Source organism: Myxocyprinus asiaticus, chromosome 2, assembly GCF_019703515.2.
Source record: "Myxocyprinus asiaticus isolate MX2 ecotype Aquarium Trade chromosome 2, UBuf_Myxa_2, whole genome shotgun sequence".
In the NCBI taxonomy this organism is placed as follows: domain Eukaryota; kingdom Metazoa; phylum Chordata; class Actinopteri; order Cypriniformes; family Catostomidae; genus Myxocyprinus; species Myxocyprinus asiaticus.
The window spans coordinates 50,836,032-50,908,120 of NC_059345.1; the positions used below are offsets into that span (position 1 = coordinate 50,836,032).

The 72,089-nt window shown below is 38.5% G+C and overlaps 2 protein-coding genes and 1 pseudogene across 3 annotated transcripts; 2 read left to right on the forward strand and 1 right to left on the reverse strand.

Annotated features, from left to right (window-relative positions):
* The first annotated feature begins 8,187 nt into the window (after positions 1-8,187).
* On the forward strand, positions 8,188-25,898 carry LOC127452202 (excitatory amino acid transporter 2-like). Of its 2 annotated transcripts, XM_051717528.1 has the most exons (12): positions 8,188-8,455; positions 11,934-12,073; positions 13,294-13,446; positions 15,744-15,994; positions 16,181-16,313; positions 16,413-16,539; positions 16,723-16,956; positions 17,124-17,318; positions 21,566-21,700; positions 21,943-22,165; positions 23,475-23,530; positions 23,690-23,779. In XM_051717528.1, exons 2-11 carry the CDS (start codon positions 11,944-11,946, stop codon positions 23,490-23,492), a joined length of 1,599 nt encoding a protein of 532 aa, XP_051573488.1. In that variant the 5' UTR covers positions 8,188-8,455; positions 11,934-11,943; the 3' UTR covers positions 23,493-23,530; positions 23,690-23,779. The 2 variants fall into 2 exon arrangements, with proteins under 2 accessions (XP_051573488.1, XP_051573476.1); XM_051717516.1 differs by lacking the exon at positions 23,475-23,530 and having other exon boundaries at positions 23,690-25,898.
* Positions 25,899-26,163: 265 nt separating this feature from the next.
* On the reverse strand, positions 26,164-31,334 carry LOC127452203 (CD44 antigen-like). The gene is made up of 8 exons (XM_051717544.1): positions 31,012-31,334; positions 29,949-30,114; positions 29,676-29,815; positions 29,501-29,575; positions 27,616-28,242; positions 27,225-27,305; positions 27,030-27,108; positions 26,164-26,943 (listed from the first exon to the last, which is right to left on the reverse strand). The coding sequence occupies exons 1-8, from the start codon at positions 31,079-31,081 to the stop codon at positions 26,757-26,759; spliced, it is 1,425 nt and encodes a 474-aa protein (XP_051573504.1). The 5' UTR covers positions 31,082-31,334; the 3' UTR covers positions 26,164-26,756.
* A 771-nt stretch (positions 31,335-32,105) lies between these two features.
* LOC127449843 (methylthioribulose-1-phosphate dehydratase-like) lies at positions 32,106-45,605 on the forward strand (annotated as a pseudogene).
* The last annotated feature ends 26,484 nt before the right edge of the window (positions 45,606-72,089 follow it).

The following is a 72,089-nucleotide window of genomic DNA, read 5'->3' on the forward strand; positions in this document are numbered from 1 at the left end:
CAGTGCTATTGCCGTACCAGGCAGTGATGCAGCCAGTCAGGATGCTCTCTACAGTGCTGGTGAAGAACCGTGTGAGGATGTGGTGGTTCATTCCAAACTTCCTCGGCCGACTCAGGAAGAAGAGGCGCTGATGAGCCTTCTTCTCAACGGCCTCAGTGTGGACGGACCATGTGAGTTCTTCTGTGATGTGGACACTGATGAACTTGAAGTTGCTGACTCTCTCCACTGGTGCTCCATTGATGGTGGTGGGGCTGTGTTCTCTGTCTTTTCTCCTGATGTCCACCACAAGCTCCTTGGTCTTGCTGACATTGAGGGATAGGTTGTGCTCCTGACACCAACGTGTCAGAGTGTGCACCTCCTCTCTGTAGGCTGTTTCATCATTGTCAGTGATCAGACCTACCACCGTCATATCATCAGCAAACTTAATGATGGCATTGGAGCTGTGTGTTGCCACATAGTCATGTGTGTACAAGGAATACAAAAGTGGGCTGAGAACACAGCCCTGTGGAGCTCCAGAGTTGAGGGTCAGTGATGAGATGTTGCTGCCCATTCTAACCACCTGAAGTCTGCTTGACAGGAAGTCCAGGATCCAGCTGCACAGCAAGCTGTTTAAGCCCAGAGCTCGGAGTTTCACATAAAGCTTGGAGGGCACTATGGTGTTGAATGCTGAGCTGTAGTCTACAAACAGCATTCTCACATAAGTGTTCCTTTTTTCCAGGTGGGAGAGTAGTGTAGATGCAATGGCATAATCATTGGAGTGGTTGTTGCAGTAAGCAAACTGCAATGAGTCCAGTGAGGCAGGCAGCACAGAGCAGATGTAATCTCTGATTAGCCTCTCAAAGCATTTGCTTATGATGGGGGTCAGAGCAACTGGACACCAGTCATTTAAGCAAGTGATTTTGGAATGCTTTGGTACAGGCACAATGGTGGACATTTTGAGGCATGTGGGGACTACAGACAAGGAGAGGGAAAGGTTGAAAATGACCGTAAAAACATAGGTCAGTTGGTTCGCGCACGCACTGATGACGAGATGCCGTCTGGACCTACGGCTTTGCAGATATTCACCCGTCGGAAGGATCGGGTTACATCCACTACAGAGACGGAGAGTAAACTTACCTCTGTAGCTTCAGCCACGAGAGCTCTCTCCGTGAGGGCGGTGTTATTTCCCTCGAAACAAGCATAAAAAATATTTATCTCATCCGGGAGAGAGGCAGCGGTGTTCACAGCAGAGTTTTTATTCTCTTTGTAGTCCGTGATGATATTAATTCCCTGCCACATGCTTCTAGAGTCGGTGTTGAACTGTCCTTCAATCTTGTCCCTGTTCTGGCGTTTTGCTGCTCTGATAGTTTTTTGAGGGCATAACTGGCTTGTTTATGCTCCTCCGCATTCCCTGAATTAAAGGTGGAGGTCCACGCATTAAGTGCCGCACGAACATCGCTATTAATCCATGGTTTCTGGTTGGGGTAGATCCGTATTGTTTTGGTCAGAACAATGTCCTCTACGCACTTTCTGATGAAACACGTTACGCTATCAGTGTAAACCTCGATGTCGTCATCAGAGGCGAACCGGAACATCTCCCAGTCCGCGTGATCAAAACAGACCTGTAGCGTAGGATCTGACTGGTCCGACCAGCACTGGATCATTCTGAGGGTGGGTGCTTCCTGTTTCAGTTTTTGCCTGATTTTGGTCTGATTTACCAAATGGTGGGTGGGGAAGGGATTTGTAGCCATCCTGGAAGGGAGAGTAACAATGGCCCAAAACCCGGTCCCCTCATGTGTTGAAACTGATATGTTGTTGGTATTTTAGTGTGATTGATTTGAGATTGGCTTTGTTAAAATCCCCGGTTACAATGAACGCGGCCTCAGTGTGCGCGGTTTCCTGCTCACTTATACTCCCATACAGTTCCTTGAGTGCCCGGTCTGTGGCAGCTTGTGGTGGGATGTACACAGCAGTGATAATGACTGCTTTGAATTCCCTTAGTAGCCAGAATGGTCGACACAGAAATATGAGAAATTTCAGATCAGGAGAGCAGAAAGACTTGATAGAATGTATGTTCCTCTGATCATACCAGGAATTGTTGACCATAAAACATACACCACCACTTCTGATTTTACCTGAGAGGTCTTTCGCTCTGTCCACTCGGTGCACGGAGAACCCTGTGGGTTCGATGGCTGAGTCTGGAATCCAAGTTTCCGTAAGGCAGATAATGCAGCAGTCCCTCGTCTTTCGTTGGAAAGAGATCCGCGCTCTCAGCTCGCAGAGATTGTTGTCCAGAGACTGAACGTTTACCAGTAGAATACTGGGTAGCGGGGGTCGATTTGTGCGACATCTTACTCTGATGAGAACGCAGGCTCTATTTCCCCTTTTCCATCTGTGTTTCCACGGCTGGGCAGCCTAGACATAGGGCTCCGCTGGCGTGTTTGTAAACAGCGGGTCGGCATTGAGGAATTGGAATTGGTTTTCGGTGTGCAATTGCCGAACCAATGTACAAAAGTGTTTGTCTATCGTATACAATAAGGCAGACAACATCCAAGACAAAAAACATTGGTAACGCGCTCTACAAGCCACGTGATAAGATGCATGGATTGATGGTCTCAGATGCAGAGGCAAATGAGATTCGTCCTCTGCCAACCGGATTGAGGCGAGTCACTACACCACCATGAGGATCTAGAATGCATTGGCAATGGGCATTCCAAATTGGGGAGAAAAAGGGGAGAAAAAAATAAAACTTAATAAGTATACTCAAATGCTATTAAGGGGGTCTTTTACCTTGACACGAGGAATCAAATTTTCCTTGATCTTTTGACATATAAGAAGTCATTGCACTATAAAAACATACTGTAAGTTTCAGAACTCAAAACTTCCTCCTCACTGCAAAAAAGAGCATTTGTTGAAACTAAGCTGCCAAAACAACTCCTAAGCTGCCAAAGCGCTTTGCTTCCTCCACATTGTAATGTCATACTGTGGTAGACATTTGCATCTGACCACCTCCACAACTACACATCAATGCCTACTTTACCTTTAATAATTTCCGTAGCCTTCCCAGTAGTGGTGAGCAGCGAGATGGAATGGAGAGAGAAGGCCAGTCAAGAGCAGAGTGCCAATCATAACAGTGGGCATTTACTGTCAAATCTTAAACGAGAAGTAGCACCAAAACCGAGTGTTTTTGACAGAGGGTAAAAATGAGAGGAAAATTATCATGTTTTACAAATATAGGACTGTTTTTTGTGCAAAAACATTACTAATATTATAAGTGATCATTAAGGAATATTTTAAAATAATAAAAAAGGCATATCATGACCCCTTTAAGAAAAGTCAACCTACTTTTTCTCAATTTAATGTAAGATTATTGACAGTTTTACAGGTAGCATACCGTAGCAAAACAAAAACAAATACAGTTTTTTCATGAAATACAGGATTTTTTTTTACATGTGTGTTTCTTCGAAGAGTTTTAAAGGGTATCAGTCCAGTGTTCTTGGGAGGTGGGGGATGGGAAAGTCGCTCTCTTTTCTTCCCGGGACTGGGTGAGTGGGTGAGTTCACACAGTTAGTCTGGGCACAGATTCTTTTGTGGACACATTGTTCCCGAGAATTGTATGCCATGGGCATCTGCCTTACAGTTGCCCAAATAATAAACTTTTAAAATGTTCCCGAGACTCTTGTGTGCTTCTGTCAGGATCCTGTCACTTCAGGCCACTATGTTTATAGTTCAGGATCCTGGCACCCATGTCTTCTCTCTTGTGTTTGTTGAGCACATGGCTTCTGTATTAGTTTTCTGGCCATGTGCTCTCCAGCCAGTTCTTTTTCTCATTTTTTTTAACCCCGCCCCCTTGTTTGTCTTGTTATCAATTCAGCATTGCCACCGGTCTCTCTTGTTACCCTCCTCATTTCTCCCTCTATTTAACCTCCCTGTGTGCTCTGTCATGTGCCAGTTTGTTGTGGCTGTATCCCTGTCTAGGTGTCCTGTCAGTCAGTTATTGTTTCTGAGCCTCATCTGGCCCAGCCAGCCAGTCTGCTCGCCTCCCTGTTCTGGGACTGAGTTTTCTTGTCCTTCATGGGAACTTTGAGTTTGTTGTTTTTGCTTTATAAAGAAACCTTTGTTGATCTCTGTGACTGAACCCTTGCCCATTCTCTAGTACTGATAGCTTCTTTGAAATGTTATATACGAACACATGCGTGGACCAACCTGTTTTTACAAATGTGGAATGTGAACACGGATTGTTTGCTGTTGTCATCTAATAGTCCATTTACATTCATATAAAATCCCTTTAAAGGGATAGTTCACCCAAAAATGAAAATTCTCTCATCATTTACTCACACTCATGCCATCCCAGATGTGTATGACTTTCTTTCTTCTGCTGAACAAAGATTTTTAGAATAATATTTCAGCTCTGTAGGTCCATACAATGCAAGCGAATGGTTACCAAAATGTTTAAGCTCCAAAAGGACATAAAGACATCATAAAAGTAATTCATAAGACTCTGGTGGTTAAATCCATGTCTTCAGAAGTGATATGATAGGTGTGGGTGAGAAACTGATAAATATTTAAGACCTTTTTTACTATAAATCTCTACTTTCACATTCTTCTTCTTTTGTTTTTGGCGATTCACATTCTTTGTGCATATAGCCACCTACTGGGCAGAGAGGAGAATTTATAGTAAAAAAAGGACTTAAATATTAATCTGTTTCTCACCCACACCTATCATATCATTTCTGAAGATATGGATTTAACCACTGGAGTTGTGTGGATTGCCTTTAAGCTGCCTTTATATACATTTTGGACCTACAAAGTTCAAAGTGTGAGCCAATTTTGACTAAATTTTTAGCCTCTATGCCACACCAGGGCTGAACTGGCCAACGGGAGCACCGGGTGTTTTCCCGGTGAGCCGCTGGATAATTTTGGCCAGCCCGCTGCTGCGCAAGTACCGGCCCATCCTACAGGCGATATAGGCGGCCACCATGGGCTCCAACATGCCCGTGCGAACTCCATGACAAAGCAAAAATTCAATAAACTCTGCAAGGTAAAGCAAATACAATGGCCTTTATTATGAAATATTGTAATGGTTTTTATTTTGAAATTATTTACATATTGAAGCACACATCCATAAGAGCGCATCAACTCTCAGGTGGACCTGATTATTTGACATACAAATCACAATAATGGTGATGACCAAAAACAACATATTAATTATAAGATGAGCTCTGAATAATCACCAAATGACAAATAACTGCAAGTTACAACAAATACAATAACAGCAGCGTTAATAAAATCAGCAAACAGTAAAGCTATGAGCAGTACATTGTCGTTTGCATAATTTATTCATAACGCTAAGCATTTCCGGGAGCTGAAGTGCAGCTTGCTGAATAATGCTCACGCCTGATAAAAATGCAGAAAATAAGTCATGAAAAATATTACTTTATGGCTATTTGAGTCTTTGTATTTCTACAGTCTATTACAAATAAAAGAAAACTGTATACTGTGATTTCACAGTGAACAGAACCAATAAATTACTGTAATGTGGCAATGCTGTGTTGTGGAATCACAATGATCATCTGTATTTTATATAATTTTTTTATATTATTTTATGTAATCAAATAATTGGGAATGTACTGTACAATAGTTCATGCATAACGTATTGAAGAAGCAGTATTCTGACAAAAATAAATCAACTATAAATTTATTTCTATTGATAAATGGTGAAATGATCTTGTTTGTATGTAGTTTACTTTGAGATTTATGCCCACTTGATGCATCAGCACTCTGATACCAGTGTGGCAATAAAGGAAGAATTTGGATTCTAACTTAAATCACATACATAATCTGACTATGAGACTATTTGAATAATATGTGTTGTTACATTTAATAAATGTATTAAAGTGTTTATAGCCTAATTCATTTAAGAGCAGGAAAGCTTTTATTTTGCAGATGAGTATAAATTATCTTGAACTTTCACTTTAAGGTGGACCAAATCCGCAAATATCCACATCAGGTGGACAACACACAGGCATTACTCATGTAAACCACCACATGCATGTGTAACTTAATTAAGATACAAGAGCCTTAGGTATTGTAGTTCCTTTGCACACACACACACACACACACACACACACACACACACACACACACACACACACACACACACACACACACACACACCAGAACCTTTGTAATCTTTGGTGTTTGTGTAATTTGATCACATCTGAAAAATATTTAGAGAAATTCTGAGAAAAACACTTTCAGGCAGTAGTTTGATAATTTGTTAACTTCTTGCAATGACAGAGAATGCATGTCGTTGCATGAACAAAAGGTCACATAAAGTGATTTTAAAGCCATAGATTTCCTATGCAATGCTATGTACATTATAGGAATGTACATTTTGTCTGTATATCTTAATACATGTAAGACTTTAAAGGGAAAGTGTGTGTACAGAAAGTACCCTCACCTGAGTATAAATGTGTACAGTCTCTCTCTCTCTCTCTCTCTCTCTCTCTCTCTCTCTCTCTCTCTGTGTGTGTGTGTGTGTGTGTGTGTGTGTGTGTGTGTTAACCATGTCTATGTATGTGAGATTAGTGAGGCTCAGAACAGATTAGTTAATTATAGACACCTGCCTGCTAAGCATGGAGACTGGAGTCAGGTGGATGAGCTTGAAAAGTGTGCTGGACAGCAACTGGCATGGCGCAGCAAGAGGGGCAGCCAACAGATGTGACACCATGTGCCTATGCACATTCCCTGCATGTGGCCATGCACTACTGTTTTCACTTCCACAAAACAAGTGTTTAGTGCTTTGGCAGGTAACCAGCAGATACACTACAGATAGATTTAAACCAAGGATGCAGTGTTAATATCATGTCAGATTGGATACAACTGCAAATATTCATTGTTTTGTCTTTTCTGATATGGCAGACCCACTATTGTAAATTTGTAAAAACAAATTTATTTGGGTTTTATGTCAGTAGATTGTGTGATTAGTCAGAAACATGAAATATCACTGAGAAGGCCTTGGTTCTCAATGTGCTGTTAGTTCTGTGTTTTGATTGGATGGATCTCATAGATCAAGGTAAGCTTAAAGTGTCAATGCTTAGAGGTCATGAGAAGTCCCTGCCTATTTCTATAATGTCGGACCTGTGTGCATGTTTTCCTTAAATGATGCAATGTGTAGACCATTATGGCTATATGAAAGGAAATTCAAGGTAAAGATTTTCATAGGCTACATTAATTACAACAGTTTGCACAGGTCATATACACTCACTGAACACTTTATTAGGAACACCTGTACACCTACTTATTCATGCGATTATCTAATCAGCCAGTCATGTTGCAGCAGTGCAATGCATACAATCATGCAGATATGGGTCAGGAGCTTCAGTTAATGTTCACATCAACCATAAGAATGGGGAAAAAATGTGATCTCAGTGATTTGGACCGTGGCATGATTGTTGGTGCCAGATGGGCTTGTTTGAGTATTTTTGTAACTGCTGATCTCCTGGGATTTTCACACACAACAGTCTCTAGAATTTACTCCGATTAGTGCCAAAAACAAAAAACATCCAATGAGCAGCAGTTCTGTGGTTGGAAACACCTTGTTGATAAGAGAGGTCAACGGAGAATGGCCAGACTGGTTCGAGATGACAGAAAGGCTATGGTAACTCAGATAACCACTCAATTTTAGTGAGCAGAAAAACATCTCAGAATGCACAACACTTCCAACCTTGAGGCGAATGAGCTACAACAGCTGAAGACCACATCGGGCACTTTATTAGGACCGTCCTAATAAAGTGCTCAGTGAGTGTATGAACACACAATGTATGTACATGGGTTGAAAAAATGAATGAACTCTTTTCCTTAGTTGATTAAGAATTTGTTTTGAAAATCTACCCATCTTCAGCTTTGTAGACCCAACTTCTTTGAATGAAAGGTAATGCTAGACAGCTTCCCTGATTCTGTATTTATGCCATGTATCACTCTTTGATTTCATTCATTCATTCTAGAGCTCATTAAAGAAGATCAGACCAGGAGAGAAAGATGGAAGGGGGTGAAACACTGAGACAGAGAGAGGACAAGGAGTCTCAAGCATATAAGCTACTACTTACACATAATCTGGGTGCTAGACTCCTCCCCTCTGTTGCCCCGGGGAGCCTTTAGCAGCACCTCTTCGTCCATTTCACTAGTACTAATGGTGGGATAAGACCAATTTAGAGAGAGGATTGAGATTTGAATGTTTTGTTTTTTTTTTTCCATCAGTGACTGAATACATCTTGCAAGGCAGTTTTGGTGATTGCATTAGAGCCATCACTTATTGTACTGCTGTCCATCTGGCGCTTTCTAATGACCTGCACCGGATTCCCTGATGGATAATTTATAGATCGACTTTTTAATTCAAAGCCATTTGTACAGCCCATGGCTGTATAGCAAACTGTTGTGAAGCTATTCCCTTTCAATAACTGCTCTACAACAGGTAAAATGGATTGATGAAAAGCCTCTCAGGATTTTTTCTCAGGATCTTATTGGTTGCCCTTGCAATGTTGCTGTTTTTGTTTTGGAAATTTGTAATAGCTTTAACGTAATGTGGATTTGAGCATCATGATTATGTTTAGTTGGCAACGCTATGCAATATTTGTGTGTGTGTGTGTGTGTGTGTGTGTGTGTGTGTGTGTGTGTGTGTGTGTGTGTGTGTGTGTGCGATAATAATATGGATTCTGCAGGTGTTTGCAGCAAATGCCTGTAAATTTCTTTAAAAATGTTGCTTCAGTTAATTAAATGCCTTAAATGAACTGATTTCTATAGATATCCAAGCACCAAGCTCTTAATCTATAGATAACTAACAAACTAATTTTGTCACTCACCTTAGACTTCAGGTCAATAATATTTTCGTTGTGATAGATGCAAAGGACATTGGTGATAGATTTAATGTAGCCCCTAATGAGAATGGAATCAAGCAGCCTGTTTATTCTATGCATTGCCCTTTTACTACCTGTAAGGTATCTGCAGCTTTTTTACACAATAATAGAATGTTTGGGTCTTAGCAATACATTTGTTGTGAACTGTCATCAGAACTAAGCAATTACCAATCAAATCTTTTTGGATATGTTTTAAACCATTTAAAAGAGTTGAATATGCTATTATTTACCATGTGTAACCCAAAAACTTGTTGACACCTTGACTTTTCCTACATACTCGCTGTTGTTTTGCAACGTAATTACTGCTGCTCGAATGGCTAACATACATAATGTATATACAGTCCTATACATACAAACTGTATATACTGTACATACATACTGTATATTAGTGGTCATCCTTTTGCACCATTGCTAGACAAGACATGCAACTTGGTTAATTAATACTCACTAGGACATCATAAAACATTCTGCAGGACTGTTGCATGCATGTGCTTAATTACTGCAAGCCTATAGGTTATGTAACCAAACAAGGTTAACTCTGTTGGGGAGGGAAGGCTGACTTCTAAGAACCTTTTAATCTAGAGCACACACAGTAAAGCTAAACGACTGTAATGTCATGTTACATGACATGAATACCTGTAGCAGTTGGTGGAGAGGTGGTAGAAGACAGTGAAGGTAATGACAGAATGCCAGGGGTGTTAAAAGCAACAGTATTCCTGGATTCACAGTACTGCTGATACTATATACTCAAATTTCCACATGATCAATTAAATTGTTCTTAAAGCCATTACATGGAAGTTGATGTTTGATATTATGTTTAAATCTCTAAACTAATGATTACACTCAAGTCTTCTTACCCATACAAAAAAGTGGTAACATGATTACCATATTCATGTACATGGTATTTTCATGGTACTCCAAGGTACTTAAATATCATGATACTGCCAGGCTGCTAAATGTCCAAAACCTGAGTGCTTTTTAATGCTTTCTGTTGGTGTTTTTACTATTTTAGGGCTCTATGATTTCCGGAATCGCGGAATCTAGTCATAAAAACTTTAACAATTAGCAATAAAACATGGAATGTCACGGAATTTAACATATTTGGGATTAAATTAATGCATAAATGCAAAATTAATTAAATTAAAAATGTTATATGTCCTAGTGTGATGATTAAACCACAAAAAGCTTAGATTTGTGGTATGAATGAGCTGCATGCTTCAACAGTAAGTGAATAAGAGAAACCACTGCTTTTACACGAACCGCATCAATACCATCACGTGTGCTCTGTGTGAGAATTAATGACAAAGAGCAGAGCACTTTATTCACTGTCATGCATGAATAACATGCAGACAATATATTTATGTAATTACACCATAGCCTTTTTTGCGGTATAAAAAGCTTTCCTGGAGGTGAGAAGTGAAGCCGTCAAATAACTAGACGTGTGAAATTGAAAAAATACAACAGACATGTATTACTTCTGTATAATAAAATGTAATATTCAATGCAGTAGTAGTAATAATAATGATAATAATAATATGTCAATAATAATGACATCATATTTAAGCAATATCTCAAGCAAGAGTTTCATCACTGCTTTTATTAATACTGTAATGCTCTACTGTCTAGCACTGCATTTGACCAAATAATAATAATAATAATAATAATAATAATAATAATAATAATAATAAAAATAAAATAAAACTCAAATTTTGGGTTTTGGATTGTGTAAGGATCAGTATAGACGCTCTTCATTTAATAAAACACAATGCAATTGTATGTTGAAGAGTAATTATTCTGTTTTTATTTGATTAAAATTCTATTAATTAATTTGATTAGAAATAATTAAATTTAATTAAACTTCCGTAATTCCGAGAAAATAAAAGAGAAAACAGAATTTGGGAAAAAATCAAACAGAATTTAGAAAAAAAATCAAACGAATTTCATAGGGCCCAACTATTCTATTTAACCCATAAAACTACATATCTAAACAAGTACTCAGAAACCCATCCAGACACGCCTTTTGGTATTGTTCAGTTAGAAGTGTGCATCAGATTTCTACATTGATTGCATCTGTAAAATCAATGTAGATAAAAACTAGGCTTGGGATCGATGCCTTTTTCACCCATCAGATATAAATAGGACTGCTCATTTCACAATAGTCTTTGTCTCTTCAGACATATTTCTCAACACAGCTTTGGTAAAGAGTGAGCAACAGGGTAAATTAGAGGAGACAGCACAATGGACGCATCTGGCAGATGACATGGCGCGTTCTTAAATTCTAAACAATTATTTATTTTCTACAAAGGCACGAACACACCGCCAACGCTCAATGTCAAAATTCTGAAGTGCCACGGAACGTAACTCATAGTTTTTCATTAAATGCAACCCAAATCATTATCAAAGGGCAGATTATTTACTCTAGTATAACTGGATGGTATGTTGCTTATATGTATCTTTCATAGAATCTACATAATGTATTTTTAGCAACAAGTATGTCTTTTTGTGGTTTGACAGCTTGAATAAAAGATCTATTCAAGGCTACATACAGAGAAATTGCATAATAAATGTCACCATTTCGAAACGTTCAGTTTGCACAGTTACACCAGTTTCACTAACCCACAAACTCATCAACGTCACATTGTTGATTCTTGAAGAAGTACAAAAACATTTGTAACTTTGGACTGCCATCTACGATGCTTCAGCTCATCCTGTGTGTGTGTGTGTGTGTGTGTTTGTGTGAATGTGTGTGTGTGTGTGTGATTGTGACCGGCTTCAGTAAATGGTATATCACCCTCTTGTGGTCTCCCAACGCCATTACAGTAGACTGTTAAACAGGGGCCAACTGAGTGAATTGGAAAGCACGCAAATTGGGCTTCTAATTTAAATGTCAGCTACTTTTAATATATCAAATTATCATATCCATAAAATAACGTGCTGATCAATACCAATAATATCAGTACCATATACTGTATTGGTGATACTCAATCAGATCTTTTATATTTACACAACTCATGCTCCACTATTTTTCCCCTCCAGTGGCAACAAAATGCAGAGGCAAGTGGAGGTCAAAATGCATGAGAATCATTTGGATCCCCTTCCATCACCTGAGGAACCCATGTGTGGAGGCATTTGTGACAAACTCATGAAAAACATGCTACTAACAGTCACAATTCTTGGCAAGTTACCTTAGTGTGTGTCTGTCTGTGTGTGTGAGACATCTACACATTTAAACACGCTATAGTTTGTGCTACACTAGGAGAATGTTACTCCTAGGAGAAAATTTGCTAATGAAAAAGCATTAATTAGTGGCTATGGTAAAATATGCATGGATATAATTAATTTAATTACACAAAAACTTTTACATGTTACATTTGTCAGCAATATGAGAATGAAACATGATGGTTCCAAGCTAACCAAGCTAACAGCAAGCATTTTGTTTTCAGTCAGATGCTTATTGCAGTATTAATGCATGTTTGCAAAATGAGTGTTCTGTTGTATTGATTAATGTCTGATGTAATGAATATTTATGTGGAGACTTACCATGAGACAGTGGCACAAAAGAACATGCAACAAAACGTATTCGTCAATTTGTTGCTCTCTTTTATCAAATTTAAGCATTTACATTTGCATGATTTTCCATGTAATTCACATTTAACTCTCAGCAGGCAATATTTGTCGTAGACTTTTTAGCTTTTGTGACATGTGCGCCGGAAGAAATAGAGCAACATACTGTATGTAAATCAAGGTTCTATTTGCTTCTGTTATTGGCTAAGTGAGCATAAAGGCCTTAAATTGTATTTGTAATAGTAGTAAAATATATTGTTGATTTATTTATTTTACATTGACTTTTATTCAGCTGATGGTTGATCCTTTCTGACTCAAGCATCATGACCTAAAAACAAATGTCTTCATTGTGCGTATTAAGTAGAACTTGGTGATTGTTTGTTTATATTAACTTACTGTAGTGATTTGGATTGGTTATGGACCCCTAAATAATGAGTCCATACATAAATCAAAATATAAAAAGGCTTGTTGTCATCATTTCTAAGCTATATACACTAAAATATATTGGTAATTTGTTATTTCCCATGTTCTCTATCCAAAGCAAATCAAAGTACACAATTACTAGCATAGCCCCAATGAACAACCTGAAAATGCATCGCTCAAGAGCACAATGGTGATATGGGCTCTCTGTAGATTACCTAAGGCTTAGAGCATTACCCACCAAACAACGACCATTCACCAATTAAACCACATCTGTCATTATTACAGAAGAAGCAACACATCACTGCCGTTCATGTCAAAGTCAAATTTCACAACATTCAATTTTGTTTCTTGTGGCAACGATATATTTCTGTACCCAGATGTTAATTGCTATTCTCTGTCTCTACTTCAGGTGTGATCACAGGTTCAGTAGCTGGTATTCTACTGCGGTATGCATCCCCACTTCCCCCCGATGTCATTATGGTCATTGCCTTCCCTGGTGACATTCTCATGAGGATGTTAAAAATGGTGATTTTGCCTCTGATCATCTCAAGTTTGATCACAGGTACTGTTATACAATTTGCTAAACACCTCCAACAATAAGAGCAACACAAAACAATAATACTACTTTTTTCTCTGCTTAAGTACATTATATATGCTGGTAAACCTTTAAAATAAATATAGCTACAAACAGCAATACGAAAAAGCAGAAAATAAAAAATGCAGTTAAATAAATTTAGCTACATAAATAACCTGCATCTAAAGTTTGATTGCTTCTCAGCGGGATAAAAATATGGAAGAAAACCAACAACAATAATTTTCTAATGACTTGTCCTTTTAACTATTCTCTAGCAATTCAGTGAGAAGTATTTTCCAAAAAGGATGCCTGCAAAATTTGAGTACATTTATTATGGGAATAGTTCACCCAAAAATGAAAACTATCTCATCATTTACTCACCCTCATGCCATCCCAGATGTTTATGACTTTATTCTGCTGAACACAAACGAAGATTTTTAGAAGAATATCTCTGTCATCCATACAATGTAAGTGAATTCTAAATTTTAAAGCTCCAAAGCACATAAAGGTGCCATGAAATTAATCCGTAAGACTCCAGTGGATAAATCCATATGTCTTCAGAAGTGATATAATATGTGTGGGTAAGAAACAGTCTTTTTGTCCTATCAGTCTCCACTTTCACTTTCACTTTCAAATTCTTCTTTTGTTTTTTGGCGATTTGCATTCTTCGTGTATATCGTCACCTACTGGGCAGAGAGGAGAATTTATGGTAAAAAAGGACTTAAATATTGATCTGTTTCTCACCCATACCTATAATATAGCTTCTGAAGATATAGATTTAACCACAAGAGTCGTGTGGATTAGTTTTATGGTGTCTTTATGTGCTTTTTAGAACTTCAAATTTGTTATACCCATTCACTTGCATTGTATGGACCTACAGAGCTGAGATTTTCTTCTAAAAATCTTCGTTTGTGTTCAGCAGAAGAAAGAAAGTCATACACATCTGGGATGGCAAGAGGGTGAGCAAATGATAAGATAGTTTTCATTTTTTGGGTGAAATATCCCTTTAAAGTGGTTCATAAGAAGATTTTAATAACAGTTTCTAAGAAGATCATATTTATAATGCATTATAAATGCATTGTAATGGATTCATAATGTCTCATAAAACACCTAATAATATGTTACAAATTCTATTTAATAATTGTACAGTTATAATACTTGATAATACTATACCTATACCTATTCAAAGATAAACTTTAAAGAGTATTATGCATTTGACATGCAATTTTAACCACATAAAATTTAATGTAATATACAGGAGTTATTGTGTTAGTGCTGTCATGCAAAAGCAGCATAGTGTCAACAGTCATAAGGCTTTATGCTGTGATTATATGCCTTAAAAGTGGTATTGGCCAGCTTTAAGTGAAGTTACAAAAGCTGTCTTATAAACAGCCTAACATAAATTTGTGACATACAATACAAGTCAAGCTTATAAGTTATATAAAAAAGGCACAGAATACAATATATTTTGAGACATCAAGAAATTTCTCATGTTTCCCAACTGGGTGTATTTTAAGTAAAACATAGACATTAGACCTGATGAAAATATATAATAAGACTTGCAAATAGATGAAAGTATACAAGTATTTTACAAGCTTGACTTGTAATATTTATTACCTCTTAAAATATCTTATGAATGTTTATAAGACATTGCTTTTGTCATTTTACTTAAAGCATACCTAATATATATAATACAAATATGTATAATACATTAGAACTTCTGCAGATAAAATTTGTTGTTGGCCATGTTATAATGCATTATACACTAAGGTATAGCTATGAATTGGTAAGTATTATAATGTGTTATGATAGCGGTTAAAACTATTTATGAGAATTTATAAGATAGTATAAGGTGTATTATGAGACATTACAAATGCATTATAATGCATTTATAATGTATTTGCAATGCATTATAAATATTGGCTTCTAGAAAGTACCAAGATTTGTAAAGATTCAAGTAAAAAACAAGCAAATGACACACATGTCATGGGTTTTAGATGCAAAATTATTATTTTAATCCCATAATTTAGATTAATAATAATAATAATAATGATAAAGAACAGAAATAACTTGCATGCAAAGTTTGGTAATTTTTCAACATACAGTTAAAAGTTATAGTTTTTTAAAAAAAAAAGAAAGAGTGTAAAGAGGAAGAATAACTACAAAATTAAAAATGTATTTGGAGACAAATATATATGTAAAAAATACAGTGGTATTGTATGGTAATGAAATTTTTATCTATTATTTATATATTATTATTTAATTATTTATTTCTGTGTTTGTAGGGTTAGCAGGTTTGGATGCAAAGTCCAGTGGCCGCCTAGGCACAAGAGCCATGGTGTACTACATGTCTACCACTATCATCGCAGCTGTGCTTGGGGTAATCTTGGTGCTTCTCATTCACCCTGGTAACCCCAAATTGAAGGCAAACCTCGGCGAAGGGAAAAAGAATGATGAAGTGTCCAGTTTAGATGCCTTCTTTGATCTCATCCGAAATCTGTTTCCAGAGAATCTCGTACAGGCTTGCTTCCAACAGGTGTGTACGTTAGTGTTCTTTTGATTTCATGTGTTTGTATCCTCACAGGATTCAGTTCCATAACTGAGATAATGAAAATAATTTTAACCACTACAACCATAACCTGTATTTGTAAAGCACTCATTAGTCTTTCATTAATATTAAACAGAATTGTTAATAACAGGTTGTCTTTCTCTCTTTATGTAGATCCAAACTGTTACTAACAAGGTAGAAGTAGCTCCTCCACCTCCAACTCGATTTGGACGAAATGCCACCAAGGTTGCAGCAAAATATGTGGTCAAAAAATCTCTTCAATTCAAGAGTGGCATGAATGTGTTAGGTACCGTAGTAGATGTTTAACTACATAGAAAATGCTAATATATAACTATATATATAGTTATGAACCGCATGTTAACTTGGTGACAATATGTTTTTATAGGTCTCATTGGCTTCTTTGTGGCATTTGGGATTTGCATGGGAAAGATGGGAGAAAAGGCCAAGCTGATGGTTGACTTCTTCAACGTTCTAAACGAGATTGTAATGAGGCTTGTCGGCACGATCATGTGGTCAGCTTTCATCATTATTAATGACAAGAGTAAAGTTTACATGAGTTCCATTTTCCACTTTTAGTAATGTATTTGTAAGTGGGCAATCCAACTTTCTCGTCTGTCTCGTTTTATTGTCATGCAATTAATGATTATCACCAAATGCTAGTGCCCCTTAACCTGTACGTCTCTATTCTGTAACAGGTATTCCCCCATTGGAATTGCCTGTCTGATCTGCGGGAAAATTATTTCAATTAATGATCTGGAGGTGGTGGCCAGGCAGCTTGGAATGTACATGGTCACTGTCATTGTTGGACTTATCATTCACGGAGCCATTTTCCTTCCGTTAATATATTTTGTATTCGTTCGGAAAAACCCATTCACTTTCTTTATGGGAATGTTCCAGGCTTGGGTCACTGCTTTAGGAACAGCCTCTAGGTAAATAATATAATTTTTCTACTTAATCATTGCACATTGTCTTTGGACCTTTGGATTTTTTTTTAAATCATCATGTGGACATTGATTCATAGATTTAAGTGTATGTTTAGAAATTGGGTTATGAATAATAACCAGAGCTCCGATGTCTTTATATCCATCATTTGCAGTGCTGGCACATTACCTGTTACTTTTCGCTGTCTGGAGGAAAACCTGGGCATCGACAAGAGAGTGACCCGATTTGTACTACCTGTTGGAGCAACAATCAACATGGATGGTACAGCACTTTACGAGGCTGTGGCGGCGATCTTTATAGCACAGATGAATGGAATAGAACTTGATCCTGGACAAATTGCAACAGTTAGGTAAGCCCAAACATCCAGATACTTAGAATACATGTATATGAATGTGAAATACAAAAAATAAATTCTGTTGGCATGTATTTGCTGATTCACTTACCACCTGACAAAGACTAACATAAAGCAGGCAGTTGCCAAGTGGCTATATAAACCATGCTGAAAAAATAGCTTAAAGGGATAGTTCGCCCAGAAATGAAAATGCTCTCATCATTTACTCACCCTCATGCCATACCAGATGTGTATGTGTAATAGATGTTCGTATTTAGACTCTGTCCATCAAATACTGAAACGTAGCCGGGGGCCCCAAACAAACCGAACGGAAGGGTCACAAATTGTTGTAATCCAAACGGTGTGGAGAAGGCCGTTTTCTCACTGGACATCTGCGTTAAAGGGATCTGCCAATAACCATTTGTTAAGTCCAGTGTAGAGTAAAAGTGAGCCGTGCCCAACCGATCAAGCAGTTCATCAATACTAGGCATTGGATACATGTCAAATTTCAACACCGCATTGACTTTAATCCACACAGAACCGGACTGAGCCATCGCTCTTAGGTACCAGAACCATCAGGCTAGCCCAATCACTGTGGGATACTTCTATTACCCCCATATCGAGCGTGGCCTTTAATTCTTCCTGAACTTCCTGTTTCTTGTGCTCGGGTAAGCGGTAGGGACGACTACGTACCACTACCCTGGGGTTTGTTTCAGTGTGGTGTTCTTTGAGGTTAGTTAGCAGCTAGCGAGAAGCAAGAACATGTCAGAATAACTTTTTTGCAATCTGGCAACCTTCGTAGGTTGTGACGGCGAGAGGTAGTCTCCACAAGGGACCGGGGTGAACTGATTGGCTATTAGACTTACCTCCAGACCGAGCTCCTCCCTCTCTGGAACTACCATCGCCAAGGATACGGGGACCACCACCCACTGTGGTTCTAGTAGGTTGAGGTGGTAAATTTGATGAGCTCTGCCCCTATCCAAACACACTACTTCATAGTCAACTTCCCCAACTCGCCATGTGACCTCAAAGGGCCCTTGACACTTCGCGAGTAATTTATAGCTCGATGTGAGCAGCGATACAAGTACAAAATGAGATCAGCACAGTACTTTATCTCCCTGTGCAAACTCCCGTAGCCAAGCTCCCGTTATTCAGCTGGGACTGACGTTCTTGAGCCTGCAGCAAATTCTCCAGTGATAGACGCCCCAGTGTGTGGAGTTTTGCTCTCAGGTCAAGAACATATTGAATTTCAGTTTTGCTTTGTGAAGGTCCCTCCTCCCAATTTTCCTTCATGACGTCTAACATGCCACAGGGCTTACGCCCATATATCAATTCAAATGGGGTAAATCCCTTGGAGGCTTACGGGACCTCTCGCACTGCAAATAACAGGGGTTCGAGCCACTTATCCCAATTATGAGCATCTTCGTGCACAAACTTTTTTAAGGTCTTCAACCAAGCTGTCCATTTTGCAGCCGGCGGGTTCACCGGCTGACATTCACGGCATGTCGCACACCATCGGCTAACATCCAAGCGAATGCCCGGCCAATAGAAATGGGCCATGAGATGGCTTAGTGTTTTCCCCTGTTCCAAATGACCCGCCATCGGACTATGATGAGCTGCCTGGAACAACATTTCCTGACAGCTCCTTGGTACTAACAACTGGGTTGTATCTTCCTTTGTTTGAGCGTCCTCAATACAACCGATCGTTTTTTATTGAGAAATACAGATATGTGAGTGCAATGCGCTGCTGAAGGCATTGATCAATTAGTTTCACTTGGTCAAATGCGTGCTTAAGAGTCTCGTCTCACATCTGCTCCAGAGGAAAATCCCCAGCGGGAATTCTCCTAAGGGCTGGGGAAGTCGAGGCTTCCCCCTCCCTTATATAATCCTGAGTAGACAGCCCGCCTCTGTCTCCATCAGTGCATTGCACACCCCACACTGTCCCACTGCATTACAGGACCCATCCACACACAATCCTTTTAACAAATAGAATAGTGCAGGATAATCGTAACTATCCCCATGCACACACCTCACCTTCACCCGATTAATTGAATCCCATGCTCCATTTTGAACCAAGCATTGATGAATAGAGGTTTGGTTACAACCTGTATCCACCAAGGCTTGGTATGTACCCCCCTAATACTCACAAGTATTTGGTACATCCCAGCTCGATCAGGGGTGGCCTGTGGAGTGTCGGGGACAATGTCCCCACCTCCATCACCGGGCACTGTTTGTGGACATGACCCAGCTCCCCGCAACTCCAACAGACCAGCCTGAACCTCACATCCACACTAATGGTGGCAGCTTCCCCCACCTGTTGAGGAAGAATGGGTAGAGCTGGGGGAGAGAGAAACAGGAAGGTTAATACACCCCCGAGGCCAGGGCACCAGAGCACCATGAGATCGATGACATGCCCGACGTCGCTGGGCACCTCAGCCAGCACCCACCATGGCAGGCGTCACGGAGCTGTTGAGCGAAGGCAAAAGGGTGGCTGATTTTGCTCAGCATCAGGGATCGAAACCGCTGGCGGTTCTCCTCTGGACTGCAGCCAACCCACTGCAGGATGGCTCTCTTCAGCTCGGTGTACCTCAGGAGGTTGTCGACTGGGAGCTGTTGGGCCGCAAGTTGGGCCTCCCTGGTCAGCAGTGGTAAGAGGTGGACTGCCCAGTGCGCCCACAGCCATTCCAGGGCTTGGGCCGTGTGCTCAAAGAGCTCCAGAAAGGTCTCTGGATCATCTTGTGCCCTCATCTTCATGAGCAACACATGGGGGTTTGCTGCTGCTGGGGTAGCGCCATGCGCCCCTCCTGAGGCACCAAGCTCTGCAATGGCCATCAATCCTCCTTTTGGCCTCGGAGGAGTGCATCGAAGTGCTGTTGCTGCTCTGCCCGCAGATCCATGAGGGCCTGGTGTTGAGCCTGTTGGATGCTGGCGAGGGATTGGAACACTTCCTCCAGCGGCGAAGATGACTCCATAGCAGTGTACTCTTCCTCCTTGTCCCGGGTCTCGGCACCAGTGTAACAGATGTCCGTATTTGGATCAAAAGGAGGAAGTGGGAGATGGCTTCAGCTAACCACGTGAGTTTATTTACACACTCTGAATTCAACAAAAAAAAAATACGCTTTTAAGCGGCCAACGTAAAACTGCTGCTTTTCAGCCAGACGGTGAAGCTTCCATAACACACACACTGTGCTCAGGTTCAGCTCTCCCTCTTTCAGAGGACTAGGCCGTCTTTTATCTCCCCCGATTCTCACTGTGAACATAGAAATGGTATTTAGCCACAATTCATCTCAAGTGGATGTGCTTACCGCTTTCTCTCTCCCCAGATGGGCGCTCGATCACGCCCTCACCTCCACAGTATGACTTTCTTTCTTCTGCTGAACACAAACAACGTTCTGCAGGTCCTCACAATGCAAGTGATGATAGTCCAAAAATCACATAAAGGCAACAAAAAAGTAATCCATAAGACTCCAATGGTTAAATTAATCTTTTCAGAAGTGATATGATAGGTGTGGGTGAGAAACAGATCAATATTTAAGTCCTTTTTTACCATCAATCCCCACTTTCACTTTCACATTCTTCTTTTGTTTTGGTCATTTGCATGCTTTGTGCATATCGCCACTGGGCAGAGAGGAGAATTTATAGTAAAAAATGACTTAAATATTTATTTGTTTCTCACCCACACCTATCATATCGCTTCTGAAGGTATGGATTTAACCACTGGAGTATTATGAATTACTTTTATGCTGCCTTTGTGCTTTTTGGACCTTCAAAATTTTGGTACCCATTCACTTGCATTGTATGGACCTACAGAGATATTTTTCAAAAAACCTTTGTTAGTGTTCTGCAGAAGAAAGTCATACACATCTGGGATGGCATGAGGGTGAGTAAATGATGAGAGAATTTTCATTTTTGGGTGAACTATCCATTTAAACCAGCCTATGCTGGTCTTAGCCAGACTGTTGTATGGTTTTAGAGGATTTTTGAGCACTTTTCAGCTGGACAGGCTGGGAGATCTGCTGGCCTTCCAGCTAAACCAACTGAAGACCAGCATGGCCAGGCTAGATCAGCTTAAAGCAGCTAAAAACAATTTTAAGATGAAAATTAATGGTTAGCACTACTACAATTTTTGGACAAAAAATAAAAATAAATTAATAATAATTTATTTTATGAATTTAAATAAATAAATAATCAGATATTATCATTTTCAAATAAGAATGGGAATCTTATGTTATCAAATCAAATTTTCATGCTGTCTTCTTCCATAGTCTTACAGCTACCCTTGCAAGTGTGGGAGCAGCCAGTATTCCCAGTGCTGGTCTGGTGACTATGCTTCTGATCTTGACTGCGGTGGGACTACCGACTTCAGACATTAGTTTACTGGTAGCAGTCGACTGGCTACTGTAAGTAAAGCCCACCTCTTCTTTTTAATGCTGTTTCAGAGGTGCAGAGTTTTTAGCTCAAGTAATAGTTGTCAATCAAGAGCATAAATGGTCGCTAGTTTACATTTTACATCGGTAAAGTAAATTCCATGACATGTTTGCACATTTGTTTACCATGATGTACAAGCCTTAATGGCATATACAGTACATTAAAGTTGAGAGATGTGGCACCTGTCTTTGTTTCCTTTTACCTTTTCAAACAGGGATCGTTTCCGAACATCAGTCAATGTTATTGGCGATTCATATGGGGCGGGCATAGTTTATCACCTCTCCAAAGATGAGCTTGACTCATTTGATGCCCAGCAAGTGAGGCCTGAAGAAGACTTTGGGATGGTCAAGACACAATCCTATTTTGAGAATAACAGTAACCATGGTGTATATGGGTCTCGCAACTCCTGTCAACCGATCCAAGTAGATGACTGCAAGGTACATTTCACTCTCACAGACATAGAGACCTGTATGTAGATGTTTTCTTTTCATTCCCCAACATTGTATGTACATTACGATTTTTATTTTATTTTTATTTTTTTACCCTATTTGTATTATGGTCATTCCTTTTGTGAATGCATAAGATATCACAGAGATGAATCCAAATGAAGGAATAAATAAATATGATTGTATTTATTTGTTCTGGTGCTAGGTGAAATAGCAGTTTTTGTGCAGGCTTTAAAAAATGTATCCATATCCTCCTCAGTGTTTCGATATGGAAATATTTGGCATAGTATACAGAGCTGTTCTAATGCTGCCTTCACGTGCTATCGGAATTAGCGTAAATACGAGTTTCCCACTCAGAATTTGCACATGAACGAACCCTCAAGTCCAGTAATTACGACTGGAAAACTCTGAGATCATTTTGATACCAGAGTTTCCTAGATGGGAGGAATCGTAAAACTTTCAACATGGCGTAGGAGAGTACGGTTTCTGTAGTGAATGACAGGTTTTATTCATTTATCTAAATACAGCTAATTGTTAGCGCTTGCCATTTTGGTCATATTAATTTATGTATATCAGCAACCATTTGATGCATGTTGTACATTTTAACACTGCTTTTATTTGACTCAAATTCCATTAACGTCTGCAAGCTAACAGAGTAATATATATTATGGTGTCAAAATAAAAGTTCCTCAAGAAATATGTATGACTGAACCTGCCGTTGTCCATGTTTCCTGTTCTTTCCAACATAAAGCACTTGAACGCAACGTACTCGTAATTACCACTTCAGAAGTGGGACGTAGGATAATTCCGATAGCACATGAAGGCAGCATATGTCTCAAGTTTTCACATTTTTGTATTAGTATAAAGGCCAAGCTGGCCTTGGCTGATCTCATTTGAAAAAGAAAAGTGAGACAACAGTACAGTGTTCAAATTTTTGTTTGCCGTCTTTTACAATTGGGTGACAAAGGCTGCTATTTCTATAAGCTTGACAGAAAAGTGATTGTTTTCCATCATTAAGAAAACAAATCTTTAACATTTTATCAGCAGCAGTTGTTGTTGTGATGTTTTTTATTTTTATTTTTTTACTTTATACCTCTTTTTCACTGCAATTGAGTAGAATTTTTGACCCTGTGTTTCACAGATGCATAGGTCTGTGTGGTAGCAAGCATGGAACTTTTCCTTTAAATGGAAACCCTTTAGAAGATTAGCTTTTGGGCAGAGAAGTTGGAAAATGTCAAATGAAAATATACTTATATATAATAATATATAATGGAAATTATTTTTTTCTATTTGTATTCAGTCTTTCAGCATTCTGTAAGGAACCCCGCTGCAGCTAATTAGTTGATCTGTCTTGTGGTGGGTACATTTCTGTGAATTTGGATATAAATTGTGCTGTTAAATAACAAACTACCTGGATTCTCTGCTCCAAACCGTAAACAGTTTAGTTAGCATCGGTAAATGCATTTTTACTGTGCCTTGGTCCAACAGTTAGTTGTCCCTGATAATTGCTTTCAGGTAACCTTGGCCTCAAATGGCTCCCCTGCGGACTTCTCACTTGTTGAGGAGGAACCATGGATACGTGGGTAACACAGCACACAGATCCAGCTCCGCCTTATCCTGAGTCCCACAAGCTTATCCTTTCGGGTGAAAACCAAAGCAAATTGTCCATTAGAAGTTACCATAAAACTTTTCACACTCACAAGCACTGATTGTTTTGGTATGATAATCTCAGTACACTTTATTCAAACAGGGAAAATAATTTAGCTTGTAGTAATTGGTGCTCTTTTGGTTCAACTGGGGTAAGGCTATAAACATTTCTGACCTTAGATTCGTAAATAAATTGAAAGGACTGTAGAAGACAGGTAAGCATGGCACCATAATTACAGGGCCTGAGTTAAGACATTATCTTCTCAATTAAATGTATACACTGCTTTGCTAAAACTCATGAATTAAATGAGTGTTAATTCTAGTCCTTGGTTTTGATTAACAATCTGAGCCCTGTTGCCTTAAAGCTACTTTATAACACAAGGTAATGTGAAGTAACAAAGTGGCTCGCCCAGCCTGGGACCCCAGACTGAACCTAGAGCACTACTAGTGGCAGGAGGAGACAAGTGCAGTTTGTTGGCTTAAGACATCTTTGACTGGCTTGGCTTAGATGGATTAACCCTTGGTGGTGGCGCTCCAGATCAGCCTCTTATAAGAGCTTACCAATGTACTTAGAGGTTCTGAAATAGTGGTTTGCCTCCAAATGCTGGCACTTATTTTTAGAGGCTGCTCGACGTAAATGATATGTCAAGAATTACACGGAGCGATCCGACATGCTATATGGCATTGAGTAGACTGGCGTTGTCTATCTGCAAAGACTGTTGGGTTATATAGAACATCTTGGGGCTATTCAGTCCTATATAGTGGACTGAATAAGGGGAAAACATTTTTCATTCATTCATGTATGAGTGTCCATGCGTGTGTTAGGGCATGTGAACTTGAATTTAATTGAAAGAAGTTTTTGTGTTTGAGTGAGGGGAATTTCCTATGTGTCCACATGATTAAGCATGTTTGTAGGTTATGTATGTATCCTGTGTACTTTGTTGAGTTGTAGATTTATGTATTTATTTGTTATATTTCAATCTTGCCTTGAAGACAAACTGCATACTGTGCAGAAAGAAGACTATATGACATTAACATCAAATGCAATCACATTTTTTATTTTATTTTTAATCATAGATTGCTAGTCTTTTATTCTCTGGGGAGCCTTCTTGGATACTCAGATATTAAGTCCAGTTGAATGGATTGTTAATATTTCTATTTTCATGCTGATAAGAGAGGCCCTCATGTTTTTTGGTGCTGAGATTGTTAGCATGTAATTCTAACCAAAAAGAGATGTCTGCAACATGTATTTGGTAGTCTCTGATTACTTTTATTGCAGCATGATTAACATTCATCTTTTGCACCAGTATCTTAAAATGTTCTTATTAAAGTGCCTCCTTGCACTTTGTGTAAATAAATACACATATATATACTGTTTCATAATTTAGATCTATTTTTCATGCAAAATAAAATGTAGAGATGATTTTCATCCATTTTTGCTAGTTGTTTTGTAAAACAGGCAAATCATGTATTTAACTCAGTATATTGTTATTTTACATGGTGATATAGATTATAACAGGTTGAATTAAGTAGCTATCACTATAGTATACTGTACATATCACATGAAAATGTGAGAAATATAAGATTGATAAGAAAAGTATATGTATATGAATCTAAACATATTTTTCACTTGCAATCCATGATGGTATTGTATTCGATTATTGTGTTTTGTTGAACATTTTTGTTAGGGATTAAGTCAAATTACTAATAATTAGGAACCAGGCTTGCTACAGATTTAAAAGTCTTGTAGAATGCAGAGAAAAGAAAGTGTAAGTAGTATTTTAAGAAATGTATACACAACCTACAGTAGTTAACTATAATATGAATGTGTGCACTATTATTGGAATCATAACTGTTCAGGCAGGGCCTAACACAACAACTTTTATGTTAGTTGTGAGTTTGATTTAGAAGTGTATGGGTGTATATTGTAAACCATCCCGCTCTTTTTATTTGTGCAACCATGTTTGGTGTTAAAGACATTGTACAATTTGCATATACCAAACTTGAATTTGTGTGCACTTTTTCAATCTGTCTTTTCCCTCTATTTTTCTATCAATATCTATAAAATGTTGTAAATAAAGGCAATGCTTCTTGTCTTAGTAGCCTGTTTTTTTTTTTCTTCCAAAGTCTTTAGGCAGTGAGTCTACATTTTTATAATGTTTCTTAATTTTTATATTTAACATGAAAAGTAAATATAAAAATGTATATGTAATATATAGATATATATATACAACCCTATATAAATATAGGTAAATATATATATATATACTCATATTTTCTTACACCAGGCTACACTAATAATTGTATAAAAGAGTTAATTGTGTAAATAATTTAAAACAAAATTATCTTTTCAGAAATTTTATTGAAAGGCTCATAACTCTGAGGGTAAAAATACATTTTTAAGGGTACTTTAATAAATGCCTTTTACGAATGCACAATTGCTTCAATGCAATACATTTTGGAAATTATTTCTGCAATCCTTGAAGGCATTGCAGTTTCTCCTAACATTCAAAATATTTATCTTATCTCACACAGTACATAGTACTTACGAATGGATGTTGACAACCAGTACAAAAAAAAAAAACATACAAAAAATCTTAACCATAAGTCAATAAGAGATAAGCATTATTATGTACTATTGAAAAAATAATACTTTAGAAATGGGCCTCCCAGGAAAAGAAATAAGAAATGTAAAAAAGGATGACAAAGATACTGTAGCAACAAAACGAAAGCAAACTGCACTAAAAATCTGACTCTGAGCAGTAAAAATCCTTATAATATGAGTGCATTGAAGCAGAGCAGCAGAGTTTACCAAAATCAGAATACACCATCTTAAGTTCTTTTAAAGTACCTTTGGTTTCGATACATTTTGAGTGCTTCAGTCAAAGCCGGCATTTTATGTCCATAATTTTTCCTCTATTTAGCCTCACTTGTGCTACATCAAATATTCTCTCTCACGCTCATCCACACAGGTAACTGTAATGTTCTCCTTTGTATCATTCTTCAGATTACCAGCACTCATCAATGTCACTATCTCCTGCTCTTTCTCTGACAGTGGCAGAGTTACTGCTTTACTATACTCTTCAGACGTTGTGTTTTTGCTCTGTCTTGGTCCATACCACCTAAGGAGGGAATTACAATCAATAAACTGAAGGATGAGTGCAAAATGAAAAAAGTGTAATGAAAAAAGTGCAAAAAACAAACTTACTTGTCTTTAGTGGCAATTGCAGCAAATAGGCACAGTACGGCTCCAACAACCACACAGAATGCAAAGATTATCAGCCAAGCTGCAGAAGGAAGAGGGTGGTAAGAATAAGATAAATGAACAAATTTATAGTATATCAGTCGAAATATAAAGAACAGAGAATGTGATGGCATCTGTAATGCTGTTACATGAACTTACCAGGTGTACCCTCCCCCTCTTGACCAGATGGGTTTGGAGGTGAAACTGGAACATTCATTCGGTTTTTAGATCCACCTGAAGCTGCAGCAGATACATTTGTTATGAGACGTGATGATTCAAAACATCATGAGGTTTTAATGGAATAATTAAACAAATTTGATGACATGCAAGTTATGTACAACGTGATGTCAATAATTAAAAAAATTATATTGATAACTTATTCACATGACTACTATGATTAAGGAAACAAATCCCGTTGTGGAATTAAATGGGCAAAGATCTGAATTTAGGCTCAACTCTGTACACACAATTTTCTCTCTGATATCATGTTGCCCTTTATTACCCCAACTCTGAAAATATCTAATGAAAACAATTATGTTGGGTCCTTCACCTTCAGGATTGGTGTCCTGTTTTGGAACCTCCTCATGACTGTTTTGGAAGGATTCTATCTCAGCTACCTCTGTAGTAACTGGGCTTGTAGTAAATTGAGTAGGCTCAGAAGCTTCTGACAGTATTCTAGCATCTGATCCTGATCCACTGCCCTCTGTCTCAGGGAACAAGATATTAGGGACGATAGAGGATGATCTCTTCCCAAAGTGGGGCTTGTTTGCAGGACCTTTGGTGTCTTCTGTGTCTGTTACTTTATTGGGTTCCTCCAAGGATGGAACAGTAGAAGGTTTTATGGTTATATTGGCTGTATCAGGGACAGCTGAATGTGTGTCACTGTTTTCCCCCTGTGTTTTTGGGAGCTCCATATCAATTGGTTGCTCATCTGATTTTGTAGTAGAGAAACCTTCATTGCCCATAGTGTCCATTCTGACCAGTTCAAGGTCTTTAGAGTCTGAAGTCTGAAGAGTTGATTCTACATTTTGCTGTGTGTTTGAACCACTTGGAGTGGGGATTACATCATCATTCAGAAGTGAAGTTTCTCTTTTTCTCTTTTTCATCACCTTTTTTTCATCTACTAGAAAGCCTTCAGTCTTGGCCTCCTTAAGAATGTCGTCATTTGGTTTCATGTCTTTCGGGAGGGGGGAAAAAAATCAAAATTACTACAAGCTGGTGCCTTAACGTAATAGTTCACCCCCCAAAGTGACTCAGGGTGTCATTCCCTACCATTCTGCCTAACATCTTTTATTTTCCACTGAAAATAATATGGTTTGGAACAACATCAGGGTGAGTAAATGATTACTATCCCTTTAAATTAAAGGGATAGTTTACGTAAAAATTTGAATGCTCTCATCATTTACTCACCCTTATGCCATTCCAAATGTGTTTGACTTTCTTTCTTCTGCTGAACCCTAAGATTTTTAGAAGAATATCTCAGGTCTGTTGGTCCATACAATGTAAGTGAATGGGTGCAAAAACTTTGAAGCTCACAAAAGCACGTAAATGCAGCATAAAAGATATATTTTTACATTAATTCTCCTCCCTGCCCATTAGGTGGCAATATGCATGAAGAATGCAACTCAAACAATGAAAGAAGAAGAATGTAAAGAAGTTAAATTGGAGATTTATAGTAAAAAAGGACTTAAATATTGTTCTGTTTCTCACCCACACCTATCATATCACTTCTGAAGATATGGATTTAACCACAGGAGTCTTATGGATTACTTTTATGCTGCCTTAATGTGCATTTTGGACCTTCAAATTGTTGGTACCCATTCACTTGCATTGTGAGGACCAACATAGCTGAGAAATTCTGCTAAACATCTTCGTTTGTGTTCTACAGAAGACAGAAAGTTATACACATCTGGGATGGCATGAGGGTGACTAAATGATGAGAGAATTTTCATTTTTATCTGAATTATCCCTTTAAATGATATATCAGTGTTTTGCATTATTGTGCTGATGCCAAAGCAAGAAAAGGAATGTTTATTTTTAATGATAACTGCACGCATGTTATAAGGCATAGTATAGTATTTATTATATTAGAGACTTCCTTAAAAACCAGAATATTTCAGTCAAACCTGCAAATTCCTTTTTGTACCTGCTTCCTTGTGAGTTGTACATAAATGTGTGTATAAAAAAAAAAAAAAAAAAAGGGGGAGGTAGCATCAAATATTCAGTATGACTAATCTTCTGGTTTAGGTGTGGTGGATAATGAACAATGAAGTGTATGTCTTCTGCACATAGTGCTTCTTCAGAATACACACCCCTCAACTCATAAGTCTTTACCCAGTGAAGATAAAACACAAAAAGCCTAAGTTACTGTTTCCTTTTTAGAACATCAATATGTTAATTCAGGTACTGGAGGAATTAAACTAGAAGGAACTTACTTGTTGTGACTGTGTTTTCATTGGTAGATATCTCAGGATCAGACTTAACAGAATCGTCGTTTTGATCAAATGAATCTATGCCAGAGGTAAATTAAATATCAGTACGATAACTGAAACCTGCTTTGGAGCATGTTTGTTTTGTATTGTGTTTCTGAGACTTTATAACTCCACTCACCTGATGGGTTAAAACAGTAAACATCAGAAAGATAGTCTGCCCCTTCAGCATGGAAGGTTACCTCAGTGTAACTGGAGACACATTCTGGATTTTTGACGTGTGGGAGGAACGTGACATTTTGGCCATCAATCCAGCCATATCTAAACAAAGGTGTGGAGTTAATTAAAAAAAAAAAATCAAGTACTCCCTTGAGGCAATTTCAAATGCATTTATTTCAGAACATGATTAATTTGCTCTGGGGAAAGACAATCATTTACAGCCTTTTGTTTTTACCTGCATGTTCTCAAGCCGTTTTTAAAAGCTTCAATAACCTGCTCCTTTGTTGCCAGTTTGTAGCTTAAATTCTGACACAATTCCAAAGCCTGCTGGTAAGTCAGAGAATATTGGCTGGTTCCCTTCACATGGAGAACACCAGCAAAGCTGCATTTACCACGGTGTCCTATCAAGAGAGAAATTAATGTGAATATTCAAAGATATCTTCATGTATATACCATGTGTGGCAATAATAATGATTAGCTTACTAATGAGGGCCAGTTGTAGGCTTTGTGTGTACTGAAGAGCAATTTAGCAATTTAGTAAATGGTAATTAGATGAACCATAGATGAATAGGGTCAGTGATTCACTGTAACACATCTAGAACATCTGTCAGCCTCAATTTGTTTTTTTGTTTTTTTAATGACCTTCCACTTTTGTCTCACTATAGCATGCTTTGACTAGCACACAAGTTTAAAGACATCTGTTCTGCCCTACAAAAGCAAAACACATGATAATGCACTGATTTGATATGTACAGTACTATACATGAATATGAGCACAGCTAAGCCAAACCAAAGTCACAGGACAGATCATAGTCTCAGAGACACGGTTTTTTGGTTCTAACTCAATTTTGACTAAATGTATAGTAACTGCATTAGTGCATTTTTAAAAAGTTGTGGGAAATGTCACAGTCTAAGGGAGGAGGCATGTGAGATAAATGTCCAGAAGAACTGACTGAAGGTTTTGTTTGAACTCTGATCTTAACAAGTCAGGACATCTGAAATGTATTTAAAAACAGGCTAAATGTGGATGCACTGAAAGTTTACAATAAAAGATCTTCCAAATAGCATTTTTTATGTTAATCAGTTGATGCTGTGGTGTTTGATTAAGGCAAATTTATAAGCAATAGCCTTTAGCTGTGTAAAGCAACTAAAAAGGTTTGCAGTGTCACTACTACAGTCATTTGAATATGATGACAAGGTGGTCTTTACCTCATGGCTTGCAGTTGTAGAATGCAGTTATCTTTACCAAGACTTTAATCTGTAAAGTAGAGAAAAGGTAATACATTCAGCATCACTCACCCTGAATCGGCGCTGCTTGAAGTGGAGCTGGGAATCCAGTAGCAACCAGTACAAGTAAAAAAGTCCACATGGTCAGCGATGTTTAAGTGTGGGATGAATGCAGCTGTACCTGTTTGTTGGCTCTGAATCAGTGTAAAAAACCTTTGATTATCTTAGCCTCTGAACACTTTGATTCTGTCTGAGTCTTTGTAATTCTCTGAACCCTTTAGCAAGAACCTCGCCTCTTTTATATACTAAAGTACTTGGTGACACACTCTGGGTGTTACTATGAAGTACAATCCCTCTCCATTGTCTCCCTTACTTCCTCGCTCTGTGTAGTCTGTGAAGTCATTAACATTTCAGACACCTGTACATAAATCACTTCAGATAACTCCACCTACCTGTTGACAAAACTCACATCTACATTGCGAGCAATCGGTTTGTGTATGCTGTAATTTCAGTATTGCCTGTACTCTAAGTACAAGTTTGTGTTTCTGTCATAAAACAGAGACAGTTGCTTACAGAGAAGGCATTGTGTGTAATGCAGTTTTGTGTTTTTCATTGCTTATATGTTAAAATGTTTTAATTTTGTCATGAAAAGCTAAGCAGTGAGAGAAAGAAGCTAATTTGTGATGAGAAGAGTGGCCTCGAGGATAATGAGTCACTGACAAACTCTCAGTGGTGTGGCTGACTCAGGTGAGTTAAAAGTTTCCTCCCTCTCATGTGTGTTCATACACGCTCACTTCCTGTTTTAAGTGGGGCAAGAGAGGGAAAACACGAGTGGCTAGATACTGGTTATCACAGATCAGATAAGTGAGTGTTTTGGTGATCATGTCTGATCTTGTAGAAACAAAACAAGGAAAAGAAATTAATGAGAAGACTCTTTAAAAAAAAAAAAAAAAAAACATTTGATAATGAAGACTAAATAAATAAACAATTGAATACTTAAGCCAGTGGTTCCCAGACTTTTTACAGTGGCGTGCCCCTCCAAACATTCAACATCCTTTGGCGTACTCCCTTTCTAACGCATAGATAATATTCACACAGGGTATTTTGAAAATATGTATATTTAACACAATTATGTAAAAATGTTATATATCATGTACATATTGAATATGGCTTATCGATTAATGAGAAAGGTGTGCTGCTAGATATGGTATAACTGCATAACTTGCAAACTCCCCCCTCATCATGTCACGAGAACAGGACACAGTACACTTCATAAGAGCTGCCGGTACTGTGTCAGGAATTTTGCATCATTGCAGGTACGGCATTGCCAGCCGACGCTGAGCATTGTGGGGAAGTATGTGCGCAATTGCACGATCAGCTCAAGGTGCTTTTTTACAGTATGTCACATCTGACACTATCAGCAAGGTTGAGCTCATTTGCTGAAAATATCATGCAATAAATAAATAAATTAATTAATTAATTAATAAAAAATACACAAACAAACACGAGTGCCTGCAAACCCTTCAGCTGTGACTATATTCACCATATGGCACAGCCTTGAGTGCCTTATTGCTTTTATAGAACATTTGCCTCATGATAAAAATGTTAAGTAAACAAATGTTCATTAAAACATTTTTTTTTATTATTAAAATCATTAAATACTCTCATTCCGCTAGAAGAAATAGTCCCTGACAGTAAATAGTAAACAAAATGTTGCTAGGCAACAAGAATAACTGTCAGTTATGGGTGCTGTGGATTGATACCAAAGTCTTTCTAGCAAGTCAGTCCACTGTCTGCCATCTTTGGAACGCTTTTGGGAGACTATTTCTACTCATGAAAGTGCACCTCCTATCTAATTGAATGGGGGAACACCGAAATCTCAAAAATGGTTGGTCAAGATTACGGTCAAAGAGAATATATTAAATCAGCAGTTAAAAAAAAAAAAAAAAATGTATCATAAATTGTGCTTCTTTACCTCATTTTACGCTAAAAAACGCAATTTTCCCGGCTTGTATAGCTAATGCGCATGCACTTTAGCGAGTTGATTGACAGGTGATGTCTGTATCTAAAAGATGATTGGCTCTTTTAATTGTAAGGTGGGACTTCCTGTCTATATACGTTGACCGTTGGGCGCTAGAGCGTCTTGGTTGGGCGTTACAATTTCTCCTATTTATTTAAATAGAAGTGACTTGTCTCTGCTAAATAATCTGTGCTTTGGTTTTAATCGAATATTTTTGCTACAGTTTCAGACAGTCCAATATGTTAAATGTTTTGTTTGTTTTGTCTTTTTTTTTTTTTTGCAGGCATGTGGCGTCCTTTAGGGGGCTTTTATCGCATAAGGATCTGCATTCTTCACTTCTGCTCCGGCGCATGCGTTGTAAACACACGTTGGATTGCTGCTCAAACATGAAATAACACCAAAGAACTCTCATTCCTCCCCTGTTTGTAGCCTGAGGACTTGTTTGTTTGTGTCATAGATGAGAGGGACATCAGCAGCTCCACAGAAAAAGTTGAAGAAAAGCCACGCCCCTCTTCTTGAACGCCTACACTATGAGAGGTAGGTGTTTGTCCTCTCACAAAGTGATTCACAAAATTTTCTTAATTTTTTTTTTTTTTTTTTTTAGAAAGTTCTTTGGATAAATTATGAGTAATTCTTGAAACATTCTTAAGAAGTTCTCAAATATTTTCTTAAGAACATCTTAATTTTTTCCCGTAAGAATAAAATGACAGGCTTTGACATTGTCTGATCATACTAGCCTGCTCATGAAGTTACCTTGTGTAATACAACAAATGCAATACTTCAGTGGTAATTCGGAACAATAAATGTGTCTATCTAAAAACCTTTTTAAGTAGCAAGCTTTAATAATAAATATTATTTTGGTGAGGTTTGCTTCTGTTTTATTATTATTATTATTATTTATATATATATATATATATATATAATATTATTATTATATATATAATATTATTATATATATTCTCTCTTAACAACTATATATACTACTATATATACTTTTTTATATATATATATATTTTTTTTATTGAATAATGTGTATCTATATTGTGCGTATTGTATACTGTACAGTGTATGTTATTATTTGTATATTGTTGAGTGTAATTATGTGTATATCAGATGTTTAAATTGTGTTGTGTTAATTTGATGTTATTGTAAATTGGTATATGTCTCATCACTGTCACGACTGCTATGTTGATCGGAACTGCACCCAAGAATTTCACACACCATTGCACTTGTGTATATGGCTGTGTGACAATAAAGTGATTTGATTTGATTTGATTTCATTTTGTTTCACAAATTTGTTTAAATTTATTAACTGTTTAGTTCAGTGACCCCTTCTGGAAATGTCACTAGGTGGCGACAAATGAGCGTCTTGTGTGCTATGATTAAGTCAGTGAATCATTTTGAGTCGTTCATGACCGAAATCTACCAAGAGACTTTATAGTGTTTAAGCATTAAAAGAACAAAGCAGATCTATAATCTTCCTTCAGTCTGAGCATTATTTTTCATCCAAAAAGACAACAATAATAATATTGAGTTTCAATAACGTCCTTACCTTCTCCTTTATTAAAACTTGCATGGCTACAAATCTACTGACTTCAGAATAAGAATTATAAACACAAAGCAGATCTACGGTATCATTTTCCTACAGTAGCCTATTTAAACTGCTGAGCATGGCTTTTATCAGAAAAGACCACAATAATAGACAAATAATAATAATTTTGAGTTTCAATAATGTTCTTTCGTCATCGTAAAGCTCATATCACATGAGATGAGTCGAGGCGTCAACGCTCCGTTCAACACCAGCGTCAAGCGCCGCATTGCCCTCCACATGACAAGAGTTGCAGAAAGTGTCAAAGAGGGGCGATTTTACGAGTTTGCCACGTAAAAAAGCGGGATGTGTGCACAATAAACATTGAGAACATGTATTTGGAAGAGAGAAAAAAGCTTGCAGTTGCTTTGATATCAGAAAGTAATAAAAGGACTCGTTTATCAGAATCAGAATCAGAATGAGCTTTATTGCCAAGGATGCTTACACATACAAGGAATTTGTCTTGGTGACAGGAGCTTCCAGTGTACAACAATACAAAAACAGCAGCAAGACATAGATAATAATAAAAAATAAAACGAATTATACATGTTCGTACAGACACACACATACATAAATACACACATACACATGTGTAGTGCAAATCTAATACAATCTGTTATGTACAGTGCAAATACAAATCTGTTATGTACAGTGCAAATGTTTTTTTGTTTTTTTCAGAGGAATGAAATGGCAGAAGAGGTTGGATGTGTTGGATAAATATAAAAAAAGATTAAACTGTGTATTGCACATAGTTATTGCTCAATGGGGCAATTTAACTGTTCATGTGATGGATAGCCTGAGGGAAAAAACTGTTCCTGTGACTGACGGTTCTGGTGCTCAGTGCTCTGAAGCGTCGCCCAGAAGGCAACCGTTCAAAAAGGTAGTGGGCAGAGTGAGTGGGGTCCAGAGTGATTTTTCCAGCCTTTTTCCTCACTCTGGAAGTGTACAGTTCTTGAAGGGGTGGTAGGGGGCAACCAATAATCCTCTCAGCAGTCCAAACTGTCCTTTGTAGTTTTCTGATGTCTGATTTCGTAGCTGAACCAAACCAGACAGTTATAGAAGTGCAGAGGACAGACTCAGTGACTGCTGAGTAAAACTGTATCAGCAGCTCCTGTGGCAGGTTGAACTTCCTCAGCTGGCGAAGGAAGTACAACCTCTGCTGGGCCTTTTTGACAATGGAGTCAATGTGGGTCTCCCACTTCATGTCCTGTGAGATGGTAGTGCCCAGGAACCTGAATGACTCCACTGCTGCCACAGTGCTGTTTAGAATGGTGAGGGGAGTCAGTGTTGGGGTGATTCCCTTAAAGTCCACAATCATCTCCACCATTTTAAGCGTGTTCAGCTCAAGGTTGTTTTGACTGCACCAGACAGCCAGCTGTTCAACCTCCCATCTGTATGCAGACTCATCGTGATCTCGGATGAGGCCGATGACAGTGGTGTCATCTGCAAACTTCAGGAGCTTGACAGAGGGGTACTTGGCGATGCAGTCGTTGGTGTAGAGGGAGAAGAGTAGTGGGGAGAGCACACATCCCTGGGGGGCACAAGTGCTGATTGTACAGGTGCTAGAAGTGAGTTTCCCCTGTCTCACAAGCTGCTGCCTGTCCGTCAGAAAGCTGGTACTCCACTGACAGATAGACATGGGAACAGAGAGTTGGTGTAATTTATTCTGGAGTATAGTTGGGATGATGGTGTTGAAAGCTGAACTGAAGTCCACAAAAAGGATCCTTGCATATGTCCCTGGTCTGTCCAGATGTTGCAGGATATGATGCAATCCTATGTTGACTGCATCATCCACAGACCTGTTTGCTCAATAAGCAAATTAAAGGGGATTTAGAAAGGGTCCAGTGATGTTCTTCAGCTGGGCCAACACCAGTCTCTCAAATGATTTCATGACCACAGACGTCAGGGTGACAGGTCTGTAGTCATTAAGCCCTATGATTTTTGGTTTCTTTGGGACAGGAATAATGACTGAGCGTTTGAAACACCATGGGATTTCACACTGCTCCAGTGATCTATTGAAGATCTGTGTGAAGATGGGGGCCAGCTGGTTAGCACAGGATCTAAGACACGCTGGTGAGACGCCATCTGGGTCTGAAGCTTTCCTCGTCTTTTGTTTCTGAAAGACGTGGCTCACATCATCTTCACAGATCTTAAGTGCAGATTGAGTAGCAGGAGGTGGGAGGAGGAGGGTTACAGGAGGTGTTGGTATTTGTGTGAAGTGAATGTCAGAGTGGGTGTGGGGTGTGAGATTGGGCCTTTCAAATCTGCAGTATAACACATTCAGGTTGTCAGCCAGTTGTTGGTTCCCTACAGGGTTGGGAGTAGGAGTCCTGTAATTTGTGAGTTGTTTCATGCCACTCCACACTGATGCAGGGTTGTTAGCTGAAAACTTGTTTTTCAGCTTATCAGAGTATCTTCTTTTAGCCACTCTGATATCCCTGTTCAGTGTGTTCCTGGCCTGATTGTACAAGACTTTATCCCCAACCCTGTAAGCATCCTCTTTGGCCTGACGAAGCTGCCTGAGCTGTGCTGTAAACCACAGTTTGTCGTTGTTGAACTTTAAATAAATCCTAATAGGTATGCACATATCCTCACAGAAACGGATATATGATGTAACAGTATCTGTGAGCTGGTCCAGGTCTGTGGCTGCAGCCTCAGAAACACTCCAATCCATGCAATTGAGGCAGGCTTGTAGTTCCAGCTGTGCCTTATTGGTCCATCTCTTTACAGTCCTTAATACAGGCTTAGCAGATTTTAATTTCTGTCTATAGTTTGGAAGAAGATGAACCAGACAGTGATCAGAGAGTCCCAAAGCTGCTCTAGGGACAGAGCGATATGCATCCTTTATTGTTGTGTAACAATGATCCAGTATGTTCCTGTCTCTGGTGGGGTATGTAATGTGCTGTTTATATTTGGGCAGTTCACGTGTGAGATTTGCTTTGTTAAAATCCCCAAGAATAATAATAACTGAGTCCGGGTATTGTTGTTCTGTGTCTGTGATTTGATCAGTCAGCTGTTGCAGCGCTGTGTTCAAACACGTGTTTGTTGCGATATAAACACACACCAGAATAAACGAGGAAAACTCCCGTGGCGAGTAGAAAGGCTTACAGTTAATAAAGAGCACTTCCAAATTAGGACAGCACATCCTCTTTAACGTTGTTACATCTGTACACCAACTTTCATTGATATAAAAGCATGTTCCACCACCTCTCGTTTTCCCCGTTAACTCTGTGATGCGATCCGCTCTGAACAGCAGAAAGCCCAGCAGATGTAACATGCTGTCCAGAATGGCTTCACTCAGCCAGGTTTTTGTGAAGAACAAGGCAGCAGAGGTTGAAAAGTCCTTGTTTGTAAAGAATGAGATGTAGTTCGTCCATTTTGTTAGGAAGAGAGCGGAGATTCGCTAAGTGAATATTCGGCAGCGCTGTTCGAAATCCGTGCCGACGGAGTTTGACCAGCGCACCGGCTCGTCTCCCTCGCCTGCGTCTCCTGAACAACAAAGCCACGCCTCCAACTAAAATGTCTAGCAAAACGTCTGAATATTCAAAAACCGGGTAAAGATTGACTGGTATATGCTGTCGAATGTTCAGCAGTTCGTCTCTGTTAAAACTGACTGGAAAAAGATTACTAAACACAGGACAAACAAACAAAAACAACAAAAGAGCTGAGGAGCTCCACACCGAGGCAGCCATTATGATATTGTTTGGGTCTAAGCGATTTCTTGGTGAATTTAAATTAGTTCAATAACTGGGGTATCTGATATTCGTAAACGATAAGGTAAGGAGAAATTATGAGACATTCAATGTCTCTTCACAAATTTGGACCGTTTTTAAATATTTCTTGTTGCTTAGTACTATCAAAGACATTATTGGTGAAGCAAAAACGTGTGTGTGAAAAACACTTTGGTGTAAAGTGGCGTCACTTCATAGACTTCAATGTATTCTGCAGCACTGACGCGAGTCATGTGAAAGACCCTTAATGCTGTAACGTATGCTGGAACTGGCAATGATGGCAATGACGAAGACGATGATGAGATGAAGAACCCAAGTGCAGTTTATTAAATAAACGTGAAATCCAAAACCCTAACTACAAAACAAAACATGAACATGGACATGGACTAGACTTTGCACATACCCTTTCACACAGAATACTAGACCCCCCATGAACCCAGCAGTTTTACTTCTGCGCCTTCGTCAGGGCAATCGTCCCCTGGAGGACTATGTCGAGGACTTTTGCAGTCTAGCCTGCCAGGTGGACTTTAATGAGGTTGCCCTCAAAGACTGTTTCAGATTTGGATTGAATGAGTCCATTTCTTTTTTGATGCCTGGCGGTCGCAATTCCCTCAGCCTGGTTCAATATATCGACCTCGCCCTACGGATCATTGGTTCCACGTTCACTGTGGGGGAGGCGGATGCCGAGCCAGAGTTCCACGACATGGCCGCCGCCGAGCCAGAGTTCCACGACATGGCCACCGCCGAGCTCCACGTCATGGCCGCCAAGCCAGATTTCCACGACATGGCCGCCGCCGAGCCAGAGTTCCACGACATGGCCGCCGCCGAGCCAGAGTTCCACGTCATGGCCGCCAAGCCAGAGTTCCACATCATGGCCGCCAAGCCAGAGTTCCACGTCATGGCCGCCAAGCCAGAGGTCCACGTCATGGCCGCCGCCGAGCCAGAGGTCCACGTCATGGCCGCTGCCGAGCCAGCGGTCCACGACATGGCCGCTGCCGAGCCAGAGGTCCACGTCATGGCCGCCAAGCCAGAGTTTCTAGTCATGGTCGCTGAGCTAGCGCCATCTTTTGCTCCATGCCACGTCACAGCAACGCCTCAGCCTGCTCCATGCCATGTCACAGCAACGCCTAAGCCTGCTCCATGCCACGTCACAGCAATGCCTCAGCCTGCTCCATGCCACGTCACAGCCACACCTGAGCAGTGGGACCTGGAGATGGTTCCCACCCTTATACCCACCTTTAGTTTTCCTGAGCAGGCAAGGGGAACTTTCGGCCCTCTGACCCCGCCTGGACCCTCTGAGCCCTGGACTTCGCCTTGGCCTGTCAGTCCCTCAACATTGCCTCAGCTCTGCGTTCCCTTGGCTCCACTGCGGTCCTTCAGCCTGTCGGTTTTGCCGGGGTCCCTCGTCCCTCCGGCTCCTCCTTGATCTGTCGGTCACCTGGCTCCGCTTTGGCTCTCCGATCCTCTGGCTGTGCCTCATCCCTCTGATCTGTCAGCTTCACCGGGGACCTCCTTCCCTATGGCTCCACCTTGGTCCTCAGTCCCACCGGCCTCACCTCAGTCTTCCGATCCCTCAGCTCCATCTTGCTCCTCCGAGCCTCCAGCACCGCCTTGGTCCTCCCTGCCATCGGCTCCACCCTGGCCCTTTGAGTCTTCGGCTACTCTCCGGGCACCACGTTCCATGGCTCCACCCCTCGAGCCTCTCACGACTCCACCTTCCATGGCTCCACCCCTCGAGCCTCTCATGGCTTCACCCCCCACGGACTTTGCCCTGGTCCCATGCCCCTCGCCCTTTCTCGCCACACCACGCCCCACGCCTCAAGGCACACCCCCCCCCCCCCCCCCCGCTCCCTACAGAACTTTGAATTTATGTCATGTTTTAAGTGTTTTGTTTATGTGTTGGGGTGTCGGGAGCCACCCCTTAGTGGGGGGGATATGTCATGTGTATTCTGTTGATTTATGTCTTTTATTTCGAAATTCTTCGTATGCTGGAACTGGCAATGATGGCAATGACAAAGTCGATGATGAGATGAAGAACCCAAGTGCAGTTTATTAAATAAACGTGAAATCCAAAACCCTAACTACAAAACAAAACATGAACATGGACATGGACATGGACTAGACTTGACTAGACTTTGCACATACCCTTTCACACAGAATACTTGACCAAACCATGAACCCAGCAGTTCGGCTTCTGCGCCTACGTCAGGGGAAGGACTATGTGGAGGACTATGTGGAGGACTTTTGCGATCTGGCTATCCAGGTAGACTTTAATGAGGTTGCCCTCAAAGACCGTTTTAGATTTGGACTGAATGAGTCCATTTCTTTTTTGATGCCTGGTGGTCGCATTTCCCTCAGCCTGGCTCAATATATCGACCTTGCCCTACGATTCATTGGTACCCCGTTACAAACGCGTATAAATATCAGCCACTTTTGCACATTAATCATTGCTCTTCACAGTCACAAAAGTGACCGATTATGGTTTCAAAACGGCGAATTTCTCCGAAAGGTGAGGAGTTTGGATCCCTGAAATTATTATTTTTCATGCATTTATTTATTTTGTGGAATTTTATAATTTTCCACGCCACAGTGGTTGGGAAACACTGTCCTAAGCAACCAAATTGGCCCGGTTGCTAGGGAGGGTAGAGTCACATGGGGTAACCTCCTCGTGGTTGCTATAATTTGGTTTGCTCTGGGTGGGGCTCGTGGTGAGTTGTGTGTGGATGCCGCGGAGAATAGCATGAAGCGTCCACACACGCTACGTCTCCGCGTTAACACGCTCAACAAGCCACGTGATAAGATACGTGGATTGACGGTCTCAGACGCGGAGACAACTGAGATTGTCCTCTGCCACCTGGATTGAGGAGAGTCACTACGCCACCACGAGGACTTAGAGCGCATTGGGAATTGGGCATTCCAAATTGGAGAGAAAAAGGGGAGAGAGAGAAAAAAAGAAGCTTCAGAACAACATTTATTGTTTACTTTTTGTGATAACATTTACAAAAATGTACTAAAATCACATAAACAGCCCATTGCAACGTTTGACTCAACATGATAGATCGTGTCACATTTGAAACAACCCAGTCAATTCATTAAACATCACACCTTTTGGGATTTAAGACAACTGTGAGTTTATCTTGAGTTTTTTTTACGACAATTTTTAAGTTTGTTTTTTTAAATTTTAATTTTTCTTAAGTTTTTTCATAAGAACTTTAAGAAGCTTTTTTTCTTCTTTTTTTTTTCGGGAATTCAAAATATTGTTTTTCTTAAGTTAGAAATTAAGAAGAAAATGGTAGTTAAGAATTTACTTATTAAGAATGTTTAGTGAATCCATTTGTACTGTATTTGTTTTATGTTGTCATTTTCACAGGAGCTCAGGCAGTTATCCATACACACCCAAAGGCTGCTGTCATGGCTACTCTTATGTTTCCTGGGAAGGAATTTCGCATTACACATCAAGAGATAATCAAGGGGATTTGAAAAGGAAACTCACGCGCAAACTACAGGTTTGACTTCCTGCTGAGATGCTTCACATGTCAGTTATCCCACTCTTGCCATTTCACATTACAAAGACCTAGTGTGTTCTTGTCAAAAAAGTATTTCATCCAAAAAAACACAACTATCATGGTCCAAGACAGGAGTTTTCAAACTTTTTGATGCCAAGAACCACCAAATACGATGATCCTCCTGCTAAACAGGGGCGGATTTAAGCATGGGCGACATGGGCATCTTGTGGGGGGGGCAGCACGAGGGGGTGGAACCCGCCCCCGGTCAACAACTTCCGGGGTGTTCTCATTTACAGTCACCACAACCCCACTGGCCAACAACTTTGGGTGCGTGTTGCAGCGGGTTTCGCCCAGGGCGCCATACAAGCTAGAACCGCTACTGCTGCTAGGGACCCCCTTCCTAAAATATAAAGACAGCTATGTATTTTCATATGTATTTCCTATTGATGCTGTGTGAGGAAAAATAGTAAGCATGAGGTAAAGACGATGCATTGTCTGCTAAATTAAACAGTTGTCTTTTATATTGTTATTGTACTTAAGCCAAAATAAATGTAAATATCTGGAAAGTATATACTTTGTATTAGTTTGACAGTATCTTTTTATAGATCAACAAACTTAAAGTAATGTTAGATGTATAAACCTGAAGAAAAACATTTTCAATTCAAATGTATTTGTTTCCTGATTTAACAATAAATATTGTTCCAAAACAGCTTTACAGAAAATATTCCTCTACAACCGCAAATGAGCAAGTTAAATGTGAGTGTCAAGGATAAACCCCCCTAAGATTCAAGTACAAACTATTTTCAAGAGTATGTATGTTGCTAGGAGAAATGAACACTTACATTATAAATATTCTTTTCACAAAACTGTATGTAGATTTGCATGAATTTATTACTGTTAAAAACTGACCAGTCTTTAGCCACTAGAATGAAAATGTAAAAATGTTAAATGTTAACTTTTTTTTTTTTTTTTTTTTTTTAATTTAAATTTTTCCAAAATTTGTTACGGAGCCAGTAACATTGCCACCCCCGGTGGTCCTCAGACCCTAGTTTGAAAACCCCTGGTCAAAGAAATTAGTGTGTCAGCATCAAGAATAAAGCAATAAGTCACAAAAGGCTGTGCATGGCAGTATAGTTTAGTAACAGTAGGCTGTGTCCAAGCATCTTTGTGCATTAAAGGAATAGTTCACCCAAAAACAAAGTGAATGGTGACCAAAATTTTGAAGCTCCAAGAAGCGCATAAAGGCAGGTTAAAAGTAATCCATTAGACTCCAGTGCTAAATCCATGTCTTCTGAAGCGATCCAATTGATTTTGGGTGAGAATAGACCAAAATGTAACTAATGTTTCACTATAAATCTTGACATCAGCAGCCTCCTTGGCGATCATGATTTCAAGCTCGATTATACTTCCTAGCACCATCCAGCGCTCTGCACGTTCGTCAATCCCTAGGAAGTGTAATCGAGCTTGAAATCATGAACGACAAGGACACTGCTGACCGTTGGGTGAGAACAGTCTGTTCTCTCCCATCACTTCAGAAGATGTGGATTTAAACACTGGCTTACGATTACTTATGGATTACTTTTATGCTGCCTTTGGAGCTTCAAAGGTCTGGTCACCATTCACTTGCATTGTGTGGACCTACAGAGCTGAGATATTCTTATAAAAATCTTCATTTGTGTTTTGCAGAAGACAGAAAGTCATATACATCTGGGATGGCGTGAGTGCGAGTAAATTATGAGAAAATTTTCATTTTTGGGTGAACTATCCCTTAATAGGGAATATGCCTGTAGAATGTTTGCTGTATAGTCATTTTACAACGGCTTTGAATGTAGCTCATCTAATCAGAATTTAGAGTCAGGATGATCCATTATACAGTTGTGCTCAAAAGTTTGCATACCCTGGCTGAAATTGTGAAATTTTGGCATTGATTTTGTCTTTTATTTAAGGATAGTGATCATATAAAGCCATTTATTATCACATAGTTGTTTGGCTATTTTTTAAATCATAATGGTAACAGAAATCATCCAAATGGCCCTGTTCAAAAGTTTACATACCCTTGAATATTTGGCCTTGTTACAGACACACAAGGTGACACACACAGGTTTAAATGGCAATTAAAGGTTAATTTCCCACACCTGTGGCTTTTAAAATTGCAATTAGTGTCTGTGTATAAATAGTCAATGAGTTTGTTAGCTTTCACGTGGATGCACTGAGCAGGCTAGATACTGAGCCATGGGGAGCAGAAAAGAACTGTCAAAAGACCTGCATAACAAGGTAATGGAACTTTATAAAGATGGAAAAGGATATAAAAAGATATCCAAAGCCATGAAAATGCCAGTCAGTACTGTTCAATCACTTATTAAGAAGTGGAAAATTCAGGGATCTCTTGATGCCAAGGTCAGGTAGACCAAGAAAGTTTTCAGCCACAACTGCCAGAAGAACTGATCGGGATACAAAGAAAAACCCACAGGTAACCTCAGGGGAAATACAGGCTGCTCTGGAAAAAGATGGTGTGGTTGTTTCAAGGAGCACAATACGACGATACTTGAACAAAAATGAGCTGCATGGTTGAGTTGCCAGAAAGAAGCCTTTACTGCCCCAATGCCACAAAAAAAGCCCAGTTACAATATGCCCGACAACACCTTGACATGCTTCACAGCTTCCAGCACACTGTAATTTGGAGTGACGAGACCAAAATAGAGGTTTATGGTCACAACCATAAGCGTTATGTTTGGAGAGGGGTCAACAAGGCCTAAAGTGAAAAGAATACCATCCCCACTGTGAAGCATGGTGGTGGCTCACTGATGTTTTGGAGGGGGGGGGATGGGGGGTGTGAGCTCTAAAGGCATGTGGAATCTTGTGAAAATTGATGGCAAGATGAATGCAGCATGTTATCAGAAAATACTGGCAGACAATTTGCATTCTTCTGCATGAAAGCTGTGCATGGGACGCTCTTGTACTTTCCAGCACGACAAGTTGACCCTCCAGTGGTTAAAGCAGAAAAAGGTGAAGGTTCTGGAGTGGCCATCACAGTCTCCTGACCTTAATATCATCGAGCCACTCTGGGGAGATCTCAAACGTGCGGTTCATGCAAGACAACCAAAGACTTTGCATGACCTGGAGGCATTTTCCAAGATGAAATACCACCTGCAAGAATTTGGGGCCTCATAGACAACTATTAGAAAAGACTGCATGCTGTCATTGATGCTAAAGGAGGCAATACACAGTATTAAGAACTAAGGGTATGCAGACTTTTGAACAGGGGTCATTTCATTTTTTTCTTTGTTGCCATCTTTTGTTTTATGATTGTGCCATTCTGTTATAACCTACAGTTGAATATGAATCCCATAAGAAATAAAAGAAATGTGTTTTGCCTGCTCACTCATGTTTTCTTTAAAAAAGTACATATATTACCAATTCTACAAGGGTATGCAAACTTTTGAACACAACTGTATAACACTGCTTTTACATTTACTGTCTGTATGTGTTCCAATTATTGAGAACACCCCAGAGGAGAAACACTTGAAAGAGCGCATGGCCCGAGCCATGGATATGTACCCTGACACCTGCATTGTTCTGGTCCGCAGACACGGGGTCTACCTTTGGGGAGAGACCTGGGAGAAAACAAAAACCATGCGAGTTAGGAAGTGAAATGCACAAATCATGGCTGTGTTTTGTGTATGTACTGTATAAATTGTTTTAAATCTGTATTATTTTTCAGGTGTTAGTGTTCTGATTATTTATTTGACATCGCTGTTCAGATGAGACAATGTGGCCTGGATCCCTCAGCTGTTTCAACTGAAGCTAAAGGCATTGTTTGACTTAAATCTCTATAGTCAACAACTGTAATCTTTGTTTTTAAAATGATAAATGCTCATTGCGCATTCTTTTGGAAAAATTAAAGTTCAGTATTTTTAATTTATTATAAAACAGATATTTCCGGTCATTGCAGTGTAAATTTTTAGTGGCTTGTTGGTAACATGAGATTCTTTATTATTATTTGCATAATTTGCCTAAATTGCCAGCGAATTGTGTCACAATTTTGGGTACCAAATAAACTATTAAAAACTGAATGTTATTTTTAAACATTGTTTTACTTAATTTAATTGCTTTCCACTCTGATTTGCAAAAATAAAAGCTACCAAGAGCCAAGTAATATTCATTCACTTCATGGTCACTTAAATGCTTATTGAATGCAACATTTTATTTTTATTTTATTTTTTATTTTTTTATTGGCACACATTTTTTTGAGATTCAAGCTAAAGGCAGTGGTATGTAAATACAGATTTTATAGCCAGGAGGTGGCAGTGTTGTCTCAGAAACCATGTTTTACTTAGCAAAAATTCTTGCAGATATGCCCTCAGCAAGTCAAATGTTTGTTTTACCCATTTAAAGTCAGTTTGCCTTTAACAATTTGAGTGTCATTGTAACATGTGAACAAGTGTGCTGTGGCAGAGTAGGGACACAGAAAGGCTCTTTTAAAAGATAGCACAAGGTAATTCATGCATGCAGGCATGTTTTATTGCCTTTCATTTGATACTGCTTAACCACCCATCCATTTGATGAACATTATCCTCATAGGTCCTGTAACTTGCAAGTTGCCTGTGCCTACTAGAAGCTGTCGGGCTGGTCTGAACTGAGCTTGGGTGATTCAAACCCTTCAGCTGCTGCAGTTAAAATCTCATAAGGAATGCCTCTTGTTGTTGAGCAGTCTTGATCAGTCACATATGAGCTTTGTCACTGCAGTGAAAATATGATACACATTTTATGCACTCTCCTCTAAAAACTGAAGTAGACCATAACTGGTCTGGTAAATTGGTCTGATTTTATTCCATTGCTCATTGAAAATATTAAAATGGCATTAGATTGTTTGAGATTTCATAAGTACAATTTAAGCAAACAGGCACTAACTATCAGCAGAGTCTGAATTATGTCTGTACATTTTGAAGGAATAAAAATCAAAAGCTTTAAAGCAGCATCTATGATTAAAGTGAGTTACAATATATGAGCATTTTGCAAATCTCTGATCTTACGGTAGCGCTCTTTGCCCAATAGATATGCTGATATTCTGTTATTTGTGTAACACAAAGACAGACATCTTATTCCATACAGTACATGTCTATACTGTATATGGACATAGGCTAGAAATACATTTTGATGCTGCATAATGGTTCCAAACTGTAGAAATGAAGGAAAATGTTGTGAACTTGTTGAAAACAGCAGGGCCATAAATTGCAAGCAATCAGGGGTCAAGCATAATTTGCTGTCTTTGTGCGAAGCTCCCACTGTGCACCATCTATCAAGATAGACGGCTAATTTTCTCTCTCTCTCTCTCTCTCATTCTCTTTCTTTCTTTCTTTCTTTCTTTCTTTCTGTCTTTATGGGAAAATTTCATTGTTGAATGGATCCAAGATAGAGGAATGTGGCTAATGACCTGAATTCTGGCTAGGAGGTTATGAGACCACCAAGCATGTTCATGATAAGGCTGAACATTTCTGCTGTGGGCTGAAATGAAACTGTGAAATCTCTTAGTTGTGCAGGGGTGCATTGACCCAAAGCCAGTTAAAATTCCTCTGTACTATTTCGAACCTGAATATGTGTGTATGCAGGTACTTTGGATATAAGTTGCTCTTATTGATTTCAAGCACATAACCTTCTCTGGCGGTTTTTTGAGGATTTAGAGTGGGTGCTCTATGGAGAGTGAGATAACTATGGTATAAAAACAGGCACAGATGAAGCTCTGTACGCCTGCATTAAACAGTTGTTCAATCAACTGTTGGTGTTCAATTTAATGTTTAAAACAGATGTGTAAAAAATGCAATTTTCGGTTAAAATGCTTTCTCCTTTCCCGGCTTAATATGCAGAGACAACTAAGTGAACCATTCGTAAATTGATAAGAAAAAATCTGAACATTGCTCTGTTTGTTTGAGCATCCTGACCAGCCAGACTCAGCAACACTGACTCAGCCAATAGCATGAGTTTAGGGCAAAACTATCTGTTTGTCGACCAATGCAAGACAGTTTTTAAACAATGTTTATTTTTAAAATTCCATTTTGGTGATGCTAGTGGTGCAGCACTTTCACATTTCAGCTTTAAAGATTCTTTAAAACACCATTAAATGAGTCTGTGAAACAAAGTGTTGGGTGCAATCTGATTACAAAGTAATTAGTTACTGTAATTTAATTACATCTAAATTATAAAATAAAGTTGTGTTACACATTACATTTTAAATTCTATTAATCAGATTACTGACTTTCAGTGAAGTTAAATTACATATTAAACATTTCTATTATTTATGCAGAATTTAAAACATGACTTATGTTCATAAGCAGTGTTGGTTAGATTACTTTTGAATTGTAATCTGATACTGATTACATATTACATGACTAAAATTGTAGTCAGTAATGTAATATCTTGGATTACATTTTTAATGTAATTTAATCTGATTGCTTTTGGATTACTTCTGACCTAATTCTTGTTTATTTGACGTTGCATGCATTTGAGTAAACTTGTACCATTTTGACATAAGAAAACAAAATCGCAAAGATGTGTGTCGCCATATTCCCGTTATAAACCTTAATAACTTTTTTCATCCCCACTGAGATGCAGGAGTGCGCTGACATGATGACTCTGTTTTTCTCTTACGAGTATGTTTGGGCCTTAAGTGGGGGAGGGGAGGGGGAATTGCACGGTGCTTTCCACTATAGCTATGTGAGACTGATTAGAGCGAAATACATTGAAACATTAAAAGTTATTTCGGATAACAGAAATTGTTGTATAGATCAAGATGCAGGAGTGCGGCTCTATTTGTTGGTCGCCTCGAGTCTCAGTGTGTGTGCATGTGTGCGTGTGTGTGTGTGTGTGTGAGCGTGTGTTAGTGCGGGGGAAACGAGGGAGTGCGAGGACTCTTTTTAACCGAAACTGAAATAAATTAAGGATATTTTAGACATTGTATGATGTCCTAAACTGATTTACTTTAACCAATGACTTTGTTTTAATTTGTTATTTTGTTGTGGTAGCCTGTAGGGCTCTTTGAAATAACTGAAATAATTTGCCGAAGTGATATGGAACCGTTATGTGGACAAGACCTGGAACTACTTTATAGCTGTACATTTCCTTGAAAAATAATTGCTCACCTTAGAGCGTCCATCAACCAATCAGAATCAAGCATTTAACAGACCCGTGGTATATTATATTGTTTCTGTTGTCTTTGTTTTAACATCATGCACTGGCAACACAACGAACATTCATTCCAGTAAAGGTTAAAATGTGTCATAATTGAAGTCCCAGACACGGCTAGCGTGTTTTCTATAGGATGAGTAGATTCTGAAAGTCTCAAACTGGGACACCTGGGGGGTTCGTGATGCATATATATATAAATACATTGTATAGCTAAATTCAATATAACATCTTTTAGTATGTGAAGTGGTATTTTATTTTATTATATAAATAATATTTTTACACAAAATTTGCAACATTGGAACTTAAAAGTTAAAATGCAATTCTACATTTCCACATTTAAGTGCTTGTACTATTTAATAAAAAAAATACAGCTGTATGAATATTACCTACAATCTCTTATTTAACACTGTGGCCATGGGAAAGGAAACATTTACAGTGACAGCAAAACATTTCAATTCCATTTTCACTTGTTGTGCAAAGAAATAAATCAGTTTCTTGCAGCTTGTTGAATATGCATTTTCATTTGGGCATTTCTAATTTGCGTTGGATGATTACAGAGAGCAGCAGAGAGCGCCAAGTGCATGAGTCTTTGTCATGGTAACCAGATAGATTCTGAGTGGATTGCTGCAAAACTAGAATGAATTTATCGTCAAATCATCGTGCAATACAATAAAATATCTTCCATCCCTGCAATAGATACCAGACACAATACCAAGAAGGACATTGAGGATATTTAATTTCAAAGAAGAAAAAAAATAAAAAAATCAGTGAGCCTAAGAGCTGAAACCGGGACATTATTAAATTTTTTAGAGAAATGACGGGACACCGGGACACAGCTCGTAAAACCAGAACCGACTTCTGGTCACGCTAGTTTTCTACCTGCTTTGCTTCTCTCCATGATGTACTGTAGTGATTCCCTGCTGCTCTGTCTTTGCTTATGTAATGACGGCAATAGGCCATCTGCTAGTGCCATCGCAGCCTAGTGGTATCTTCATAACGGGGTTTAAAGGTTTGAAAACCTATCGCAACAAAAACTAAAACTAAATATATTTAAAGATTATTTTAATTTTTGTTTAGTTTTTTCAAAGCCATGAAAATATATTTTAGTTTACTTTCAGTTTTTCTAATTAAATTGATTTTTAATTCAGTTTACGAAAAAGTTTTTTTTTACATTTAGTTTTAGTTTACTGGGTATAGCTACTGTTATAGTCAATAAACATTTTATGAAGAGGTGCACAACACAAGATTAGCACAGACTTTATTTGCAACATTATAAATAGTCATGTACACAGCAGGTAGATATTATACAGTGTTTTTAAATTAGCATTCTAAAGAGACAGTTTTTAAATGCTTGACAACAAGTAAAACACAACATCAGTTTAAGCTCTATTTTCAACAAAGTGTGCTTGCCTTCTGTGTATCAGCTGGTCTGCCTTTTCCCAATCATACTCAGGCAAAAAATTTACTTAAAATATTAAAAAGATGAACATAAAGTGTCTTAAGTGGAACGTGATATCACTGAAACTGGACATGGTTTCACCACTTGATAGGAGCAGATGAGGGAAGGTCAGTCTGTACAGAGAAGCGTTTGCTTCAGGTAGGATCTAGCGGTCACTGCAGCCCGGAGGTCTGGCATCTTTTTCCAGCTGCTCGGTACCTCACACCAGTGGAGCATGAACATGATGGCCACATGCTTTCAGTCAGTGGTGCGGATCGGTACTGTTGACGGCATTGCGGTTACCGGCTCCCTTCCTGGACACGTACCACTGTACATGTTCGAGGAGGGCCATGCTTTGCATTTAACTGCAGCAGCGACAAGTAACCATTAACTTCTGATATGCCTTGCATCCGTTTCTTCTGCACGGGCTTCAGGTAATCCTCTATCAATAGCCGTCCAATGACAGACCGTCTTACATCTCCTTCCAGTGGGACGTGGGAGAGGGAGTGTGTCTTAAAACTGAGTCGAAAGTTCATTGGTTGCTCCCACGTGTCAACTGTCCAATGGCATTTTTAAACTCGATTGTCAAATAGATAAAGAAAATCCAAAGTTAAACGAAAAAGAGAATCCATTGGCAAATAGATGAAGAAAAGCAATTGCCAAGTGCTTTTTTAAAACACAAATTAAATGGTGCATTTAAAAATGACTTATTAATGTGCAATTTAATTGCATTTTAAACATGAAATTGCATTAAATACATGATTTATTAATTCACACTATATAATTACATTTTTAAATGTGAATTAAATAAGCACATTTAAATGTGTATATTTATTTGTCCATTTATATTTGTCCGTTTATTTATCCAAATTTTTATTTTCAAATTAATAGATTGATAATTTATTTCTTTATTATTTTTTTATTTGGAACTGTGTGGCTTCCATACATCCTGTCTAGAATTAGGCACAAATGTGCAAACAATAATATAAATTATTCTTTTAATTCATCAAAACTTTATGTAAAACTATACCTCTCAGCCACATTGAAAAGCTTTAAAATATGTGAGTCACACAAGGTAGGCAATAAATGAACTGCTGGATATACGATTTATTTTTGTTTGTAATAAAGGTCTAATGAGGTCATCTCCTACTTAGCTGAAAAAGAATGGGAATCTGGTGGAATGGGCAAGGGCACTGGGATACATTAAGGTGGTAATCACTGTGCTTTTTGGCTACACGCCGTCAATGCCTAGCAGTGGAAAATGGGAGTATTCAGCTCTCGCTGAGCTGCGCCTCTAGAGACATTGATCATCCCAGGTCCTTTCCAAAGGCTTTGCTTGTTTGCACACATGCTCATTTGCACACTGATTCAGTGCCCATCGATATAAAGCCTTGAATCAACCAGGTTTGTCCTCACAATAACAAGAGTGACATATTTTATCCCTCACCATCACTGAAGTAAAACACAAGCTAATGAACTGATGATTAAAGGAGCTGAAATGAGTATGTGTGAATTAACAGTCTGAAATGATCTGTGTTATTTTGATGTTTATTTGTATTAAAAACAGGCATTGTATAAGCATATATGCTATTAGAGGTGTGTGCGAATAAAATCTTCATTACACATTTCATTAAAATCATTTCATAGAGACTTCAGTTCCAAAAGTCAGGTGAGTCTCAGAGTAGGCAAATTGCTGGTAAAAATGCTCACATTGTTTTATAGAGGCAGCCATAGCAACAGAGTAGATTGAGTGGTGAATATGACACATTTTAATAATCCTACAGTACATTGTAAACAATACCTGAGTGTATGTGCATATTTATGTATACTTACAGTATACTGTAATACAGTGCATACATATTTGGACAAGCAAAGTGTTGTATTTATGAGGGGTAAACGCCTGGTCTTGGGGATAGCGAAGTCAAAGACATGTTTGTTGTTTAAATTTTTTTATTTTATTTTTTATTTTCATAGTTTCAGGAGACATCTGAATCATTTTAAACTAATGTTCCAGGTTCAATACAAGTTAAGCTCATTTGACAGCATTTGTGACATTTTCATTACCACAAAATTTCTACTTTCTATTCTTCCCTTGTTTAGTAGAAGAAGCCCCAGCAAAAACCGTGGTTACAGTATGGCACTTACAATGGAAGTGAATGGGCACAGTCAACAAAAAATACACACTGTTTTAAAAGTATATCCATAGCATTATTGTCATGTGTATTTTGTTGGTTCATGTTTTTCAAGTCTTTTATTTTGAAATTCTTGTTCCTGTTTCATGTCAAGTGGTTCCCTTGTCATGTGATTTCATGTTTCCCTCCATGTTCATGTGTCTTGTTTTCATTGGTTGATTGTCTTGTTATCTTGTTTAGAGTTCTTAGTGTTTATTGGTTATCCTTGTCATGTGTTCTCCCATGTTCATGTATTTAACCCTCATGTTTTCCATTGTCAGGTATTGTTGTTGTAACTTTGGTTGTTAGTTCAAGTTTATGTCAAGCCAAGTTCATGTTCGTTTTATTTACGTTTGTAGTTAGGGTTTCTTGATTACACTGTTGGAATAAATGTGCACTTGGGTTTTTTACTTCATGGTCATTTTTTTCGCAATGACCATGCGCAATGTACCTAATATTCGTGAGAGCGCTAATTCTAAGTGCAATTTTTGTGCCATTTTAAAGCATAAGAGGGCGTAGGTAGGAGTGTTTGTGCTATATGTGGGTTGTGTCCCCTTAATCCTCAGCCTAATCTGGAAGGCATGCAATCACTGCTAATACTGACCATGATTTGTGTGTCAGTTGATCAACATGATTAATAATACTTACATTCTCTATAATTTAACGGAGCCTACATCCAATTAGTCCTGAGGAGCACCACATTTTCCATGCGTATAAAAGAAGCATGTCACTGTCATAGAAATATGGCTGAATTTCAACAGGTATGCAGTTAATGCACAAAAGAACATAAGTCCATATTTCTATTCTTCTACTTCATTGCATACAGCCCATCTACACTGCCAACTTCTTATGAATGTGCTGTCAATGTTTATATCACTAGTGGTTGACAGGGAATGGACTACTGTAGCTATATAATAAGATGCAGACGGTTCCAGAGAATAATCTCAGAATTAATTTGCACTTGGCCCAGCCCATTAGTGCTTTGCACGCGCAATTTCGCTAAACCCACTTGCGCCTAGACTTAGTACATGCTTGCGCGAAAATAGCAAAACTTCATGTATATAAATTATATAAAAAAAATGTTTTGCCATGATGACATAACACCGGTAAACCCCTGATTTTATCACATTAAAATCATGCTAATATATACAGATCAGCCACAACATTAAAACCACCTGCCTAATATTGTGTAGGTCTCCCTCGTGCTGCCAAAACATCGCCAAACCGCATCTCAGAATAGCATTCTGAGATTATATTCCTCACACCACAATTGTACAGAGCAGAGATCAGCAGTTACACAAATACTCAAACCAATCATGTGGCAGCAGTGCAATGCATAAAATCATTCAGATACGGGTCAGGAGCTTCAGTTAATGTTCACATCAACCATCAGAATGAGGAAAAATGTGATCTCAGTGATTTGGACTGTGGGATGATTGTTGGTGCCAGACGGGCTGGTTTGAGTATTTCTGTAACTGCTGATCTGCTGGGATTTTCACACACAACAGTCTCTAGAATTTACACCAAATGGTGCCAAAAACAAAAAACATTCAGTGAGTGGCAGTTCTGTGGATGGAAATGCCTTGTTGATGAGAGAGGTCAACAGAGAATGGCCAGACTGGTTCAAACTGACAAAGTCTAGGGTAACTCAGATAACCGCTCTGTACAATTGTGGTGTGAAGAATATCATCTCAGAATGCTATTCTAAGTCATTGCATGAAACCATCATAACCATGCAACATGTGATACTTTTCTAGTCGAGGTGGTCCAAATTGGTTAACAAAATTGCTCAGGTGTTGTGTGTATTAACACACTAAAATCATACCAAGAATTAATGATAATAATCCTATTATACATGATTTGATAACTAAACTAGGTGCTAAGATAGCTACTTTATTCTCTCTCTCTCTCTCTCTCTCTCTCTCTCTCTCTCCTCAGTACACAACCCCCAGTTTTTGCCTGCCCACTGCTCCTCTCTCCATTCCCTTTTTATTTCTTTGAAATTGCTGGCTATTGCTGGGAGATTCCTATCAGAACAGGTTTTTTGAACTGAAGGGAGACACAAAGCACTGCTCGAATAACAATGTGGGCTTGGCTCCAGCTCAAAAATTAAGTTGTTGAAAGAGTCCACAGGAATTGTCTTGCCATTGCTTTCTTTAGTGTAGCATGAATATTATTCTTTTGATTTTGAACCTATTAATGAAAGGCACCTAGAAAGTTTAGTCCATCAGAGAGAAGAAAATTAATAACATTCAGGAGTCTGTGATGTTTAAATCCCTAATATCTGTGTGAGGGAGATAATGTCTTAAACCAAACTCTGCATTTTATGTTTTTGTTTTTTTATTCTTCTTCACAGAACTCAATATTGCACAAATTCAATGAAGGTATTTTATTATCCTTTGTGTTATTCAATAAATTGCCATTGTATCATACGCTACAGAGCTGCAGGGAATCATAGTTTGTGTTCATATGGTGTTCTGTGCTCTGGTGCTTAGATACACCACTCTCATTGTGCGGAGACTTTTTCCAGACATGAAAATAAACCAGGACTGAAATAAACCCAGTGTTACATAACATCAGACAAATAACTCTAGCAGTCTCTGAGTCTGTGCCTGCCTTCCAATTTGTTGCTCATGATGTTAGTTTTGCTATTCAGTTTTTAACAAGGATGCAGGTGCCCTGACGGAAATTCAATTTGATGCCATTAATGAGAATATTCCTTCTGTATGAAAAATTCATTAGTGCTAAGGGGTACTTTTTTAATGTAGGTTTTGTACTACAATCTATTAATGAAACATTATGCACACCACAGTGTTTTCCTTCCATGCTAGACTAGAGTCCAAGGAGCAAACAAAAATCCATGGACAATCCTAAGGTGGGCGTCTCTTTGAATCCTTAGAAATGAGGGACTATATAGTTCGGCAAGCCAATAGCGAGTACTCGAGCATAAATCTCATTCTTTAGATTCTAACACCATGTCAACACCGGATGCAATGGTTTTCACTGCATCCAACAAACGACAGATGACCGATCAGAAGTCAGTCATTTCAAACGGAGTGTCACACGGCAGCTATGTGGAGTTCCGACCATCTGCAGAGGCGGAATTTCAGATCTGATTTGAGCTTCGGATACGTTGAAATATTTGTGCGACTAGACCGTATGTGACTGCCCGACTGAATGTGATGTATTCATTTAAAACTATGAGCACGAAGTGAGAAACACTGACGGATTTTATCCTAAACCTTATTCTAAACTCCTGCTACTTCTACAGATTGGACAGTTATGAAGTCAAAAATTATCATTCACATTGCAAATATATATAAACAGGGCTGGAGTTGAGGGGGGATGCGTGGGGATCACCCTTGTTGTAAGAAACACCAAAAACCATCCCTTATGTAAAACCACCATTCCTTTAGACCAATTGTGTCATGTGTTACTTAGAACAAATCATGCAAGTAAAATTTTTAATTCTCTGAGTTTGATAAAGAACAGGCTTTAAATATTGGCGATTAGCCGATCAGAATTAGATTTCAACATGTTTGGGCTTGCCAGATTTCAATATTCTGCCAGTGTGACGCTTTAGTTGTGCAATCTGGCAACTATGAGCACGCAAGCTCTCTATCCACTGCGAAAAGGCGCCAGTTTTCCGAAAACACTGGCAACTAGTCGGAGTTTAGCGATGGGTTGACTTGTTCTTCCTAGTGTTCACATGAAACTTATGCCACTGAAGGTAATGCAAGTTTTCAAAAGTATTGCGGACTTTCAGAAATGGCCAAGAGAACAGTTCAAGGAAATCTTTTATCTTTCTTTAAAAAGAAGAGAACAGATTGTAAGATATTGCTGTGACAAGTGTACAGTTACAGCATGTACATGTTTTAACTCAAACGATTTTTAGGGTTTCGCCCATAAAACACTTTTGTGTGTAGAACAACTTTTTGCACCACTGTTTAAGCATCCTCCAGAATAGCCAAAAACTTTTTGTTACTTGTAACAATACTTTATTGCTAATTAAGGGATTCCGACAACATTCCACAAAGTGAAATCATTATAGAATGACTGGATTACTGAGAGCTCTGTAATGACAGAGATGAAGGCATTGTGACTTTGCTCATAGTGACAGCACACTGCACCAGCAGGTTGTGAAAATGGAAAGCTCATTGAGTGATAAGAGGGTGACATCAATTTGTTATTCTTTTGGGAGCTATCCTCCAGAGCTCCTTATTTTTAACAACATTCCATGTAGTGCTGTAATTCTTTCGATGGGTCAGTTTTTTCATGTTTCGAGAGCCGTAGCTATCATGTGTGGGGAATTGGGAAATAGATAGATCAATTCACTTTGCAAAGCAGATACAGCATGATGTTACCAGTCCCTTTTATCTGCAGCACAAGACTTTCTCCCTTATGCTATCTTTGCAGTAAAACAGGAGGATAGATTGTCCTACTAAGTCTTAATCAGACTATACAGAGATGCCTTGGGAAGTCATTACCCTTCTATTATTTGAAAGGACATAAAGGAATGGCTACATGGGCAAAGTTCCTGCAGAGAGCTCTTACATTCAGCCTTGTAAATAAGAAAATTCAGTTGAAGTGCCACTGTAGCAGTGCTATAATCTCTGACTGTGATTAGCCTTTGACCACATCGCCACATCTGGGCCATTATGTTACACAGCTCTTCAAATTAGTCTTCATGATTGCAAGATGATGCTTAGATTCATGTACAAATTGAAGTCTGCATCCTTGCACTGACAGAAACATGGATACGTCCAGTGGATATAGCAACACCTGCTGCTCTCTCCAACAACTTCTCCTTCTCTCACACCCCTCGACACCAGTAGGGGTGGGGGAACAGGTTTGCTCATTCATAACAACTGGACTTTTTCATCACACTCTTCTCTATGTAACAATACTACTTATGAATTCCATGCTATTACTACAATGCAACCCACAAAAATACATGCTGTTGTCATCTATCACCCTCCAGGTCAGCTGACAAACTTTCTCGAGGAGTTGGATATCCTGCTGTCCTCCTTCCCGGAGCATGGTAGTCCACTTGTGGTTCTTGGTGATTTTAACATACACCAAGACAAGCCCCAGGCCACTGAACTGAATACTATTCTGGCCTCATTTGACTTGGAAAGACTAAGCACCACAGCAATTCACAGATCGGGCAACCAGCTGGACCTCATTTTTACACGTAACTGTACCAACTCAAATATTCTTGTTACTCCTTTACATGCCTCTGATCACTACATTGTTCAATTCAACATGACTCTCCCATCTACATTAAAACAGCCTCCACCTTTGGTTTCCTTTTGCCGTAACCTCCATTTTCTTTCACCCTCTTGCCTTTCCACTGCTATCTCTACCCTCTTCCCACACAAAATGTATTTTCCACCCTTGATGTAAACACTGCCACAGACGCACTAAGCTCTACTTTAACAACCTGTCTAGACAACATCTGTCCTCTCTCCTCTAAGCCAGCACATACCACACCACCCAGCCCCTGACTCTCTGACGTCCTTCGTGAACATCGGACTGACCTCAGGGCAGCTGAGAGATGTCGGAAATCTAAAGATCCAGCAGATCTAGGTAAGTATCAGTCTCTGCATGCAACGTTTTCAGATAACGTAAAGTCAAGTCAAGTCATGTCATTTTTTATTTGTATAGTGCCTTTCACAACACACATCGTTTCAAAGCAGCTTTACAGAAGATCAGGCATTAACAGAAGATAAATCTGTAATATCTAAAATGTCTTAGAGTCATCATTGTGTAGTTTGATAAAATACGATTTTGAATTGTGTTTAAAAATAAGTAATTAAATAATAATTGTATTTATAACCCCAGTGAGCAAGCTGAAGGCGAAGAATCTGCAAAAAATTCCTATTACCAGAACAAGATCAACAGCACCACAGACACTCACAGCTTGTTTAGAACATTCAACTCACTTCTCTGCCCTCCCCCTCCATCACCAGACACATCACTGACAGCAGATGTCTTCGCCACATTTTTACTAATAAGGTTGCAACCATCAGCAATACATTCTCAGCACTACACCCTGTCAAACACCCGTCTCCTGTATGCAACTATTCTATCTCTATATTCTTTCCTCTGACTGACACTGAGGTCTCTAAAATCCTCCTTTCCAACCACCCCACCACCTGTTCCCTTGACCCCATTCCTTCTCACCTTCACCAGGAAATCTCTCCGTCCATCCTACCTGCACTCACACACATAATTAACACATCTCTACTTACAGGAACTTTTCCCACTACATTTAAGCAGGCTCGAGTAACCCTGCTGCTGAAGAAACCCACAATTAATCCCACACAAATAGAACACTACAGACCAGTCTCTCTCATCCCATTCATGGCAAAAACACTTGAAAGGGCAGTTTTCAATCAAATCTCTGCCTATCTTTCACAGAACAAGCTGCTGGATGACAATCAGTCAGGCTTCAAAAGTGGACACTCCACCGAGACTGCCCTGCTGTCTGTCACTGAGTTGCTGAGACAGGCAAAAGCTGAATCCAGATCATCTGTCCTGATTCTGCTGGACCTTTCTGCAGCCTTTGACACAGTCAACCATCAGATCTTACTCTCCAACCTCTTTTCGCTGGGCATCAAAGGAACTGTGCTTGACTGGTTTAATTCCTATCTCTCAGGTAGGTCCTTCAAGGTAGCCTGGAGAGGTCAGGTGTCCAAGCCACATCAACTACTTACTGGGGTACCTCAGGGATCAGTGTTTGGGCCACTTCTCTTCTCTATATACACAACATCACTGGGACCCATCATTCAGGCACATGGTTTCTCTTACCACTGCTATGCTGATGACACACATCTCTATTTGTCTTTCCAGCCCAACAACACCAAAGTGACTGCTCGAATCTCTGCCTGCCTCCCTACATGTGCAATTAGACCCCTGCAAATGATCCAGAATACAACAGCATGTCTGGTCTTTAATAAATCAAAGAGAGCGCATGTTACACCACTCCTCGTCTCTCTTCACTGGCTGCCGGTTGATGCACGTATCAAATTCAAGGCTCTGATGCTGGCATACAGAACAGTCACTGGGTCTGCTCCATCATACCTAAAATCATTTCTGCAGAGCTATGTGCCCACTAGAAGCCTGCGGTTGACTAAGGAACATTGTCTTGTTGTACCAACACAAAGAGGCACTAAAACACTTTCCTGGACTTTCGGCTTCATCATACCACGTTGGTGGAATGACCTTCCCAACTCCATCCGTGAAGATGACTCACTTTCTATCTTCAAAAAAAGACTAAAAACAAATTTGTTCCATGAGCACTTAACCAGTCACTAAAACATTTTTTTTAATCTGTTTTGAATACAATTCTGATGCTAGTGAAACTTTGTAATATGGCACTTTTTGTACCACTGTCTCCTTAAGATGATTCGCTTATGTTTTCCTCTTTTGTTGCTTTGGATAAAAGCATCTGCCAAATGAATAAATGTAAATGTAAATGTAATGTCTTAAAGGCATAGTTCACCCAAAAATGACAATTCTGTCATCCCTCACTCACCCACATGGTTTTCTTTCTTCCATGGAACACAAAGGGAGATGTTAGGCAGAATGTTAGCTTTAGTCACCATTCACTTTCATTGTATGAAAAATAGATGCAATGTAAGTGAATGGGGACTGAAGCTAAAAACTATTTTCACAATCGTATAGCTAATTTTTCCAACAACTAATGGTGTTACATGACAAAACACTACATTGCTTTTTGTCAATATTGTATTGTGCACGAAGCAAACAAGCAAAACGAGGCAGTAAGCAAACTCCATTTCATGGGAAGTCCAATTCAGTATGTTCGGACAGTTCATATAAATGATCCAATTCAAATAAACAATTCACCACTTCACTTAGATGCCAGTAATTAATCGGTTCTTTCAGATGGTTCAACCAGTTCAAACAAATGATTCACTGATTCGCGTAAATTCCACTACATTTTTTTTAAGGCGAAAAATGTAGACAATTGCAGCTATTAATCACTGTTTATGCACAGTGTTTTATTAAGTATAATTTTATTTATGTAAAAATAAAGTTGTTTTTAGAATACATTTATTTGTTCAATTTCATGTCACCTTAATTGTGTAGTCACCCTTATTGAGAGCTTTTTTGTTTTTGTGCCATTTAGAATTTATAGTGTTTATACACTAGTAGAATTAAGTAATATTATTTGATTAAAATTGTATAAAAAAATCTATATTATTAAAAATATTTTTAATATTATAGACTATTATAAAAAACAAAATTAACAATATTGATTTTTTAATCAAATTTGTGTATTATTAAAAACATTTTCTTCCTTTGATAGCTTCATTGTAACTACTTTTCCAAAAGAGTAGCTTGACCTTAGTTTAGCTACTTTCACTTATAAATAGCTTGTATCTCGGGGACTTATGTCTAATATCATCTATGGCACCAGGTGAGTCAGGACCGCCACTGCTGATCAGCATGATATCTCAGTAAGCTACCCAAGAGAAAAATACTATACATTTAAATTTGTGAATGATAAGAGTTTTTTTTTTTTTTGTGCTTTTCTTAAGTAAGATGAATAGATTTGTAATAAAATAATTTCAAAGTGGGCTCACATTGACTGATCCAATTACAATGGAGGTTAATTTGCTTATAGAATACTTGAGATGTTATGAAATGCCAAATGTGATTGAAATTAACAGAAAACTGTTGACCCTTTTCTGAAGTGGTTATTTTGGATAAGCATTATCTTAATTTGTCATTCAAAAAAGCATCTTGATATCACAAATGTATTTGCATAAGTTGACAAATTTTGCTAACTATTGTCCCTATGTTTACATGATATCACTTGAATCCCCCTGGGGGCCTTTTCCCCAAATGTTTGGCCCCTTTTAACCCAAGTAAAAAAAAAAAAAAGAATTTTGATCAAAACAACCTTCAGTTATCATTTCTTTTCACACATATTATGTTGCTCTATCAATATTCAATAAAAATAAATATGACTTCCTTGACTTTGGTTCTAGCCCAAGAGACGATTCGTTACATGCATTTTCTGAGGTTTTAAAAGAGAGCACAAACAAAAATAAACATGCCTCCTCAAGATGAATTACAAGCCCAGATAATTTTTCCCCTAAAGCCCCCTGAGATAGCTCTCGCTGACAGTATAAAGGAGTTTTTGTACTTATTGTTATTGTTATGTCCACTCCATGTGTAGTTATTTTTGTTTTTGCTTACCATGGGACTCATTTTTTTAATCTTACCCAGAAATTGCTGGAGCAAATACATTTTTCTACCATATCCTTTACTTAATGAAAGGTAGCACTTCTTATCTGTACTTTAAAAATGCCCCAGCCGTGGTTCGCAGCGGGTTACCAAGATAAAAGTTCTTTTAATGCCATTTAGCTCAATTTAATATGGAGAAACTAGGCTGAGTGTGTCAGAAGGTTGTATTTTGTTTATTTATGATGCAACTTGGCACATTGATTTCTGGGCTTGGTACTTGTAACCGTCCTACCAGCCTTCATCTGTTCCGACTCAGTTCTTAGCACTCTCAAATGTTAAAGCTGGAGAGAAGCAAACAGATAAGATAATTCACATGAATCCATTTCCTTTCCTTGATGAGCCGGTGAGCTTGCATAACTTTTCAGTTACTTCATCTGTCATAAATAATGATGCTCAGGCACAGATTTAGAAAGTTGCAATCCAAATGAGAACAATGGAGCAGCTAACATCTAGTGAAATGAATGAAAATGACTGTTCCAGATGCATTTGCTATCTCAGCTTGCTAAACACACTGAATGATAATAAACAACTCTTGATTAGCTGTCCACACAGCCTCTAATTTGGCTAATGATGGGCATATTGTTCTTGACACTGGCACATGAATATTGACTTGTTTCATCTTTGCATTTTGAACCCTTGCTTCTTTTTCACTGTGTGCTCGACCAGCATCTCATTTTTGCAATGGTTGGGTAGCTTTCTCTGTAGGAGGAGAAATGAGGACAGTTTGTCATTATCAGAGCAGGCTTGAGAGGAATTTAATCACAACTGCACATTCAGCAAGTCTCGTTCAAATTATTGAGATGGTGAAAAGGTGTAAATAAAGAAAGAAAGAAAAATATTAATAATACAGAGAAGCTGACAAATCACTCTCATTAATCAGCAAGCAGTGTGCCTTCCTCTAAATGCACGCTGTGCACGCTGTAGGGTCACTGGCCTGCACTGCTGTTAGTGTCCTTCCCATTCAGTGAGGTGAGACCAGCCGCATGGAAATAGCTTGTGGATTTAAGACTGGTGCCATCCTCGAGCTTGTGACATATTCTCTGTTTCAGATAATGAATTGGATTCAATTTGTTCCAATTTATGGAGAACAGATCAAAAGGTACAGAGTAAGTAGGAGAATTAATAAATAAGGATGGAGTCATGAGAGGATATGTGTGTGTGGAAGGATGATATGTGACTCAGAGACAGGCTCTTTAAAGATAAGCAGTTTTAGCCTTTATTATCATTTAAACCTCTAACAGTACTGATTTAATAATGTTTGACATTTTTTATCTGGTCTTGATTTTAGGCAATTGAGCAATTGCCTGGACTAAAATGACTATCAAACTGGGACAAGCCCTTCCTTGTAGGAAGGATAAAAGATATTTCTAATGCTAGTAATTCCATTTTACAGTATTACATTGCCACACCTCTTTTTTTCCTCACAGAAAATGAGATACTGAAACATACAATAGTGCTAAGACTTATGCAAATTTTATGCAATAGAGCGCAACAGTGCCCACCACTTTTCCAGCCATTCTGAGCCATGAAACAATGAGTTTCACCGTGAATGGCATCATTACAAACTTTGCTTTGAAGCACAAAAGTATTAAAAGATTTAACAAAAAGACAAAGGTACAAAACTGTGTATGCCTTTAAGTAGGGAATGAACTACAATCCCATGAGTCATTGTGAACGATAAATCTAATTAAAAGCAATGGGATATATAAAACTGTTGGTTTTAGATGGTTGATTTTAAGTATAGAAAAAATATATACAAAAAAGTAGTTTGAGAATGTAGGGAGACCGACTCAATAGTCCAGTCCCATTGTTTACAAACATCGCAGCCCATGCGCATTAAGTGGTGGCAGAAAGCCGGTGTCATGATCAAATGAGTCCGCCCGTGAAATCTTGAGCAAAAAAAAAAAAAAAACGTAACAAATAAAAAACTTGATCCAAAAATGTAATTTGTTCTTATTTTTCTGATTTGACATTATATATCTCATGGTGTAAATAAGGTAGCTGCAGAAAATTTTTGTTTTGTTCCCAATCATGTCACCTGTAACTGAGTAAAATTTTGTGTTGACACGATAAACCAATTAACAGTTATAACATTACAAAAATTATTTATCCTAGTGTTCAAAAGACTCTCCAAACAAATAAAACATAATAATTGTACAAAATAAATTATTACACATGCAAATACAATAATTACTAAAGCTATGCTCTCTTTCCAAAGCATGAAGGCATGAGTAATGAGATCTCATTCCATTCCATTCGGTGTCATTTGAGTCATCATTGAGTCTGTGTCATGTCCTTGGCGCTGTCTCCTGGTGGCCATATGTAATAAGAGTGAACGATCCTCTCTGCCCATATTTGGATGACTTCCATGTCACAACTGCAGTACAGGCAGGACACAAACCCAGAGTGAGAAACAAAGGGAATTTATTTAAACTAAAAATAGCAAAAACAAACATAAACTAACCCAAAGGGGGAAAACCAGGCTTTGGGCGATAATCCCAAAAAACGGGCTGGACAGGCAAAAACACAGGACTGACTGGACAGGAACACGACTGATGAACATGACGAAAAAACAAGTCGAACTGGCACTGGGCAGCACACACGAGGAGACTAAAATAGAGAGAGAAATCAAACAGGTTAACAAGCAGGGTAGGTGTGACTTATGAACTAATAATAAGCAAACAAGGAGGCAGGGTATGACGCAAGACTGCGAGACACGAGACAAAACAAAACAAAGCCACGTGCTCTCACAAAAACGCAGACACCCGAATGGCACGAGCACATATCGCCAAGACAATAGGCAACATGCGCCCATGCCAACCGACAGATAAGACGAGAGAATGCACAGCAACGCTAACAAAGCAATGCCGTGCATTCTCACGCTAGACAAAGCCTGAGCATACATCGCAAGGCAAACACCATGCAATGCACGCAACAGGCGAAAAAATTAGATAGGACACCTGTGCGAGAGTTCGGCCACACACAAACCTGACATCTCAGACGGAAGTGACCGAACCTAAGCACAACGTGAAACAGCTCGCGACCCAGGTGCGCAGTGCAAATCAAGCGCAATGCGCCCGTGGTCGTGAGCAGATTATTGATGCAAGTACATCCCGCCAAGGGATCATAAATTCACAGCATGCCCACCTCTTCAGACACTACTACACCACTGTGTGGATTAGACCTGCACAATGTTCAGAAGGAATTTTGGAACATTCTTCTTTACAGAACTGCTTCAGCTCAGCCATATTCTTAGGATGTCTGGTGTGAACGGCTCTCTTGAGGTCATTCCACAGCATCTCCATTAGGTTAAGGTCTGGGCTCTGACTGGGCCACTCCAAAAGATGGATTTACTTTTTTTGAAGCCATTCTGTAGTGGATTTTTTCTATGTTTAGGGTCATTGTCCTGGTGCATCACCCAACTTCTACTGAGCTTCAGCTGGCATAGAGCCACCCTGAGATTATCCCATAGGATATCTTAATAAACTTTTGAATTAATTTTTCCCTTGATGATGGCAAGTAGATCAAGCCCCGAAGCAGCAAAGCAGCCCCAAATCATGATGCTCCCTCCATCGTACTTCACCGTTGGGATGATGCTTTCATGTTGGTATGCAGTGCCCTTTTAACGTAGTACTGCATGTTCTTTCCAAACAATTCAGTCCACAACATTTTTTCCCAGTAGCGTTGTGGATTGTCAAGGTGGTCTTTGGCAAACATCAATCGTGCAGCATTGTTTGTTTGGAAAACAGCGGCTTTCTTTGTGGTGTCCTGCCATGGACACCATGCCTGTTTAATATTTTCTATTTAGTAGACCCATGAACAGAGATGTTAACCAGTTCCAGTGATCCCTTCAACTCTTTAACTGTCACTCAAGTGTTCTTTTTTTGACCTCATTATGCATTCTGTGGTTTGCCCTTTGAGTCATCTTGGCTGGATGGCCACTTCTAGTGAGAGTAGCCACAGTACCAAATCGAATCCATTTATAGACATATTGTCTACCTGTGGGCAGATGAATATCCAAGCTCTACAAGATAACTTTGTAACCCTTTCCAGCTTCATGCAAAGCAACAATTCTTGATCTTAGGTCTTCGGAGATCTCTTTTTAATGATGCAAACTTCATGTCAGCAGAAGCTTAATGTGAATAGCAAACTCAAAAAAGTTTGAGTGCTTTTTATAAGTCAACGTAATTCTAACCCACAACTCCCAATCTCATTTCATTAATTGGATGCCAGGTTTTCAGTAATTCTGTAGCAAAGACCCTGCTAACTGAAAACAAAAACACAGAACAATACATTTTTATTTAATCTTTAGCTAAATTTCGCTAAAAGATAACATAGAATAAATTTAGCCTTTAGGTTCAAAGCTACCTAGGTTTGCGTGCACTAATGCTAGTAGCACAACTAGTTATAACCATAAATGAAAGTACAACACATATCCATAATGAATACAGAAATATTCTTAGCTACACTATTATTATAATGATATGAGTTAATAACATAGTGGTAATAAAATGTTTGCTGAAAAGTCGCTAGTTAGAAATGATCTCTTCAGTCCAGTCAGCTCTGTTAACATAAAAGTGAAGCCCTTGGTTTTTGCCATTGCGATTTTGAGAGCCAACAGCCCAGCACAATATTTAATTTAGATTAACCCGATAATTTAAAGGTAGCAGCTAACTTTTTGAGAACTGTTGGATCAGCTAACTTGATTCCTGTAATTACTGTTTGCATTTTTGACACAACACTTCCATCTGTGATGTAGGTGGTGACTTTGCCAAAGTATTGGTCTATATTGCATCACTCACAGTGCATCATGGGAGTGGGTGGTTCCAGCTGAGCTTTTTTGTCATGGTTTGTTTACACAACTCTCTGATTGGTGGATCTTTCTCTTCAGGATTCACAGGTAGCGTAGTTCTTCACCAGGAATTCTGCTATTAAACAATTTTTTTAAAGAAGTTTAATAATCCAGACTGATGGCTTCAACAGCAATAGCATATACCATTGATTAACAGCCTCGGAGCTCATGTGATCTGTATTTAGGTTTATAAGTTATCATTAAATATTAATGGGATTTTTACTTCCAGAACCCGACTGATGCAGCATCATCATAGTCATAGAGCTTCTTTTCCATTGTAACTCCATCTCAGATGTGGTAAGTCTGGCCTCATAGGAACCACAGGTGCATAACATAGTTGACTGGCTAGCTGAGTCAAGTTTTCACTAAGAAAATCTTTTGCGGAGGAAGAACTTTTAAAAGGAAAAGAAGATTGTCTCCAGTAGTATGTGCTTAGTTACACTTGTAGATTTGAATTAGTGTCATTTGTAGATGAAGGGGCAGTGGACTTAGCATGACAAGCAGGAGACAAGCCTTGCAAATTCTTTTTGCACAATATTCAAGAACATGAAGGACCTGGTTTGGTATTAATGGTTTAGGATTAGGGCTACCTGCATAAAAGAAGCTCAGGCTCTCTAATTATAGCTGACACGGTTCCTCCACTCTTAATACACATGCGTGTTCATCACACACTCCTCCCTCATGAATATTCATTCCAGCGATATTATCATACTCTGAGCGGTGACTCATTGTGCTTCACATCTGACTGACATGAACAAAACTGAAAGTGAGGGCCTTCATGAATATTCATATCACCCTAACCAAAAAGTTAATTATGCATAATGTCAGAGGGAGTATTTCATAAATGTAAATGTAAAGCATAAACACAACATCATGTTAACTTCAATTTGCCTCTCTAATGGTGGGGCACACTGTGTAAAGAAGTGCTCTGAAATAACAAAAAAACACATGCACAGTATACATAAAATTAAATGTATGATTATATAAAATGATACATATGATTGCAAACCATATTTCAAAATATTTTGTTAGCCAAGAAAAGGGTAAAAAAAGAAAATGAAAAAAGTAACAGCTTCAGCGTCTATACAGTTGCCATGCTAATGCAATTTGTGCAGTGCAGCATCCACTCAGCTGTACTAGATTTACAGCAACAGTGTCTGACATGGGACACAGTGAGACTAGGAAATAACAGTGTTCCATCAAAGCTGTATCTTTGGGGTGTTTAAAAGGCCTTGCTGAGTCACAAATATCCTGGCAAAGAATGTTTGGCCTCTTTTTTGTTCACCCTCTGTCTCCTTTCCAAATGTATCATTTATTCAAGTGAGTTTTTCACCTGTTATGATTAAGCCATAATCAAAAACCATGAATAAACTTTTCAGTTTTGCCTGCAGTGCTTTTTATTAACTCAGACTCTGTTGTTTATTATGGATTGAATTTTAACAATCTTTCTTAGGATAAACCTCTATTCAGATTAATTCACTCAGTATCTCTGACAGGTAGAGTGTCCATTCTTTGTAATAACTACAAATTTAACAACCACAACAAAGGACAACATATGAAAGCCAATTGTCCTTGGGGGTTTTTATTTAACAGAGCACTGATGAATAACTCAATATGTTAGCGTCATTAGGATGGCTAAAAGCATCTTGACAGGCCAAACGGTTAAATACGTATTCATTTTAATCCAAAATTACAAATACATTTTTTCAGCCAGACTCTATATTTGTTGAGGAAGATGCTGGCAGACTGGGAGAGAAAACAAACCTGCTGTTAAGAGAAAGGAACAAAAGGAATCTAGGAACATTAGCTGAGTGTCCTTAAATTCAGTGATCATGTATCAAACAAGAAACCAATTTATAGTGCTCCAAGCCTCTACACTACCTTCTTCCATCAAAATTTAGTTCAGGGGTAACACTTTATAATAAGGTTCCATTCGTTAACATTAGTTTATGCATTACGTGCCATGAACTAAATGCATATATATTTTTTACAGCATTTATTAATCTTTGTTAATGTTACTATATGTTAAAATTAACATTAACCAAGATTAATAAATGCTGTAAAAAATATATATGCTTTTAGTTCATGGCATGTAACGGGATTACGTATTTAAAATACAGAATATAAGTAACTGTATTCCACTACAGTTACAGTTTAAATCACTGGTAATTAGAATACAGTTACATTCAAAAAGTATTTTGATTACTGAAGAGATTACTTTGCATTTTATTGTCATTTGTTTCATTTAATATTTAGTCCTTTCAGATGGAAAACATTTATACATATAAATGATGCGATCCAAAGTGCATTTGAACAGCAGCGAAACACTTTCTTATGAAGTGTTACATTCATATGAGCAGACAGAGAAGTAAGTTTGAAGTAAGTTTGGAGCAGAAGAAATAGAAATAAACCTTGTGTAAATTGTCAGCTTTACGCTAAGCTAAAATGATATTTCTAGCCATTTTACATACACAAGTTACCAGGCACGATCAATTTATTTAACAAGAAAATTCATGTTGGATCATAATTTCTTTTTTCTAGTAAGTCCTTTGATATTAGGGCAAAAATCATATTCTTGATAATAATTTTCCTGTAAAAATGTCTAAAAATCCTTAAAACAAGATCAATTTGATTAATCTTGTTTTAGAAACAGCACTGCATAAGATATTTAGGTTTTTCAGAGAATGTATTTTTAACATGTGTATTTTGTCTTATTGTACTGGCAGAGTTTTTATAATCAAAACAAGAGAAAAAAATCTACCAGTGCTGAAGAAGTAATCCAAAGTATTTAGAATACGTTACTGACCTTGAGTAATCTAATGAAATACATTACAAATTACATTTTACAGCATGTATTCTGTAATCTGTAGTGGAATACATTTCAAAAGTAACCCTCCCAACCCTGCATACAGCAAATGACATTAGCACACTTCAAAAGTCTTAATCAAAGCCAATGATGTCATCATAAAAGATCCCAGCTGGGGAATGTTACTCTCATTACTCTCTGCTGTGAAAGCTTGTCACTCACAGACATACGTCCATCAGAGCATTAGTCTTCATTATTCTCTCCACTGGCCCTCTCTTTCAATTACCAGTTAATGAGACAAATGCTTTGACAGATGTACTTGGGATCAAATCATGACATGGGCATAGTGTACAAGTGACCATCCCAGACTGCAAGACACCTGCTTAGCCCTTTAATACAGACAGGCTGTGCTCCTCTCTGCTGGCTTACTGAATGGATTACTCGGACAAGCTCCTAAAATTACCTCTCTGTCCAGTCTGTCAGCCTTTGGACAAATAGGTTGAATTGGATGTTTATCATGAACAGTTTGCTCAGTGCTCTAACAATCTATGTAAACCCTGAAAATTGGACTCCATGTGGAAAATGATCCACTTTAATTGATTCTTAATTCTGAATAATTTACAACTTTATCTTGTAAGAATGAAAGCAAAGCATTTATTATAAAAATTACTATAAATACATTTATAATTATTTATATTTACATTATATATAACATTTATATTTAAAAATATATTGTAAATATATTACATTCATTATTTATATTTAATATTATTTATCTTTAATTTTACTTTATTTATGAATATCAATAATAAAATATCAACACATGTTAAGCTCAATCGATAGCATTTGTTGCATATCGTTGACACAACAAAAAATAATTTCAACTCATCCCTCTTTTTAAGCAAAAATTAGGGTTACAGTAAGATGCTCACAATGGAAGTAAAAGTAATATTTTGCTTGTATTTTTGTTAAAGCACGTACTTACACTCACTGAGCACTTTATTAGGAACACTATGGTCCTAAAAAAGTACCCAACATGTCTTCTGCTGTTGTAGGTTCCACATGTTGTGCATTCTGAGATGCTATTCTGCTCACTACAATTGTACAGAGTGGTTATCTGAGTTACTGTAGCCTTTCTGTCAGCTCGAACCAGTCTGGCCATTCTCCGTTGACCTCTCTCATTAACAAGGCGTTTCTGTCTGCAGAACTGGATGTCACTGGATGTTTTTTGTTTTTGACACCATTCTGAGTAAATTATAGAGACTGTTGTGTGTGAAAATCCCAGGAGATCAGCAGTTACAGAAATACTCAAAACAAGCCCATCTGGTACCAACAATCATGCCACGGTCCAAATCACTGAGATCAAATTTTTTTTTCCCCATTCTGATGGTTGATGTAATATTAACCGAAGCTCCTGACACGTATATGCATGATTTTATGTACTGAACTGCTGACACACGATTGGCTGATTAGATAATTGCATGAATAAATAGGTGCACAGTGGTCCCTAATAAAGTTCTCAATGAGTGTAAATTGTTCTGTAAAATAATGTGTGCTATTTGGCCTGTAAAGTTCTCTAAATCGTCAATTCTGCGGTGGGACTACTGTTCTAGATGAATGAACTTCTATTCCTCACTAACTGTGAGTGTCACCAGTTCATATACAAACGTGTTGTCACGCACCTGGTGTCAGGTACATAATATGGGAGATGTCTTTTATTTGGAATGTTTCTGGTAGATTTTAGTTGCTGGACATCATTAAAGGAATAGTTCACCCAAAAATGATAATTCTCTCATGATTTACTCACCTTTAAGCCATCCCAGATATGTATGACTTACCTTCTTCAGCAGAACCGAAATTAAGATTTTATAAGCATATTTCAGCTCTGTTTGTCCATACAATGAAAGCGAATGGGTGCCATGATTCTGCTGGCTGTTTCACGGTCCAAAAGGCATATTTAGGCAGCATAAAATGTAATCCATTAATCAATAAATTTCTTGTGAAGCAAATCGATAGGTTTGTGTAAGAAACAAATCGATAATTACTTTAAAAACTTTAAATTGTTTCTTCCGGCCAGTGCTATATTGCTGTTTCAAATGACCTAACCCTCATGTGATGTTCGTTCCTCTGTTGTAAAAAAAGCGCGCGCTTCTGACTTCTTGCACCATTGCAGGACTGGTAGCAGGAAGCATTTTTTTAAAGTTATTGAAGTTTTAATTATCTATTTATTTTTTACACAAACCTATCGATTTGCTTCAGAACACATTCAGTGATCGACTAGAGTCATGGTACCAATTCGCTTTCACTGTATGGACATACAGAGCTGAAATGTGCTTACAAAATCTTAATTTCGGTCCTGCTCAAGAAGGAAAGACATACGCAAAGGTGAGTAAATCATGAGAGAATTATCATTTTTGGTATTAAACTATTGAACTATTCCTTTAACGTATGTTAGTGTTGGGTGTAATCCAATTACAATGTAATTAGTTACTGTAATCTAATTATATTTAGTAAAAAAAAAAGTAGTGTAATGCATTACATTTTAAATTCTTGTAATCACATTACAGTGACTTTCAA

Excerpts from the sequence above, each read along its gene's own strand:
- LOC127452202 (XM_051717516.1), top strand. The coding sequence starts at position 11,944 with ATGCAGAGGCAAGTGGAGGTCAAAATGCATGAGAATCATTTGGATCCC. Across the intron at positions 13,447-15,743 it reads CATCTCAAGTTTGATCACAG|GGTTAGCAGGTTTGGATGCA; the intron begins GTACTGTTATAC and ends CTGTGTTTGTAG. Across the intron at positions 21,701-21,942 it reads GTAGCAGTCGACTGGCTACT|GGATCGTTTCCGAACATCAG; the intron begins GTAAGTAAAGCC and ends CTTTTCAAACAG.
- LOC127452203 (XM_051717544.1), bottom strand. The coding sequence starts at position 31,081 with ATGTGGACTTTTTTACTTGTACTGGTTGCTACTGGATTCCCAGCTCCA. Across the intron at positions 29,576-29,675 it reads TTACTGTTTTAACCCATCAG|ATTCATTTGATCAAAACGAC; the intron begins GTGAGTGGAGTT and ends CCTCTGGCATAG. Across the intron at positions 28,243-29,500 it reads TGAAAACACAGTCACAACAA|ACATGAAACCAAATGACGAC; the intron begins GTAAGTTCCTTC and ends CCCTCCCGAAAG.